General features: G+C 33.7%; 7 protein-coding genes across 10 annotated transcripts in view; 3 read left to right on the top strand and 4 right to left on the bottom strand.

Moving 5' to 3' along the window:
- LOC148201484 (uncharacterized) overlaps positions 1-1219 on the top strand; it is a 5019-nt gene extending 3800 nt beyond the window's left edge. Inside the window, exons 2-3 of the mRNA XM_088109791.1 lie at positions 401-508; positions 810-1219. Coding sequence (XP_087965917.1) covers positions 401-508; positions 810-1031 — 330 coding nt within the window. The 3' untranslated portion in view covers positions 1032-1219. The remainder of the gene's footprint in view (positions 1-400; positions 509-809) is intronic.
- Positions 1220-1457: 238 nt separating this feature from the next.
- Positions 1458-3147, top strand: LOC148201483 (putative pentatricopeptide repeat-containing protein At1g03510). The gene has a single exon (XM_088109790.1). It carries the CDS (start codon positions 1605-1607, stop codon positions 2898-2900), a length of 1296 nt encoding a protein of 431 aa, XP_087965916.1. The 5' UTR covers positions 1458-1604; the 3' UTR covers positions 2901-3147.
- A 1364-nt stretch (positions 3148-4511) lies between these two features.
- Positions 4512-6959, top strand: LOC148201482 (uncharacterized). The gene is made up of 6 exons (XM_088109409.1): positions 4512-4566; positions 4695-4874; positions 5018-5796; positions 5886-6109; positions 6449-6706; positions 6794-6959. The coding sequence occupies exons 1-6, from the start codon at positions 4512-4514 to the stop codon at positions 6957-6959; spliced, it is 1662 nt and encodes a 553-aa protein (XP_087965535.1).
- Positions 6960-15564: 8605 nt separating this feature from the next.
- On the bottom strand, positions 15565-18744 carry LOC124826357 (uncharacterized). The gene is made up of 5 exons (XM_088109408.1): positions 18571-18744; positions 18285-18410; positions 17462-17554; positions 16743-16796; positions 15565-15985 (listed from the first exon to the last, which is right to left on the bottom strand). Exons 1-5 carry the CDS (start codon positions 18742-18744, stop codon positions 15950-15952), a joined length of 483 nt encoding a protein of 160 aa, XP_087965534.1. The 3' UTR covers positions 15565-15949.
- A 2562-nt stretch (positions 18745-21306) lies between these two features.
- On the bottom strand, positions 21307-39130 carry LOC124835546 (transcription factor IIIB 60 kDa subunit-like). 4 transcript variants are annotated; one of them, XM_088108807.1, is made up of 20 exons: positions 38918-39130; positions 32513-32950; positions 31461-31538; positions 31189-31270; positions 30574-30649; positions 30067-30149; positions 29881-29957; positions 29611-29667; positions 29362-29474; positions 28569-28648; positions 28350-28436; positions 26645-26725; positions 26354-26515; positions 26147-26263; positions 25289-25355; positions 25028-25206; positions 24689-24826; positions 23181-23273; positions 22485-22547; positions 21307-21993 (listed from the first exon to the last, which is right to left on the bottom strand). In XM_088108807.1, the coding sequence occupies exons 3-20, from the start codon at positions 31520-31522 to the stop codon at positions 21763-21765; spliced, it is 1848 nt and encodes a 615-aa protein (XP_087964933.1). In that variant the 5' UTR covers positions 31523-31538; positions 32513-32950; positions 38918-39130; the 3' UTR covers positions 21307-21762. The 4 variants fall into 4 exon arrangements, with proteins under 4 accessions (XP_087964933.1, XP_087964935.1, XP_087964934.1 ...); XM_088108809.1 differs by having other exon boundaries at positions 25295-25355; XM_088108808.1 differs by lacking the exon at positions 32513-32950.
- Positions 39131-51062: 11932 nt separating this feature from the next.
- Positions 51063-53243, bottom strand: LOC148201481 (uncharacterized). The gene is made up of 2 exons (XM_088108551.1): positions 53069-53243; positions 51063-51629 (listed from the first exon to the last, which is right to left on the bottom strand). Exons 1-2 carry the CDS (start codon positions 53191-53193, stop codon positions 51380-51382), a joined length of 375 nt encoding a protein of 124 aa, XP_087964677.1. The 5' UTR covers positions 53194-53243; the 3' UTR covers positions 51063-51379.
- A 3025-nt stretch (positions 53244-56268) lies between these two features.
- Positions 56269-64322, bottom strand: LOC148201480 (citrate synthase, mitochondrial-like). The gene is made up of 20 exons (XM_088109354.1): positions 64190-64322; positions 63933-64004; positions 63766-63828; positions 63454-63495; positions 62842-62907; positions 62597-62662; positions 62314-62427; positions 62094-62157; positions 61535-61617; positions 59598-59647; positions 59446-59523; positions 59127-59255; positions 58886-58928; positions 58632-58718; positions 58183-58287; positions 57537-57644; positions 57364-57414; positions 56985-57058; positions 56830-56881; positions 56269-56747 (listed from the first exon to the last, which is right to left on the bottom strand). Exons 2-20 carry the CDS (start codon positions 63981-63983, stop codon positions 56655-56657), a joined length of 1419 nt encoding a protein of 472 aa, XP_087965480.1. The 5' UTR covers positions 63984-64004; positions 64190-64322; the 3' UTR covers positions 56269-56654.
- Positions 64323-72089: the final 7767 nt, after the last annotated feature.

Genomic DNA, 72089 nt, shown 5'->3' with positions numbered 1-72089 from the left:
ACATTGGAGGAAACCCGGTGTGTTGTTGGAATAAAGATCTGCATTTTCTAAAGCTTATTTCGTTATAGGTCTGAATACATATCATTATCCCGTTTCTTATAATTAGATTTAACTTGATTCCAATTTTCTCGTAAACATAAAAAGAGTAGTAGACTACATTTTTCACCTCGATGAATTTGATTTGTTTTACTCATGATTTTAATATCTATGGTCGTTGCTTCTACAAATTGCTAACTTCTAAATCACATAATATTAGTCATTTCTATTGGATAAATTGAAGATAGTTACATATACATGCTTCTTCAGTAGATTCCATCCACAGTTTAACTTCCAATGCAATATGTCTTAATAATGGTTGTTGTATAATATACTCATGAATTCTTTATGGTACAATGTGTAGGTGGAAGAACTGACGAATCAAGAAGAAGTTGAGCTCCGTTCTAAAATTGAAACCCTTGGAGTAGAGGTTACAAAAGTTCCTTCAAAGTCAACCCAACACCTTAACGAGGTGGTTTTCACTTTATAGTTTAGCCATTAATCGATGTAGAGTTCTCTTATACGTGTTGACATGGGTTAGAATGTGAATTTTTTTATCATATCTTAGATTACCTCAGAAGTAGTTTTCTTATTTCCTCGTTTAGGATTAGCTATCATATTTCTTTTCTTACGATGTGCTATTTCTTAATTGGTCAGGATTATGATTAGTGTAAATGAGGGTTAGTTAGTACTTCAAGTTAACAAACACAACCTCAACAAAAGGAAATAACATTCTGGTTTTGTTATTTTATTTTCTTCGTTTATCTACATAGGTGGAAATTGCCAAGGAGTTGGACAAATTATCAGCAAGATTAGATGATCTTGATGAGATGATATCGACATCAATGGCTTCAGATCCACAGGTGCAATCACTGTTGAGTGATACAGCTGATGTGTGGATGCCAGTTATCACAGCAACCTCTGAGGAAAGACGCAATTTCACAGCAGTTACTGGAGATAACACCGCCCAACCAGATGCCGAAAAGTCTCAATAGCTTCCTATTTTCTAGCCTATAAGTACGGACTATTGTTTGAAGCACGAAAAACCAGTGTTTCAATATATTCTTATTGGCGTATCAATCAAATATTAAAATTGGGAAAAGATAGAAAAAGGAAGATCTACTTGTTGGGTTTTGAGGCATTATACATGGGGAGATTGAGTATGATAAGATATTTGGTGCAATATCCCATGAGAAGCTGGTCCTCATAATCTTGACTTAGATTCTGATTTCTCTAATTCTTCCTAAGTGAAGTTGTTTTTCCACGTGCTAACTCAAAATTTCTTCATGGAAAAATAATATGATTTTATGAAATCACGTCGTAGTGAGTGCAAAGTTTTTATCTGTTTTCACTACTCTGGCTCACACCATAAGTTCAAGTTGATTTCTCTTTTTAATTGGAACTAAATTTAAATAATATTACCGCCCTTTTTCTAGTTAATTGCATTAAATTTTATTAATATCTTTATTTTAAAAAATAATAATAAAACAAAAGTACATGCTATAATATTATAATTAAACTTTCTGATAGAGAAGGCATAACACTTAGGTGGTGATAGACAGTGAACGATGGTGTGGTACTCCGGCAGCCACCAGCTCTTACACCACTACACCAAACTCATGTCATCGCACGTGTCCAACTCTAGGCACGACATCGCCATCTCCCTCTTCCAGCACCTCCACTCCACCCTCCTCCTCCCCATGGACCCCCACCTCCTCTCCCTTACCCTCAAGTCCTGCACCGCCCTCAACCTTCCCCTCCTCGCCACCTCCCTCCACGCCCACGCCGCCAAGTCCTCTTTCCTCTCCAACCCCTTCGTCGCCTCCGCCCTTCTCCACCTCTACGGCTCCCGCCTCTCCCTCCCACTCGCCCATCACCTCTTCCTCCAAATACCGGACCCACACCGAAACGTCGTCGTCTGGAACTCCATCATCTCCCTCCACGCCCACAATAACAACCTCTCCCTCGCCCTCCGCCTCTTCCACTCCCTCGACACCGCCCCCACCGACTCCACCTTCAACCCCATCATCTCCGCCTTCGCCCCCTCCCATCCCCTCCAATCCATCTCCTTCTACCGCCAAATGCTCCTCCACAACCTCAAACCACGCCTAATTACACTTTTATCTCTCCTCCCCGCCTGCGTCAACCTCGCCGCCCTCAACCTAATCAAAGAAATCCACGGTTACGCTGTCAGGAACTCCATCCACCCGCACCACCAGTTCAGCAGCGCCTTGGTCGAAGCCTACGGAAGATGCGGTTCTCTTCGTTGTTCCACTTTGATGTTTTCGACGATGAGGGACGAGGACAAGGACGTTGTTGCGTGGAGCAGTTTGATTTCGGCCTGCGCTTTCCACGGCCAGGCGGAGGCCGCGCTGGAGACTTTCCGGCGGATGGAGGCCGCCGGCGTGCGGCCCGACGGAATTGCGTTTCTTGGGGTTCTGAAGGCTTGCAGTCATGCTGGTTTGGCGGATGAGGCCCTGTGGTTTTTTGCGAGGATGCGGGGGGAGTATGGTGTGGAGCCCGGGAGTGACCATTACTCGTGTTTGGTGGATGTTTTGGGAAGAGCGGGTAGGTTGCAGGAGGCGTATGCGGTGATTCAGGGGATGCCGGTGGAGGTGACGGCGAAGGCGTGGGGGGCGCTGCTCGGGGCTTGTAGGAATTTTGGGGAGTTGAGGCTTGCGGAGGTTGCGGCGCGGGCGTTGGCGGAGGTGGAGCCTCGGAATGCTGGTAATTATGTGCTGTTAGGGAAGATGTATGCGAGTGTGGGAAGGATGGAGGAGGCGCAGAGGGTGAGGAGGGACATGAAAGAGAAGGGGGTTAAGGTTTCTGCTGGGAGTAGTTGGGTTGTGTATTCTGAGGTCTGATGAGATTAGCTTCATGTAAGAATTGGATGAACTTGAACTTGTAACTTCTTGGATTGTCTTATAGACATTTCAAGATACATATGTAGACAACCAGCCTTTTCTTTGGGTTTCCCACATTCTTGCATATTTTTTATGGAATGGGGACTTTAATTAATATTGTACAATAGATCTATCTTACCATCTTTTGACGTGAGGAACGACAGAGTTTGACAAGTACAACACCAAATGTAAAGAATGTTTTCGGAAAGGAAGAAACGTATGTTTGCTAGATAGAATTAAAGGAGTCTTATTCTGAAACCGTCTTCTTTTTTATTCAGAAAATGACCAAAGAATTTAGATTAACCATACTCAGGTGCAATTTTTTTTTGGAAAAATTACTAGACGACAACCAATCGCGTCGTCCATCTTCTCGCGACACCACTACCCAAATACTTCTCAACCACATGAGCAACCATAACATGACCATCTACTCGAGTTTTCCAGAACCATCATCACCTAATCGAAACACAACCATTGTACAACAAATTGCCCAAATCCAATAGAAGTATTTGAAAACGACCATTGCATGTCAAGATTATGAGTTCGAACATTACATATAGCGTAGAACCAAAATCTCAGCCAAATATTCAAAATGACCACACACTAGAATGCTGCAATCATGAATTCGACCATTGTTCAGTAGACGGACAAATCCAGACAAATACTTGAAAATGACCATCACATACTAGAATGCCGCAATCATGAATTCGACCATTGTTCAGTAGAGGAACAAATCCAGACAAATACTTGAAAATGACCATTGCACAACAAAGGGCCACAAGATTATGGGTCTGACACTTGCATACCTAAAAGTCGAAATCATAACAATGATTTGAAAATGACCATTACATAATAGAGGGTCGAGATTATGAGCATAACAGAGGGCTAAAATCCCAGACAAAGATTTGAAAACAACCATTGTACATTAAAGGGCAAAGATTGTGGATTTGACTATTGCACTGCTGAGGGTCAAAATCCCAAACAAATATTTGAAAATGACTATTCCACAACAAAGGGCCAAGATTATGGGTTCGACCATTACACAAGAAAGGGCCGAAATGAAAAAATGTAAGGGCAACCCCTTTTAATTGAGAAATGCAACTGAGATTGGGGAAACAAATTGGGGGTTTTTACTATTAGGGTTTGTGTGAGGGAAAAAATCGCGATCTTTCTTCAAGTTGAAGCGCCAGGGTTCGTGGGTGAAGAACATCTAGTTAGAAGCGCCAGAGTGCATGCGCCTGTTCGTGTCTCGATAGGTCAGGTGTGGGTCCTTCTGTTGTTGGAAGCGCGAAGCTGAAGCACGTGGTGAGTGGAGGTTAATATGAAGGAAGGTCAGTGTTTGTGTTTTATTGTCTTTGTTTTTATAGATGAGAAACTATAATATTCGGTGGTGGTCCCTTATTGATGTATGGTTTGGTCTGCGTTGTTGATTGCATTTCGGTGGTCCCCATGTATGTTTAAAGTTATTTGACTTTGTCTGAGTGTGTATTGTTATTGTTTTAATATATTTTTTTTTGTCGTCATATGTTTCCATAATAGGTGTGTAGATATATTTATATTGTGTTGTGCGTAATGGAGGACACTATTGACTGTGTTTTCCACCATGGAGAAAAGTTCATTAATGATGGTACCCTAAAGTATGAAGAGGAGACAACAACTTTGTCCTTTGACCCTGACATGTGGAGTTTTTTGTGGTTGTTAGTGTAGTGAAAAGTTTTGGATATGATAATTTTAAAGATTTATGGTATTGTGTAGGAGGGGGTTTAATGTTGGAAAATAGGTTGGAACAATTGATTGATGACACAGGTGCCATGCATATCGCTAACTTAGCTAGGCTTAATGGTGAGATTCATTTATACGTTGTCCATGTAGTTTTTGATCCAGAAGTCATACATATGCTTCAATACATTACTAATGATGGAGGAGAAGTTGAAGGTAATGGTGAAGTACAAAAAAAGGTGAAGAAGATGGTGATGGTGTTGAAGTAGATGGTGAAGTTGATGGGAGGTTTGGTACTTTTTCTATGCCAAAATGTATGGTAAACTTTACATGGTAAGTTGGGACTTTTTTTTTTGCAGAAAAGCAATATATTTTAGATGTTGTAAAAGGGTATGCCTTGGAAAATGGGAGGAATATAAAGTTTGTAAAAAATGACAAAAGAAGATTGAGGATGAAGTGCTTTGGTGCAAAAGGAAAATGCCCATGGACCATATACTTTGGTTATATGGAGGCTGTAAAATCATGGCAGTTGAGAACTAAAAAAGACATCCATACATGCAACAGGGAGTTCAACCTCAAGTTACTTGACGCTAAGTGGTTGAGCAAAAAGTTGGTGAAAACAGTAAGGGAAAATCCTAAGATGAAGGGTGTTGATATTCGTGAAAAAGTTCAAAGGAAGTGGAACATAGGTATATCTAGGTGTATGGCTTATAAAGCCAAAGCTATTACTTCTAATCACATTGATGGGTCCTTTAATGAACAATATAAGAGGATATATGATTATGCGCATGAGTTGTTGGAAAGAAATCAAGGATCTACAGTTAAGGTGCTTGTTGAGAATAATGAGGGTGAGGTAATTTTCAACAGATTTTACTGTTGTCTGAAGGCATGCGAAGACAGTTTTGTCTGTTGTAGGTCAATAATTGGATTAGATAGAGCCTTTTTGAAAGGGAAGTATGGTGATGAGCTGTTAACGGCTGTTGGGAGAGATGGAAATGATCAAATGTTGGCAATTGCATATGCGGTAGTAGAAGTGGAAAACAAAGATTCATGGACGTGGTTTTTGAATCTTTTGATTGATGATCTTGGTGGTGGAGAATTATGTTCTTCAATTACTTTTGTCTCCGACCAACAAAAGGTAATAATCATATTTAATTTGCTTCTTTCGTACATTAGTTCATTAATTTGATATGGTCATAACTGTTATGTTTTATCTTAACACCACAGGGTCTACTACCAGCCATACAACAGTTACTCCCAGGTGTTGACCAGAGATTTTGTGTCAGACACTTATATTCAAACTTTAGGAAAAAGTTTCCTGGTAAAAATCTGAAACGGCTGATGTGGAGGGCAACTACTGCCACTCATCCACAAAACTGGGAGAGGGAAATGAGAAACATTAAAGATATAAATGAAGACGCATTCAAGCATTTGATTGCCATCCCTCCAAGGTTGACAATTTGTATTTATTCTTTTTGCCCTTTCTATTTTATACCACTTATTGATTTAAGTATGTTTGTCCAAATGTTTCTGGGAAGTGGAAGCTGAATATTGGTCATTTGAGTTTTGATATAAATATTGTACAAGTACTTTTCATATTAATCATAGACTACAGATTGATTTTGATATGCATTTCTCGGTTTCTTTGTTGATTTAAGTCTATAGCTGTGATGTATACACTATATTAGTTGCATGTTTAATACGAAACATTTGTTTATTACTATACGAATATCAATGTGCTTCACTTGTTTTCATATACTCTTAACATTTGTTTATATCATATGTTGTAGATACTGGTCAAGGTCCAGATTCAGTCCAACACCAAAATGTGACACATTGGTCAACAATATGAGTGGGGCTTTCAACAGTGTCCTGGTTCTCACCAGGACTAAACCAATCATAACAATGCTAGAAGAAATTAGGGTCTACATAATGCAAAGATGGGCAAAAAACAGGTCTAAGATACAGTCATTTTCAGGACCAATTTGTCCAAAGATCCAGACCAGATTTACAAAGGAATCCCAATCAACCAAGAACTGGATCCCTAGGTAACTTTCTTCAAAAGTTCTTAAATGTGTTATACTTTATTCATTCCTTGGTAAACTTTTTTAAATTTTTTTCTAATTTGTTTATAGCTGGTCAGCAAATAAACTGTTTGAAGTGAGACACGTCTCCCAGAGTGGAGGAAAATTTGTTGTAAACATAGACGAGTTCTCATGCTCGTGCAGGAGATGGAGCATCACAGGAATTCCATGTTGTCACTCCCTAGCCGCAATGAAGTTTCTCAATATTGATGGATAGCAATTCATTCCGGCTTGCTTTCTAAAGTCCACCTATGAAGAAACATATGCATCAATCGTATACCCATCAACGGCAACAACATGTGGGACCTAACACCATATCCGGATGTCATGCCTCCTAGGAAAAAGGTTATGCCTAGAAGACCTAAAAGGAAAACAAGACTGGAGGAGTGGTTCTCGAGTAAGGAAGGGTGGTTTGCGGAAGAGATGCGGGCTATGTAGGGAGGTTGGGCACAGCAAGAGTCGTTGCCCCAAAGCAACCCAAGAACCAATCATGCCATCATCACAATTATCTAAACTTTGTCATGACCAGGAAGCTCAACCATAAAAGTGTGTATGAATGACAATGATGTCAAGTTTAAGGATCTTATTATGTAATAGTTCAATTCTAAGGAACAATGTTTATGGTTTTACTGTTATGTACTTTATGAATGACAATGATGCCAACTGTGTATTGTTTTTGATGTATTACAATGAGCATGAACTATTTTCTCAATATGATTTACAATATATTAGAATTTTCTTCTTTGACGTGTTATATCTGGTATTGTACTTCCATTGTTGTATAACTAAAGCATTAGGACTGTTTTTGAATACTTTGGTGGGCACAATTATGTTTAGAAATTGTTGCAGGAAGTTAACATAAAAACCAGAAGCACATTGCTGGTTTTTTAGTCCAGTTTAACCTTTTGACCATGCTAATCAATCCTTGGAAAGTCCACTTCGAGTTTGGTCATGTTGAGCTGCTATTTTCCAGCTTAGATAACTGTATTTACGCTTCCTCTACTGACTTTTATCAATTTTCATGGTGTGCTTGAGCATTTTTCTATATAATTAGCTATAACAAAGACTCAGAATAGCTATTGTGCATTTTCACTTTCTAAACAATCACTTTGAGTCTTATTTTCTGATGCAAAGTTGAATGTAGTTGCTTGTTTTGAAAAAAGCACATTCTAAATTTGGTTTGGATTGTGGTAAAAGCTAGGTTATGTGAATTGAATTCAAACAAGTGAACAAAAGAAACATTATACAATTTTCAAAAGGCACTAAAACCTGCAACATTAAACCAAAACCTCAATTTATTACGTTTACTACTTTAGTAACTCAACTTCATTCGTTCACATCGTCATATACATAAATAGTACCATCCTAACAAACCGAAAAACCCTGCTAATTTCATCCTAACAAAACAATCAACACTACTACATTATGGATTTATCATCCATATTGAAATTACAATAATATTAAGTAAACAAATCAAAAAAACCAACCCTATCAACACCTTCATCCATTTCTCCACAACCTTAACAGATTTATGCAAATCACTCATCATCTTCGTTCCACCTCCCATTTCTCCTGTCTTTGACAAACACTCATGCTTTTCTTCCAACTTCACATTCGTATAGCTTTTCTCATTACCATCGTCACAACACCATTTGAAGAAATTGCAACCACCTTCATGTCCATTCTGTGAAAAAAAAACAATTTGTATGGTGTTTGCAATGCATGTTGTTTCTTAACCCACCTATAAACCTCATTCCCTCCTTTTCAACTCTCTGTTCATTCCTTTTCCAAATTTTCCTCAGAATCCTAACCAAAACTGCACAATCCCCTTCTTCCACACTACCCTTCCGATTTGTCTCTCTGTTTTATTTTCCATCATCTTTTCCAATCTAATTTTCAAGAGTAATTGCTTTATTCGCAATTTTCTTTAAATTAAAAATCATTTAAGTACGTCTTTATGTGCCACGTCTCTATAAAATGCCACCTCACCTAGTCACTTGGCAACACTTTTAATGTCGTTCATAGAATTTAACGGCACAGACTATTGATTTAATGTTTCATAAATAGGGACCCAATTGAGCTACTTCAAAATACAAGGATCTAATTAAAACAAATATGCACAAATAGGAACCTTCGAATCAATTAAACCTAAAATATAATTTAGAAAAGTGAATGAAATAAATAAAAGTTAGTGTGAGAAATTAATATAAAAATGGGGTGAAGAGGTAAATGAAGAAAATGGATGAAGGAAATAATAAAAGAGGTTGGTGGAGAAGGTGGTGGTTAAAATATAATTTAAAAGGGTAAGTGAAATAATTAGAAAAGTTAGTATAAAAAAATTAATATAAAAAAGTTGTGGAAATAATAGATGAAAAAGGTAGATGATGTGGAATGTGATGTGGAGGGTGATGTGGAAAGTGAGGTGTGAGAAGAAAAAAAGGATGGTGAGGAATTTGTTGGACTAGCTAGCCTAATGGGATAAAGGGTAGAAAGTTAATTTCGGGGTGCTCTTGCTAGCCCTTCTACTACTATAAGAAATAAATAAATAAATAAATAAGAAAGAAATATTAGATGATTCTAAACCGCTCCTAATCCATCTAACCCATTTACAACAAAAACCCAACCTTTGCATCATATAAAATAGAAAATTTCAATTAACTAAATCATACACTTTATGAAAATCCACCTTTACGATAATAGCCTTCAATTTAACCTTTTTACTTCCTCTCTGTGACTTCATTTATTACACTCACACTGTCCATGATTCCCTTATACCCTTTATGAATGAAAATTGTTTTTTATGTATAATTTTATGAACTACTTTCTGGACTCTTAGATAAGAGCTGGGATACGATTTTATACACACTTCTCACAAAAGATATCCACCTATACTTTTCAAGTCCTTGTGAATTGTATATTTTTGGGACTAATTTAATAAAAGATGTGTTACAACCTATATAGGTCAGCTCACACAACTATGAAAGCAATGCAAAGTCCTCATTAAGTTAAATCTGTATGGATCGGGGGGTCTTTTAACTACTATCACAACATCATGTCGCATCCTTGATCTCCTCCTAAAAAAATCTACTAATTAGTAGAACGTTATTTATTCCTTCTAACTTTGAACTCTAATAAACTGTGAACATTCTATAAATCTATTTTTGTAATAAGCTTGGACCACCTTTTTTCTTTACTAACTCTTATTTGTTTAATAAAATCTTTGTCCATTCCTCTATAAGGACACTTAAGCAAACTAAGTTGTTCCAATTCAATTTATAAATGAATTGTCATGTATAAAAAACCACTTTTAAAAAAATTCAATTTATAAATGAGAACGCAACAAAAACAAAACCTACTTTTATAAAAGTTGCATGCTACCTTAGTTACAATGTGAAAGTCTCTCACTTTCTATATTTGTATTATTTATATTGTTTGTACAATAAATATAAAATTTAAAAGTTATATATATTAAAAAATCTCATTTCCACTTGTGTTAATCATATAGAAAACAAAATGCATGTAGATATTTAAACTCTATTACGCAAGTGTCATTCTTATGTCGATTATATCATAGAGAAAAAATAAGTAAGCAGTACAACAATGTATAAAATAAATTGTATTAAAATACTAAAAACAAACTAACCCAAAAAAAAAAGTATAAGAAAACAGTGTTAACCATTACATAATATTTACAAATTGGATAATTAATATTAGAGGTGACAATTTCACCCATAACACATGAATTGAGTGGGCCAAAATAAAATTTTAGTTCCTAAAACCTCCTTTTAAAATGGGTTAGGATCATGGTCAAAATGAGTTTGATCCCACTACAAAACTTTAATTAACATATAAATAATACACCTTCAACCTAGGTCAAAGGTCGTGCTAAGTCATCCAAGCTTCAAGGTCTATCCAAGTTTTCTTGGACTGAATTTCAATTCAGATTATCCTAAATTGAAGGTAAAATCAAGTTGGCTCAATCCAAAGTTCAAGTCGAGTTAGGTTAAGGGTCGAGTAGAGTCGATTATGCCAAAGGTCGAGACGGAACAACCTAAGTTAAAGGTCGAGAAGGATTGGCTCAAGAAAAAGGTCAAATTGAGTCAACCTAGGTTAAAGGTAAAGCTAGGCCAACAAAAATTAAAATTCGAGATGGGTTAACTCAGATTGAAGGTTGAGATGGGTGACTCGAGCTGAAGGTTGAGAAGGATAAGCCTGGACAAGACGAGTCAGCCTAGGCCCAAGGTCAAGACAGACCAACTCGTGCCCAAAGTCGAGACATGTTGGCCTAGGCCATAGGTTAAGACAAGTCGCCTTAGGTCAAAGGTCACAGTGTGTCGACTTAGGTAGAAGGTTAAGACATTTTTACTCGAGCCAAAGGTCAATAAAGGTCGACTTAGAAAAAAGATCGACACGGGCGGACCCAAGTCAAAAATTGAAACGAGTAGGCCCAATCGAAGGTCGAGATTGGTTGACCCGAGCTGAAGGTCGAGATAGACCGACCTAGACTAAGGATCAAGACATATAGGTCAAGGCCAAAGTTTGAGACAAGCTAGGGGTCGGCCCATGTTGAAGCTTGTGACAAGCTGGCCCAAGCTAAATGTTGAGATGGGTTGATTCATGCATAAGATTGAGACAAGTTGGCCTAAGCTAAAGGTTTAAATGGGAATGCCCGATCAGAAGGTTGAGATGTGTTGACTTGGATTAAAGGTCAAGATAGATCGTTTAGTTGCAAAGTTCGAGATGAGCCAGCCAAGGAAAAGCATGAGATGAGTTGACTTGACCCCAATTGATGGCCAAATCAAGTTGGCCCGGATCGAAGGCTAAATTAAGTCATCCTAGGTCGAAGATCGAGTCAAATCGGCCTAACCTGTATTTGAGTTGAGTCAACCTATGCTTATATTTAAGCCAAGTTAGCCTAGGTCCATAATTGAGTTGAGTCAACTTGGATACGAGTCAATTCTAATTGAAGGTCAAGATAAGTTGGTCAGAACCAAGCTTCAAGACAAGTTGGTTCAAACCAAAAGTCGAGCAAGTTAGTTTGAGTCAAAGTCAACATAGGCCAAAGGTTGAGTTGAATAGTTCAGGCTGAAGGTCAATTTAAGTTTGTCTGACAATCCAAGTAGTTCGTACCTAGGATAAAGTTGAGTCAAATCCGATCTTGTCTATCTTTATATTAGACTAATCAACATAAGTTAACCCATGAAACTTTTGGGACCTTGTATGCTTTTTCTTATACAGGTCTTTTGATCCTGTAGACTTGTTTACTTTAAGCTAAGTAGATTGACATGTCTAGTTAATAATACAAAAGTTAAGCATACCTCGAAATCTCTCCGAAGAGCAACCAACACCAATATGACAACATTGTGGAGTGGACAACGTAGTGATGCGAAGAAAAGTGTGAAAGAAAAAGAATCTTGTGACGAGAAGAATAAAGACAAAGGTTGCAGTGCAATCACGGTGCAACGGTTCAAATGGAAAAGTTCAAGAACAAAAGTATAGAGTTTGAAATGAAAGGCAATGCATACACGCAATGCAATTATTAGGAATTAAATGTGGGTTTAAAATTTGATATTAAGTAAAAAATAATAATAATATACAAAAGAGAATTCATAAATTATTGTTTTAAAATTTTAAATTAGAAATAATATTCTAGTCTTTGATATAAGTTTCTTAACAACTTATTGGTACTAAAAAACTTAATAGTAATATCAAAACCTATCTACATAGATCATGGATTATTTGACATGATGTACTATAGATCATTCCATGTCATAATTAAGATGCTATAATGAATATTTATGTGAAGGTATGATGGTTGATGAGTGTATGCTATTTTCCCTATTCTCGTGTCTAGGCCTAGAAATTAAACCGATTTAACCAAACCGCAAGAACGGTACTCAATTAAAGTGTAGGAATTTAAAAGCAAGGTGTATAGTATGATATCCAAAGCGAGCGGTTATCAACCAAGACCGATCGTTGTACCCACTGTAAAAACGCTCGCCATCTCTATCAAACGATCGCCAATTCAACCAAAGTTAAAAGTGTTTGTCAAACCACGATAATCAAGTTAGCGCGCGTTAAAATTCAAGCGACACTTAATCAATCCGACCTAACCAGATTTGGCGGATACTCAATTCAGTCAAACGATATTGGGCCAATTAACCCAACATTTAAGTAGTTGGACCAATAGTCCAAAATATCTGACACGAATAACGCGGATTACGCGGGCAACTAACCAGATCTTAAGAATAACGTGGATCACGGTAACTAACTGGATTTTAAGGTAATCAGTTGGTTTTACATTTTTTTTGCGTTAAATACAAGAGAAACGAAGGAAAAAAGGTACGTTTTGCTCTAAGACTAAAATATCAGATTGAGAGAAAAGATCACTTGTTTTGAGAACTGAGGTTCCATAATCAATATCTGACTTTAGCATCGGAGTATCTTCGCAGGTATCCCACCCACTTCCATTAAGGAGGACGCGTTACACTAGGGAGAAAAGCATGAACAAGTTACAGAAGGGTGAGCATCTGATATCATTGGAGAAAGAACAATTGTCCCAGACGTTCAGAAGTAGTAAAGCATCATCAGTAGGGTTTATATCTCGGTCCTAAATAATCATACTAAAGCATTTTGGCGCCTATCGTGGCACTGAGATTTGAAGATACTCAAAGAGGACCACAAGAACTATGGAGGATAACAACACCAGAGATTTGATTAGGCAGCTACAAGCCCAGATTGAAACGCATGCAAGAACCATACAAGAGTAGCAGGAGACTCAGTGCAGACAAGCGGAGGAGATTGCAACGTTGAGAGTGCAACGGCCTTCACCTGAGGTGTCTGCCTCAAACAGGCAAGATGATAATGAAGGTAGCCGTCATGGAGGGCAGTCCGAACCTGACGGGGAGAAGAAAGGGACCCACATCCCTTCGACTCACCAATCTGCTTCCGTTTACGGAAGCCATCATGCAAACTACTATGTCGGAGAAACCCCCTCCAACATTAGAAAGATACGACTGCTCAACGGATCCAGATAATCACCTTAGAAACTTTATTCATGTGATGGCATTCTACACGGATAGCGACCCAGCCATTTGCCGAGCTTTCTCCTTGTCCTTGAAAGATGAAGCATTGGAGTGGTACCACACCCTCCCTCCGAACACGGTAGACTGTTTTGCCACGATAGATGCTTTATTCAAAAGACAGTATGCTGCCAATAGAAGACAGGAGATGACACCGACAGAGCTAGTAAACACTAAACAGGAGAAGGATGAAACCAAGAGAGTGTTCATGCACAGGTATAACGAGGCTGCAAGACGAGTGAAAGACACAAATCACACCTTCATAATAAGCAATTTACCCTCATGTTTAAGACCAAGGTATTTTGTTGAACAGCTACGCTAAACCACCGAAGTCTACGGAAGAACTCCAGGAAACGATCGCAAAATTCATACGCATCGAGGATCTCTGAAACTCAAGGAGAAAGCAACAATAAGAGGTTCCCAATAATGGGAACAAGGAGGTGAAGCGATCGTCTAATGACAATAAAGGTGACAGGCCTCCTCGAAAGGAGTTAGTTTGGACACCCAAATATGAGCGCTATATTGCTCTTAACGCACCCAAAACAAAAATACTCGAAGAGGCTCTGCACACCGAACTCCTCACTGTTCGACGGAAATCCTCACCAAAAAATGCTGATGAAAGTAAAGCCTGTCATCTCCAATAAAACCATGGTCACGACACGGAAGAATGCAACATAGTAAGAGATGAGATAGAAAGACTCGTCCGAGCAGGATATCTCCAAAAATATGTAAAAGGAGAAGCACATAGGGCAATAAGCTCCCCCAGGAGAGGAACTTCGCATAGAAGTCCCGAACGCCTATCTCGTAGAGACGATCGTCAAAGGCGACAATCCCGAAGCCGCACTCGAGATCCCGTATGTGAAAGGTCGGTCCAGGGACAAATCGACACCATATATGGAGGCTTCGCTAGAGGGGGACCATCATCTTCTGCTCGTAAGAGACATTTGAGAAGCTTAAAGACCGTGCACATGGTAGATCGACAACCTCGATCTATGCCAAACATCACCTTCACAGACGCAGATTTCCACACTCCCGATCCTGATCATGATGACCCCATGGTCATCACCGTCGAGATAGCACGATATGATGTCAGTAAAGTGCTAACCGATCAAGGCAGTTCAGTCAACATCTTGTACTGGACCACATTCCTTAAAATGGATTTATCCGAAGATTTGATAGTCCCTTTTAATGAGCAGATTGTAGGGTTCGCAAGAAAAAGAGTAGATACTCGAGGATATCTCAACTTGAGAACTCGACTCGAAACGGGTAAAGAAGCAAGAGAGCTCAGGGTAAGGTTCTTACTCGTAGAGGCGAACACTTCATACAATGCACTACTGGGACGACCTTGTTTGAACGCCTTCGGAGCCATCGTATCCACCCCTCACTTAGCTATGAAATTCCTGTCAGAAAGAGGTATTGTCTGTACAATAAGGGCAGATCAACGGACGGCTTGACAATGTTATGTTACTGGTCTAAAAGTTACACCCTTCGTTCCACCAAGAAAAATCAAAAGGGCGGAAACAACAGCGATCGACCTTGACCCTAGAACCAACGTTGACGATCGCATCCAACCTCAGGGCGATGTCAAGACATTCCTACTAGGAGGAAGAACAGTTGTCCCAGACGCTCAGAAGTAGTAAAGCATCATCAGTAGGGTTTATATCTTGGTCCTAAATAATCATACTGAAACAATTTGTAATCTCATTCATAAAATGCTATTTCTATACATGCTCATAAAACTAAAGTGAAATTTTACTTTTAAATTATACTTAATAAATGTAGGAATTCCAATCTATTTTCAACACCTTCCTTCATTTGAATTCATTGCCTATTATAACAAAACACATTCTATACAGGTTTGTTAAGTAGACTTTTGATATGAAACACAACCAAAGCATTGCTTTGTGTCAAAACAGAGTGATGCTGATAAACCTACCTAACAATTTCCTTGTAAAAAGACTTCCAAAATTTTGGCAAATGAATGCGATGAGTGAATAGAAAATAGGAGGAAAAACTCAGCATACTAAAAGATTTCAGTCTCTGGCAATCTTCTGTTCAGCAGCCAGCCATGCTGAATAGCAACTGCAAACAGATAATAAAAGCAGAAAGGGCACTTTGTAACGTTTCAGTAATCATCCGCTGGTCCCATCTCATCCTCCTCCTGTGTTATAATAATATTGAAAAAACATATAAATTGGAGAAAAATCCAATGCCTTGATTTTAAGAATAACATAGGTTAATTGTCAATAGATATCTATCTAGTAAATCAATAATGAAATGTCACGCAAAATCATCCGATGAATGTAAAGAAAATTACAAATCACATAAAACCTATCTACCAAACTAGACTATTCAAACGTATATAGTCAAAACAAGTTTCCACTCAACTTTCAAAACTTAATAAAAGAGAAGAAAGAAATTACTTTATCAAACATATAAGCCCTGGAGGTATTTAAGATTAATCAAGTGCCAACTTTGCAAGCAGCTTCCATTTACTGTTATAATGTCAATGAAACTTTCAATACATGAGAATGAAGCAGTAACAGATTATTGAGTGATCTATGCTTTCATTATCTTTAAGAAATGAGATTCGTAATTTGAATGATTACAGTATGAAACAAAAGATACAGACAAGCTGAATATTAAGAAACACTTACAAGAAAGAAAAAAGGTTAAAGTTCCCTCATGAACTAAAATTGACATACACACAAGCCAAAGGGAAGAACTAAGATAAACTAACATATGTATAAACTATTTTAATTAGAGAAATTTGATCTATTTAATTTTTCTTTTATCTTTTGCCTCTTATAAAAAAGTTTATCAAGACATTAATATCAAATATATTTTCTTATTGGTGGAACTAAAAGTGTATCACTATTACATGTGTCAAAAAGTAAAACAGTTCTAAAGAGAATTACCATATCATTGAATAATTCCTCCAGGCGATCTATATTGACTTTAGAATTGAGACTCTGCAAATAAAACAATGAAACAAATATTGTTTGTATACATAAACAATTTCTGAAGATCTTATGTTGACTACTAAAATAACCAAAATTAATCATATATTGATCACGGATTTGATCATGAAAAGTGCATAACAGATAGTAAAACAAACTAAATCATAGAGAATTGCAGATGTTACCCCATCTCTATCTCAAAAAGATGCCGAAAAAGAAGTCTTAAAGTTAAATTCGAATGCTCAATGAACAAGGGAATCCAATCTCAAAACAACTATAGGCACTCCCCACACAACTCATTGCATAGATAGACATTCTCTTTTGTTTCCAATGCTTTTTACAAGCATATCTTTCCTTTTCAGTTTTTACCTCTAAGGTTATTTCATCACATAATATACTTTAGAAAAGAAAATGAAGAAATGTGCAGAAAAATTACAATTCACAGCACTGATGCTTGGTGAACACTACTAAAACCCTCTCATGGCAAAAGCTTCCTCAGGTGTCAAAATTTCTTAACAAAAACACCCCCACCACTTATACTCTACCATCATAGTGACAACAAGAAAGAGACATCTCAGCCACCAGGTACTCACACTGAAAATCATTTCCCCTTTTATCTCCCTCAGCTGTAGAACAAACATCTAAAGAAAATGAACTTTTGTTGTTGAATAAATTACCTTTTTTTCATTAGACATTTGGCTGAAGGCCTCTGCAGCAGATTGAGTAAGCGCAATGTTTTTTGCTTCATGGGCTCGTCTCTGCTTCATTCCCTAGAATAGTAAATGTAAGAAACTAAGACAATGTAAGGCTTGATGTTTTCCATTAGTTTATGCAGTACTAATTATACTATGGTGACAAAAAAAAAATCCAGAATTATTGGACCACCTACTAGCACTCCCGTTGTAATGTATAAGGAGGAGTATAATCAATTTGAAATTAAAACAATTAAAAATGCATTATTGTTAATAAAAAATTGACTTCGGTGCATTTGCTAGATTCACCAACTTCCTAGAATTGCTCCTACAAAACTTCCCTTGCATCTCAGGCTTCCATTTCATTGTCCTCTTGTTTAGATACTAGTAAATAGTACATACTATAGAATGACAGACCAGAAATTCTTCATGGGGAGCTGATAGAATACCCAAGAACGGCAAGGGTACAGCAGTACCAGTACAAGAAATCGAAACACTTCAACCATTGAGTTGAGTAACTTATTATGTGATCTTCATCGATCCAACCATTGAATCGAGAAAAAATAATAGTTCATGCTAATCAAATTTCAAATAAGTTAAAATCTAGTATCCAATAGTTTATTTTATATATCACTGAAATCATATTTTAAATGAGAAATGCTGTATGATAAAGCCTAGATTAAAATAAAAATGACGTGACACTTCTTCATAAAATTCTTAGCAGTGGATTTCATGAATTTTTTTCTCAACTCTTAAGTTACTTGTGGTATACATTCAAAATAGGAACCTCAAAAATGTCAAAAAGTACCTTTCTGGATTTTGCCGCAGCTGCAGCTAGCTCTCTTGCTGCTAGGAAATCCTCCGAGCAGTTTCCAAAATTTCCCTCAAAAGCTTTCTTATTAGCTGTTGCAGCTGCTTTCTTGGCTGCCTGTTCCTGAAATAAAAGATCAAGTTAAAATAAAGATACAAGCAGCCTCTTCTGAATTTGACTTTCAGATCATGATAAAAAGTGAAAAAACTTACAGATACAAACAACTTTCTAGCACTACAAAAACTGGAAAACAGCAGATAAATTTATGTAGCATAACATACACTCGGTTAACTCTTTCCCACAGCATCTTGATATTCTTCTCCTCCTCATTGTGAAGATACACATCAACATCACAATCATCAATATCAGACAAAGTTTCTGATTCATCTTCTCTAAGTGAATCATCAAATTCACTATCTTCGGCGGCCTCATTCTCAACATTAGCCCCTGAAAGCATATTTTATTCAAAAGCTGCAATGCAAATCAGAAAACGGTCAACGAATTGGCGCCTAATATAAGAAAAAAAAAATTAAGGCTCAACTAAAACACCAGTTCGAATTTAGGTCTTTCTAAGTAAAGAACCAAATAAATCAATCAACAAGTAGTCTACGCAGAACATCAATGCCATATATTCCTCCATAATAAGACCATTTCTCTGTTTAAAAGAAAAAAAAATGCGTAAACGCAAACACAATTCAACATTAAACTCCGAAATCAAATTTTAATAACCCTAGTTGTATAAACTTGAGTAGAAGACCGAAATCAAATTTTAATAACCCTAGTTGTATAAACTTGAGTAGAAGAAAATAAAAAATAAGTTTTTTTCATTTTCTTATAAACTAAACAGCATTTACACATACAAAAAGTACATTGAAAGCTTTAAAAATATAACAAAAAAAAAGTAAAATTGTAAGAACCACTGAACTCACAAATTTATTGATTCAATAACAAGTCTAAAAGTATGGGTCAATTATTTTAAAGGATCAGTGCCTAGAGTTTTTCATTAAAAAGAATGAAGAGAAAGAACATATTTTGTAAATGATAGAACAGAGGAAGAGCGAATGCGAATGATTAGAACAGAACACAGAAGCAGAGAATGGAGAATGTGTTTTGGTGAAAAGAAACAGAGTATGAATACAGACCCTAAATCTTTGCAAGACAGAGAAATACGTGAATACAACTCTCCCTCAAATGCTCTGTTTATATTTAACATTTTCTCACACGCTCTTTTAGATTAATTTATTAAATGGGCTATGAATTATATAATTCATGTTGGGTGCCCATTTTTCCATCAATTCACTCTTATTATTCATTATCTTTTCACAGTTTTAGAAAGATTTTCGAATATATTTTAATATTTATATACACTAAATACTATTAAATGCAATAATATTTATATCATATTTATATATATTTTTACTTAGATGGATTTGATTTATGTAATTAATTATCTCGATTAATCTTATTTATTGTAGTATTTGTTTTTAATTTTATCACATTTGACAATATTAATGACATGACCGATGACCGATGACCGACATAGTTATGTTATAATCGAATATGTCTAAACTGAATATTTTACGATCTAAATTTGTGAGATGTAATCAAACATATCTAGTATACATGATATATTTATTTATTTTATCAATTAATAAAATTATTTTAATTTAATAAAATTTAAAGTAATTTTATTATAAATTAATATACATGTTACAGAAAATTATATTTTATTCTTATAAATATCAATAGTTTAATTTAAAATATTACAAAACAGTGATTTTTTAAATAATTAAGTTAATAACTAAAAGAAAATATAATTTTTTCAAATTTTAAAATATATAGAACTAAATTATCATTTATTTTAAAGATGGAAACCAAATTTTAATAAAACATAAGAATAAGAACTACTTCTATAAATGTGAAACAAAATATAACACTAACCATTTTCTATGATTTCCAATTCATTTGAATCAATAGAAAAATTGACAAAGTGTATGTATTACAAAATAAAGTATCGGTTGGAAGAATCGCTCAATGGAAAACATTAATGTATTCCAATTGTTTGAATATCATGAATATATCATATGTTGTATTACTTAATATTTATGTGAAATTTCATTATGTAACATTGGTATGCAATATTGGTTTCCAATATTGTTTGTGTCAACTATTAAAAGGTTTAATTTCTTTTATTAGAATGAATTCACCTCATTGTTATTAATCTTGAACTTACTGTATTTGAAGAGAAAGCAATTGCTATTAATAACGAAGAAAAGAAGGCGACTCAATTAAAAAACAATACTTTAAGCATCTTTTTATGCGTATGTCACTTATAGAGGTTCAAATGGAGATGTAACAAGTAACCATACCAGCAGCGATGTGCAAATCTACCTTATAGATGCGATTACAGTCTATCTTTTAATAAATGCCATATAAAAGACTATTTTAATATATATTGCATATAATTTTTTAATAATAATTTGTACTCAAAATGTAATTCATCATAATCTATTACACTAACTATTATCAACTTAATAGCATAAATTATTACACTAATTAAGTGTGGTTTTTTGTTGTACATGTCACCTGATTTAATCTATAATTTTCTGATTAACAATTTTAGATGTCCTTTACTCGAAAATATTTACAATAAAAGAATCAAAATGAGTCATCTATTGAGAGGAATGAAGTTTTAGAATCACCATTGCACATTTGATAAATTGTTTCCAATTTCCTCTTCTTGAATGTAGTGGTAGTGAATGTGAATCAGCATATACGGATTTATACCAAACGAATGACATCAGTTATGAAACTACAAACAAATACACTAAAAAACTTTATCCAAATTTTTCTCAGAAATATCCTTTCAAAATTATTTGACATTGTCAAACATTAAATATATGTGTAAAAGTTCAAACTATATTATCCTCGTAATGAGGAACTAGTCTCTTGTGCTTTATCCACATTGTCTCCGAAGCTAACAAGTTAATGCCTTTTACATTTCTATAATAATAATGAATATTAAAAGGAAAAATATTCGGGTAACAAGTAATTGTATAATAATCAATACTTTCACATTCACCTGTCATTTGACCGGGAGAAACAACTGAAAGCAACACTAGGAAGACTCAGCAGAATTTTACCAATTTAACTTTTGTCATGTTAAAAAGAAATGGTTGGAAATAAGTAGATTTTAATTTTAAACACAATCTAACCCCTATTTTGTGTTGAATATAGAGATGCTGGTAAAACCTACCTAACAATTTCTTGGTACTATAATTCACAAGCTTTCTTTAAAAACATATTGGATTGATTAAAGAGGTAAAGCTCATTAGAGATACTTGCTAATCAGATGGCAACTTAGGTTTCAAGGAATTTTGTCTGACAACTATGGTTCCACTGCTGCCAGCCACGTTGGATACCAATGGTTAAAAAATCAGATAATCAAAGCAGAAAGATCATCTGGCATCTTTCATTAATAATCATAATCGTTATAGCCGTATCCATCATCCTCAGGGAAATATGTATCTGCAATATTATCCGTAGACAACCCACTTTGATACATCTCCCCCATATCATCTTCAAATTCATCCACTGATCCCATCTCATCGTCTTTTTTGTGCTCAAATGACTGTGAGTTGTCATGATTATCTAGGGGCGGATCAAATCGTGCTTTCTTTTCTTTTTTGGGATCATCCGTTTTTTCCTGTTTGATAATATTAGAAACAAAGTTAGATTCAAGAAAAATTCAATGTCTTGATTTAAAGAATAGCATAGGTTAATTGTCAGAAGACATCTTTCCAAATTTGTCTTTTGAACATGTTGACACGAAGAAGTAACTCAAGAATGAAAACAGGCAGATAAGAAAAAGCATGTAGGCCTGATTGGACAGGATTTTCAATAAACAAGTATAGGAGAAAAATATTGAAGTAAACTTCTCTTACAAACAAAAACTGACTTTTTAACAAGTCAAAATTAGGTTTTATAGAAGCCAAAATCATTAGCTTACCTAAAAAGATGATTTTACAGTATGCATAAGCTAATTTTAAACATAATTCATTTCACTTTTGTATTTCTTCTTTTGTCAATGTCTACTGAGAAGTTTATCAAAATCATGTTTTAATACGTAATATTTTCGGGTGCTAGTGGCACTTAAAGCGTGTCAATATGAAGCAAATAAGTTCTAGAGAGAAGTACCAGTTCATTAAATAATTCACCCAGGCGATCAAAATTGACTTTAGATTTCAGACTCTGCAATTGCTACACAAGCAAACAAGTAGTTTAGTTATATATAAACAATTTCAGAAGATATTAAGTTGATAATTAAAAAAACTGAGTCAAATATATTGCTCAAGGATTTTATAAATAAAGCTGCATGCACATAATAAAACAAACTAAACTATTAAGGATTGACACATTCTCTACCTGAAAAGATACACAACAAAAGCCCTAAATCCAAATGCTCAATGAGCACGACATACAAGGTCAAAGCAACAGTGAGTACTCCAACACTACTCAATGCTTCGAAAGACCTTGCTTTTTTCTTTCCTATCATATCTTCTTTTTTAGGTTTTTACCCCTAAAGTTTTTATACTTGACTACACGTGGAAACAAGAAATAATTTTATTGATAGCGATCATATGAATTACATTCCGGATGCCTCATTTTAAAACAATCAATCCCTCCATAATAAAGAAACAATATTTAAAGATATTTTATCCTAATAATGAGATTTTGAAGATATTTTTATCCTAAAAAACTGTAATTTACAAAACTCCCCCTTTGTATCGGATATATGCATATAGTTACCTATTGCTTTTTTACAAATATACAATGGAAATGGGCTGTAACTATATAGAGAAAATGCATGTTTATTGTTGAATAGATAAATACCCTTTTTTTATTAGACATTTGGCCGAAGGCCTCTGCAGCAGATTGAGCTGGCCCCATATTTTTTGCCTCATTGGCTCGTCTCTGTTTCATTTCCTGAAATAGTGTATTTAACAAACCCAATATAAGCTTGAAGTCTTGCAGCATGAATCGTACAGTGTAAACAAAAAACAATGCATAACTATTGGATCCACTCTACACCCATTAAAATGTATATTGATAAGCATACTCGATTTGAAAGTAAAACAATTACAAAAATATTTGCAAATCACAAATTGAATCAATTCATCTGCCAAACTCACTAACTTCGTAATGCGGCTGCTTTAAATTTCCCAATGCATCTCAGGCTTCCATTTCATTAGTCTCTTAGTTTATATACAAGTAAATAGGTGATTTTAACTAATGCATATAGTCATAACCTTCTTATTTACTCTTTCTATTCCGAGAGAAATTTACCCAAACTAGGTCATACTATACAATTCCAAGACCAGAAATTCTTAGTATCTCAATAATCTAATCTCTTTCGATATATGAATCGGGTCCAACTCAACAAAGTACACTCATACGGCAGGAGAATCAGGCCTGTGGGTGTTAGAAATCAAATTCTCCCTTCATCAGACCTTGGACCTCTAAACAACAAATAGCATCTCATTCCTGACATTAGGACTGCAGCAATGACAACCTCTCACTAAACAAGAACAGAAATTGCAAACATCAAATAAATGCACACCAACATCGGGAAGCTGATAGAACATCCAATTAATGGCTCGATTTTGTCAACAATAGGGGAAAAAGAGCTTAAGTTCCAACAAAAACAATTCTAGATCTTGCAGCTCCTCAGAGACCCGGGATAGAGTCCCCTTTTCAAACGACAATTCAAATAATGCATATAAACCTGCAACCTTGAAAACATGGCTGAGGGTAAATTTGTTGCCTTCCCCCTTCTAAATTAAACCTTCCAGACCATGGAACTCTCTGGAGAAAGTTTTACATGTAAAATCAATACAGTGTCTTTCCTAGTATTCTTAGTAGTGTCCATGCTTCCCCGATTCAAATTTAGACAAACTAATTTTTCAGTGGTAATGATCACTTTCCCAAAATTTTATATGATAGCTTACTCATTCCAAACTAAGGCCAAAACATGCGAAACATACTAATACTATCACTCAATTGTAACACTAGGACAATTATGTAACTTATTATAGGTGATCAATCTAACCGATGAATTTTGAGAAATCCATTGTTCATGAACATCAAATATCAAATAAACTCACTACTGATAAGCCAAAATCTATAAGCAATAGTTTTTAAGAAAATCATGTTTTATGTTCATTAAACATCGAATGAAGTAACAAAGCATATATTAAAATCAAACTGATATGACACTTCTTGACATGGTTTGTGTAATGAGAGATAAAAATCTAACTATATTTCATGGATTTTTTTTATCTCAAGTTAATTGTGGTACAATTTAATAGTAAGAACGTATCAAAAAAATATTCAGAAAGAACCTTTCTGGATTTTGCCACAGCTTCAGAAGCAGATGCAGCGAGCTCTCTTGCTGCAAGTAAATCCTCTGAACAGTTTTCAAAATTTGCCTCAAAAGCTTTCTTATTAGCAGCTGCAAGTGCTTCCTTGGCTGCCTGCTCCTGAAAGTAACATAAAACTTGAGTGAGATCCAGTGCAGATTAAGCTTCCAAATAAAGTGAAACAGAAAACCAAGGACAAGAAGTACAAGTAACAGCACCCACTCCTGAATGACTTCAAATCATGATACAGAGTGAAAAGAAACTAAAACAAATTTATCTAGCACAACTAGAAGCAAAAAATAGTAGATACCATTTCTTTACCTCAAGATACTCCCGATTTGCTGCTTCCCACAGTATCTTCTTGATCTTCCTCTCCTTCTCATCATGAATGTATAAATCAACGTCTTCATCATCAATATCAGATAAAGTTTCTGATTCATCTTCTCTAAATGAATCATCATATTCACCGTCTTTAATGGACTCATGCGCCACATTAGCCCCTAAAAGCATTTTTGTGCAAATAGTAATGAATACAGAGGAAATCTAACATGCTAGCAGAGTGAATGAAATAAGAGCACCCACCAATACCTTCTGGCACAGGCAAATCTTCTCTATGGCTCTTAAACTGATCATTTGATGCATTCGCCAACTGACCAAAAGTACCAGAAAATAATAAAGATTTAGAAGTCGTGCATGCATATGGGTCACATCTAAAATTTATGAGCCAATGAGCCAAGTTGTTTGCAAAAACATACAGTTGTCTGGAAATTGGAATTAGTTTCAGATGACCATATGTCTGGATCACTGCTTGAAGAATGGTTTCATATAAGATAAAGAACTAAATGAGAGTTAAAGTTTCTACATGGCCACATTTTTGTTAATGCTTCTCTTCTCAGGAGTATTCTTGCTAATGAGGGGTTACAATATCATGATATCAACTAGACAGTGTGCGAACATGCACAAATAAAAATTACTATTTTGCTGGATATCTATCGCATCTCCTACTCTTCTGATGGATGCATCAGGTACAAGTAGAATAGTAATTTGATTTGATCAGTACTATTTAAGGAACTTAAAGTATGGGTTTGGTGTTCCGTTATGATATTTGGCACCAGTATGTTTTTGTCTCTGGAGTGATTTTGTGGACATAGATTCTCTTTTCTCTTCAAAGATGAAACTCAACTTTTAAGAAAATATTATGAATGTATAGACCTTATTTAGTTCATGAATCGTTAAACTTTTCCAATTATATCAATTCTTTTAGAAATTTAACTATGAGGCAATACAAATAATTTTGCTTCTTTCTGTACAAGCAAGCCCTAGTGAATATTATGAATCTTTTAATGCAAAAATTAAATCAGAGAAAAGGAAAAATTAAAAAGAATACCTGTAAATAAAAAGCAAACTACCACACACAATACCAAGTCAAGGAAAACTTACATCACATGCTTCATCAACACTCTCTTTGAGAAGTGCCCTTTTCTCTCTTTCCCTCTCAGCACGCTGGAATGCAGGAGGATCCGAACCACCACCAAGTCCACCGGAAAGCTTATCTAACTGTGAGCATATCAATCAATTCAATAGTCAATGCCAAAAGGCAATGTAGCTTAGAAAGGAAACCATCTTGATGATGAAGAAAGTACTCACGTCCTTATAGCATTCTTCACACAATCCAAGTGCAAAATGGGAAGCCCCACTGTCCTTGTGCTCACATAGTAGATCTTTGGAAGTAACCCCTTTCAATTCACCTTCTGGCATTACTGTTGGATTTTTTTCTTGCTCTTTTGCCAATGTATCCAACTCCTCAACCTATAACCACAAAAGGTTCATGAAAAATGTTTACTCACTGTCAAATCTAAGATAGTGAATTCAACCACTGGTCTTAAAACACATCAGTATCGTAATAGACCATGTCATTAAAAGGAAGTAGAAACATACTGTCAAGCTAGAACATTTCGTATTCTCAAATTCAACCAATCGTTTGGTCAATGTTGCTTCACATACATGGACGATTCTAAGCTGCATTGAAAATTAGAAAATCAACGGACATCCAATATAAAAAAAAAAATATTAAGGCTCAACTAATATCCTTGAAAGTTAGATGAATAGTCAAGTGAAGCAACAATTACATCAGCAAATGTGTAACTAGTATATACAGAAGATTGTGAAATATGTCACTGCTATTATGGCAATTCTCTTCAAGAATAGATATTCTTAATCATAACTAGGATATAAAATGTAATACTAAAATCAAAGGAAAACTTGACTTGAGAAAAAAAGGAATTAGAATAAATTTGAGAGTGGATTTCCCTCTCTTAGGATCACATTTATAATAACTTTGTATACATCAGATACAATGTATGAGAAGAAAGAGAAGAGAATATGAAAAGATATATCTTGGAACTAAGTACAACACAAAGCAAACAACACCTATACAATAAATCCTGCTTAAGACTATTTACTCTAACAATTTGTATGACTTTTACAATTATACCAGACACATATGATACAAAAGGATAAATCAACCGTAGCACAAATAATAGGAATTGTTGTAAGCTTGGTAGATGGCTCCAATACTTTAGGATACTTCATCGACACTTATCAATGAAGTATCTAATCTATAAAGCAGTAATACTTTTATGATCACAATAAAGTATAATTTTTTTATTTTGACACTGTTCAATACATTTGATTTTAATTTGAGTTCATACAATAGCAATCATATATTTATTATGTTTTTAAGAATTTTTATACATTTTTAAATATGCATATATCACATATCATATCTTATTATTTTAAAAATAAGCTTATCGCCATGTCAAATACGTATTGTATCCATGCATCGACATGAGTCAAAAGAATTATATCAACTTCCACCACTAATCTTCTCTAAAATTGTCTCTTGATTGACTCTTGTCGTTTAGGAAAACACGTTGCTTGTATTTGTAGTCATGTAGCCAATAAAAGTGCTTAACATTTGTGCTTTGGTTCACATTTAGGGTCCAAGTTGCTTTCTTTCAACTTTACGCTACTATTATTTTGTCACTTTCATGGATGATAGGCAAGGGAAAAAGGAGTGTCTTGAAGGTACACTATAGGAAGAAAAATAAAAACAAAAGCAGTTAACTAGTTAACAAGTAGCTATTATCTGATATGAGATGTATTAGATATATTATCTTTATCTTTTATCTTTAATTAGTTTCATATTATTTTTTATTTGTATTTTGGACTTAATCCATATTTCTTCTATTATAAATAGAACACCCTATGTTTATATTCAACACAGAGATTAATCTCATACCTAGCTTTTACCATATTCAACAAGATGAATACCTTTTGTGAAAGTCTATATATTGTCATGTCAGGAGAGTTAGAGGACTTTTTTTTAATTGATGTTTGTGATAGGGAGAACATTGTAAATAATAACAATGAAACATATATCAAAAGGGAGACGAAAGAGCATCTCTAATCAAGCATGCCAATGAATTTCAAAACAGAAATCAATAAATTATGAATAAATTTATTGATTATCTTCAACACTTATGAGGAACTGTATATCTTGTAAAAACAATACCCAGAAAGCGACATATGACAATAATAATAAAAAATAAGTTACAAGGTAGGAAAATTTATCATTACTTACAATATCGGGTTTAGAGCATTTAATTCCATGTGCAAAAGCAGAAATGTATAATGCCGCACCACATAGACCACTAGGTTTCCTCCCTGTCTGTTTTCTAGCATTAGCAATTCAACATTCTCGTAATAAAAAAAGTTTATACTTCACACATCCCAAATTAAGGCTTCCTTTGTCCAAACTAAAAACATAACTAAGAACAATGCTAGAACAAGGTTAAGATACCTGCATCCAGTCTCGTTTCATACTTGCAACAATGCTCAGAGCAGTATCAGAGACCGCCTTACTCCCTCGCTTAATCAAATCTACATGACATGACATTAAGCTATTATTTCTCCTCGGTCAAAGAAAATAAACTGGATAAAATTTAAAATAAAAAATACATTAAACCAAACCAGGTTAACTTTTGCCAAAAGAAAGATGAATATATTTTTACACTAAAAGATACAAGTTTGATAATCTGAATTACTTATACTTTTATTAACAGAAGAAAAAAAAACATATAAAATATGGAAGGAAATTCTCATTCCATATCACAGGAATTTAATTTCATATTCAAATAAACATAAACCAGCAAATAATTCCCTTCTATATTCTCAATTTATTTATTGCAGTATCATAGGTCCAGAGGAATCTTTGAAGGTTAGAATATGAGAAAGGAACAAGAATAAAGTCTTGCAAGTGAACACTATCAAAGAATACAAAGGAGAGTATTTATTTGCTAACAATCATAAAGCTTAAAATGCTTTAGCGGGAAGTACATCATTACAGGGTGTGTGGGATTCGTGCATCATACACCAAAAATGCATTTAATCTTCATCCCTACTAATGTCCAAAAAGTCGCACCACTCATTATAATTAGAGAGATAGTCTCCACTAGGTCTATAAAGAGTTCTCATTGTCTAAATTCTCTCTAAACGATTTGTTTTCTCTCTCTCTCTTAAAATTCACCACACACAACCAACAAAACGTTTTAGTTATCCGCTTATACAAACTGAGCTGAAAAGAAAACACTCACTTTTAGCATATCTATGAATAAAAAGACTAGGATCAATAGGCTTTTGAACAATTGGGTGCTCTCCAAGCCTCAGCACTTCACAAAGCTGCAAGAAAACTGATCCTAGAGCATAACTGCACATCGAATACGTGAATAGAAGCAAAGCAACAATCAGAAACACAAAAAACAGGGATACATTGACAAAACATTAACAAAAATATGGGAGAAATATAACCAGTAGACTCCAATAACAAAGAAAACCATACTCACACATCTATTCTTAAATAATTTGAAAAATCAATAAGAAGGTACGGCTTGTTGTTGTGCCTGCAAGAAAAGGAAAAACAATTTCAGCACAAAAAAAGAAAATGCTGCAATACGACCAGTATATCATTATGCTAAATCAAAGGTGAAAAGTACAATCCATTGAACTCATTGCTCTTCAACCACAGTCGTAGAGCACTATTCTCAACCAATTAAATGCTCATAAACAAACATCATTAATACAGTATAGAACTCATGCCCAAATAGAACTCATACCGAAATGCAATATAGAGACAAGCAGCCTGTACTTGCTCTGATTTACGTCCACGAGTGAAGTTTTGCCCAAGCGCTATCTTCAATAGGAAAAGTCAAGGATTAGTTAAATGAAAAAAATTATTTTTCAAAAGTGTATCAAAAAATAAAAGCAAGTTTAAAATGAGTTTGGTCGAAAATGTGACATACTTTATAAAAGGCCAGTGCTTGGTCAGCCATATGTTCATCCTGAACTCCAAGGCCAGAACTTAGAAATTTAATCTCTTCATAAGCTGTGAACTCAAAAAGAAATTGGCACATAGGAATACAAATAATTACAAGCATGAAATTATTAACAGTAATCAAACTCATCATCATATAACACATAAGCACTAAGAAAAACTATCCAAATTTCTCTTCTAGACATGGTTTTCCCAAAAGGGTCCACAATCAATTGATTGCATTGGCTGTGTGAACATAAAAAATACTAGATTTTCTTATCATTGAATAAATATTAAACATTAAATTAAAATTTATTACTGCAACTTTGAAAGGATTGAGGAGCAACCAGAAGAAGATAGCAGAACTGGACAGATTTAGGACAAACATAGTAATATGTTTGATAATTCGCCAATTTGAGATGCAGTATTTTATGCAAATCAGAGGATTAGTTAATCAAAATACAGCGTGAGACACTGAGATTTAAGAAAGGCATACTTCTATCTAAAGTCCTTTGACGTGATTCGGAGAAGTCGCTTTGAACTGTTCTTACATAATTACCTGATAATTTACTCTACAGACACAAATCAGGAATCCATGAGAAACAAAAACAAGCGTAGAATTACAGGTAAAACAATTGCTCGTGGTTAAAAAAATTAAACTTGAATATCCCAGAAACTGCAGTTCTACTACTTGTATGATTAATGTCTTCAATGATGCTCTCCATTGATTGAAGAAGCAAATAATGGATGCACCACAACAATATTTTTGGCACGTTTGAGAAAAGTGCTACATGTGACCTTATGAGAGTTAAGATCCTCTACTTTTCCTTAAGATAACGACAGGGTCACACTCTGCAATAGAAAAAAAAAAAAAAAAAAGACACTTGCAGGTTTGGAATATAGAACTGCACGGCGGGATCCACCTGCTTTTCCTTTCTCTCACAAACCATACTTGCAGTCAAACTTAAAAATCAAGCAATCTAAATCCCTATCAGTTCTTAATAAAAATAGCTCAAGCCTCGTTCTCTGTAACATGATGTTGTAATTTAAGTGGGTCAATCGTAAAATTGTCTGCCCAAAAAACCGCAATAGCCTGTCCCGCTTCAATTACCTGCCCTGCCGCATTCTTGACAAATGTAGGCTCCTCAGTAAAAAAGTAATCTTCCAACACCTTCCCACAGATTAGACAACATCTGAGAAGCAAAATTAATAAAAGAAAATAAACATTTAATAACACCGGAGGTTTCCTCTACACATTCCTAGATCAATAATTAAATTAAATAAAATATACAGTTCCAAATTCAATATGCATAGCATAATGCACAAATTTTACTAGAAAAACGAAATTCCGAGAATTAGTGTGAAAGCACCAAAGATACTCACAAGAAACCATCATCCATTCTCTCCCCAGCTACATTTTTGGCACAGTGACTGCAGTACACCATTGTGGTTGATACAGATCTGCAAAGTCAGTGAGATGAAGGCATTGAAAATGATAGTAAAACTGAAGAGAAATAAGAGGGAGTTGAAATGTTTTAGAGGATTGGAATAAAAGTTGAATTCAATAAGGGTTTATCATTTAGGGGGAAAGGTAGCAAAATCTGCCAAATAAATAAATTAGTAATTAAAAGTTAAATAATTAAAATAATCAAAAATTACCTCACTCGTAATGTCCAAAAGTAAAGTTACAAATTAGTACTCCTTAAAAAGCTTTTTGAGTCTAGTTTCTAATAAAAAAGAACTTCATCAAAATAAAAAGTCTTAGACTCCAGGAAATTGTAACACGAGTCATGCACACACATGAGCCCACTCATCTATCACCAGGCAAACTCAAATTTGTTGGGGGCAATAATACAAACATTAGCATATAAGGTTTTCTTCAAAAATTCTAAAATTTAATAATAAAACCAAATTTAAATAAATTCTTATTCATTCTACTATAATTTCCTCACCAAAATAACACACCACAATTAATCATGTAATATTATAGATCACACAAATAAATAAATTACTAAAATCAATAAATATTTTATTTATTACAGGTTCTACAAAAGGTAGCAAAATCTGCCAAATAAATAAATTAGTAATTAAAAGTTAAAGAATTAAAATAATAAAAAATTACCTCACTCGTAAATCAGTTGATAGAAACTATTCTATCTAAATCAGAGATTTTAATCAACGAGTGGAAACTGTTTTAATTTAATTACGTCCTAATCCTGGAGAGTATAGCATGTTGTATGATTACTTCATTAATGCAACAAAAGGAAGAAGTAAAGAGTTTTAGGCTTTCTTATGCTCTAATTCAAAGTCATTTTTCACCAGCCCAACTTCATTCCTACCAAATATTATCTGAGCATGCAATGATTGTGTTTCAGGTCCAAATTTTATTTATATGACAAATTGCAATGTTATGGTGATGATAGTGAGTACCGTACCCGACACGATACGATTCTCCTCCACGATACGAATCGCTTGAAAACTATAATCCGAATCGCATGAATCGCTCCGAATCACCCCGAATCGTGGCTTGAATCGCAGCATCCATGGACAGTGTTGTTAAAATTGAATAAGATCGCACGTCGCACTCACCAGCGATTACCGCCCTCGCTGTCACCGGCGCTCGCCGCCCTCGCAGAGACTGGCGCTCGCGGACCCTCGCAATCCCTTGTGCTCACTGCCCTCGCTGTCACCGGCGCTCACCGCCCTCGCAGACACTGGCACTCGCGGACCCTTGCAATCCCTTGTGCTCACTGCCCTCGCAGTCGCCGGCGAACGATCGCCGCCCTCACAGTCGCCGGCAGTTACACTTTGTTTTCTGATCTGCTACTTTTTGTTTTCCTGGCAGCTTTCCTGTTCCTGTTTTGCTTGTGGTTCTGTGTTACAGAGTGAATTAGGAATTGCTGTTTTATACTGAAAATATTTTTATTTGTTATACAATGAATTTTACGGTTTAGTGAATTTTAATATTTAAAATTTATTATTATTTAGTAGACATTTTTATCTTCTATATTATTTTTAATGATACACATTTTATGAATATAGTTTGTTATCATCTATATTATATATATTTATTGGTGAAAACACACGTGTGTCCATTTTATCTTATAATAATAAATAAAAATAATTATTTTAATTATTATTAAATAAAAAGCATTATTAAATTTACAACAAATGTATTCTCAAAAATAATTATTATTATAAAAAAATTACAAAATTTTAAGAATAAAATTATTAATAAAATAATTTATATTGATATGGAAGTTAAATATTTAGATAAAAAAACATTTTTTTTATAGATTCCAATATTAATGGAATCCAAAATATAAGTTATTATTACTCTTAACTTTTATTATTAAACTAATCTTATATTTTGAATATTAAATTAATTTAGTTACTGCTAAACCACTTTCTTTTAATATGGTTGTTATTATTAATTACGTCTTTGCATGTTTTTATTGGCTGTATATTAAGTTTATTTAAGTGTTACTTTTCTTTAGGTGGTGTAACTGTTATCCTTGGAGATTTTGTATGAGATTGTATCAGTGCACATGATTAGTCTCAAGGCTCATATGGTTCGGCTTATGTTGTGGCCTATTTGAACATAAAGCTGTTGATGTTAAATTCAGTTACCAAGGGGGATTTTGTTTATTGATGAACAGTTGTAAACATGTCAGTGACGTGGAGATACAAAGGAGAGCTTATTTTTCCGTAATCTGAATTGTAAGAGTCATAAACATTTAGACGTCCATGAGACCGGTATTTGATATTCAACTTTTTCCTTTTCTTCTGTGCAAACAAACTACTACATAAATACCCCTAACATATACGGGAAGTTTTTTCCTAGTGATACTTATACATCTAACTAATAAGACAAATTCATCCAAAAAATGTTGGAATTGAATGATGGAAACAATCAAAAAGACTAAATATGATAACCCTATAGAGATTCTATCTACAATTCCCAGTTCCCAAAATGACAATTTTGAATTTAAAACCAAAGCTTTAGAATGTGCATCTCTTTCTTTTCATCTGCGTATGTTCTTTGACATTATGCTTCCAGTATAGACAACTAAGGTATTCCTAATTGAGCTTAACAACTATGGTTCCAGCTTCTATTTAGACAGTCTTATAAAAACTTGAAACTGCCACAGTTCCGTAGGTGTTCATGATTAAGATATGTTTTAATAATGACTATGATATATCGTGTTAAAAAAATAAATCTTTTAAGTGTAGTTCAAATCTACAAAATCCTTTGACTTCTATAACACAATAAACAACTTCACTTCTCTGAAGTGTTAATTGCAATCGTACTTACAAACTTGTACCTCATGGTAAGTGTGTATTATGATTAGGGATGTCAACGGGTCGGATCAGACATGAATAGTGTCTACCCGCAACCGCCGGATAAAATTGTATCCGCTACCCGACTCGCTATCCGTCAGGTACACGTTTAAAAAATACCTGCGGGTATTTTAAAACCTGTGGATACTCGCAAAAAATAAAAAAAATATTTAATATATTTTTAAAATAAAATTACAAAAAAATATATATAATATAGGCTTAATAGCCTATTTTGTCCCCAGTTTTGCTCGATTGTGTCATTTTGGTCATTGGTTTTAAAAAAGTGTCAACTTGGTCCTCGCTTATTAAATTTTGCATCAAAATCGTCCCTTCAGTTAAATAGAAACAAACGGCGTTAAGGATTGATGATCTGACAGAAGACATGACATTTTGTAGATATATTTATGCTGACGTGTCAGAGAATGAGTGTAGAGATGGAATTTAGGAGTGCACTTTGTAGTTTCTAGATCAGGCCCAAACCCTCTTTTCTCTAGGGTTTCTTTCTATCTTTTTCAAAAACGAAGGTCTCTTCTCCACCTTCATCAGCGACAACTCTGTCCTCCGCATGACCAACGCCCCCGTGCCTTCCTTTGGCCGACCAAAACTGTCGTCGGCGGCACCGATCGTCGATAACGGCACCGATCGTTGATAGCGGCACCTCAACCACACTCAAGAACACAACCAGCGTCGTCCAGCAACCATAGTGAATCGCATCACCTCCATTGACGCACCACCGCGAGCAATCTCGGACCACCGAGAATTCTTTCTATCTTCCATCAACCACCCAAATCGCGACAATAGAGAGAACCCGAGAAAGTTCATCTTCTCCTCCATTCTCCACCGTGAAAACTCCAATCTCCTCCACGCCATCTCCATCATCCTTTGTGTCTTGACATGCATCAACCTCAATCCAATAAACAACAACCCATATACAAAACCCAGATCGCGCCTCCACCTCGCGAGTTTCGTCCATTCCAAAACCACCAGATTCATCACGAATTCAGTACTTCTCCTTCGAAACTTGCAAGGAAATGCAACCAGCCCCAAAACCCCAATCGAAAAGAGCCCCAAATTGTAGAACCCTAATCACGTAGAAACCATCCCCACCGCGAGCATCTTCATCGCGCATCAACATCATGCCTCCTCAGACCTGCAAAGCAAGAAAATCAAACCAGAACAGTCATGGATAAATCGCAATGCAGCCTTGCGCAACCCACTGAATTGGGCATTGTGAGGGTGGTGGGAAAAAACGGCAGGGTAGATTCGAGGTCTCTTGAAATTTTGGAAATTAGGGTTGGTGGGGGCGTAAGAAAGAGGGGTCTGGGGGTGGAGGTGGTGATAGGGTGGGGGAGGCAGAGCGGGGCAGATATTCGGTGGAAGAGTGGGACATCATTGTCGATTATCCATGGCTAACTACAACACTCTTTTTGGAAGAAGAAGAAGGTTTGATCTGAGGAGTGAGACGTCATTTATAACTGCCACATTAATTATAATTAAAAGTAATTAAAAGAAAAACATTAATCCAAATTAATTATAATTAAAGGAAATACTAAACACGTCACCACGCATACAATTTAAAAATGTCATGTTTTTTGCCACATCATCAATCCTTAATGTCGTTTGTTTCTATTTAACGGAAATGACCATTTTGATGCAAAATTTAATAAGTGAAGACCAAATTGACACTTTTTTAAAACCAGGGACCAAATTGACACTTTTTTAAAACCAGGAACCAAATTGACAAAACCGAACAAAACTGAGGACAAAAGAGGCTATTAAGCCTATAATATAATATAAATTAAAATTTAACTTTAATTAAATTTAACCTAATGAAATATAATTTTATAATTAAATTTAATTAAAATATATATAAATTTCTTTTTTGCGGGCAACGGGTACCCGCGGGGCGGGTAGTATACTACCCGTACCCGGCCCGTTTAGAAGCGGTTATTAAAATACTCGCTACCCGTTACCCGCGGGTAGTAAATATCCGCAGATAGTTACTACCAGCCACGGATTTGACCCGCGGATACTCGTGCCCGCGGGTAAAATTGTCATCCCTAATTATGATGAATCCAATAAAAAAACAACACTATGTTCAACTCTTTTGATTCTCAGACTTTTGTGAATAATATAAACAAAAAGTTTTTTAAGCATTATCTCTTCCTAGTTATCCGTAACGAGGAACTTGAACAGTTCCAACTTGGTGGATCGAATTGCTCAGTATAATGTAGCACCTCGCTTCCTATGCAAGACTACACAAAGCACATAAAACAAAGAATAATAAAAAGCAAAACCACACCAATTTAATCATGGTTTAAACCCTCGGATGGTCCTCATGTTTGTATGGGAATCTCAGCTAGGTCCTCATATTTCCAACTGTGTCAATTGGGTCATAATATTTGTAAAATTGAGCCAATTGGGTCCAAATATTTGAAAATTTGAGTCAACTAAGTCCAGTCCGTTAAATCTTCACAGACGGCGTTAAATGAGGCTGACGTGTTGCATGTTGATCTCAAAGTGTTTGATTACGTGGAATTTTTATTTAATTTAAGCCATTATGACATGGCAAAGGGTTTTACTAATTTTCTGATTAGGAATTTACTTATCTTCAAATTAAGCCAAAAACTGAATCAGTCCAACGGTCCACCATCGCTGCCACCACCGGTAGTCACCATTTTCACCATTAAGCCTAAACCCTCTTCAACCCCAATCTCCAATCAGTCCTTGCATCATCCAAACACAACTTCGAACCACCAAATATCATATCCCTTCCTCAGATGAACAATCCCAAATATCCCCAATCGTAGTGATAAGCCGGAGGACGAAAACCATAGTCCCCGTAGAGACATTGCCGCTGAGACGCCCACTGGCCCAAAAGATCAACTCCAAAACGCAGCTACCTATGCTAAAGACAACCGGCTCCATCATGTCGGTGGCGACACTCAAATCGTCGCGGTCCACCGCTCCATCTCCTTCTCCGCCCTCATTCCGCGTCGGCTCCCAATTCTTCACCCTCACGTGCCGCCACACTCGCCTCGTCGTTAAGGACTGAACCCTCTAGAGGAAATTCAAGATCCCCTGTTACCGCAACGACAAATACTACCTCGAGGAGCATTACTTTCCCACGCTCTTGTCCATGGCAGATCCTGATGGCTGCCCCAAATACACACTCACCAGAATTAATTGGACCGACATCGTCAACGGTCGGTCACCCTTATACTTACTGTCATCTTCAAGAATTGAAATTTCAAGCAAGGTACTTTTTTTTCTTTCCTCGTGTTATTTTATTTTATTTTATTATAGTCAAAATGATTGGAGGGTGGGTGTTTCCATCTTCAGCTTTATATATTGGAATCTGGGTTTTGATGCTTGTGTTATGTGTTTTTCTCTGGATGATGATATTTCTAGGGGTTTAAAGTTCGGAATTACTTTTTTTGAATTTTCAATGCACAAAATGAAGGAGGAAGAATTTAACCAGAATCAGCTTGATCGATTATGTCATTGACCTCATTTGGAGACTCACTATTGCATCTCCCTCCCAACAACTCTAATTTCAGACAACCCCATCAAATAGATATAAATCGACTCCAAAAAGCGTCGGCTTTTCTGACTCAAAAAAACCACAAATCCCTTTTGTTTTCTTTTGTGTTTGGCATCCAGGTTCTGACAAGGAAAACCCACTTAAGTCATTGTTCCCAAAAAGTTAAGAACAAAGTGAAAGGCCCCAGCAGAAGTCTCTACTCTGCACAACTCGCAGGGTCGAAGGAAAATCAAGCAAACAACCTCTGCCGCCCAGAACGAGAAGAAAAAATGATGGAGAATAGCATTGGTAGCTGCGTTTTGGAGACAGTGGAGGATAATGAAGACTCTGAATCCCTAATTAAATCTTGTGCCATGTCATAAATTATTCACCTAAAAAAAGTTACATAATATAATACTGTCTCATTAGCATTTTAAATATGCACCACATCAGCTCAAGTTAACACCGTCTCAAGTTAACACCGTCTCGAACAACTTAACGGATAAGGTAAAATTGGCTCAATTTTACAAATATTATAACCCAATTGAGATGGTTGAAAATATGAGAACCTAACTAAGATTCCTATAGAAACATGAGGACCAAGGGTTTAAACCTTTAATCATTATCAGGAAGGGAGAATCGCGACAAAACACGTCGAATTGGAGCCGTTCAAAAACTTGAAGGAAAATTGAGTGAGTGAGGGTTCATGACACTAGTAAGCTTTAAACTGCGGTCACAGTCTCGTTACACTCCTTAAATTGTCACAAATTATAGACAAATCCAACAGACGCAACCACAATTGCGATCGCGTTGTGGTCGCGAACACTACAAAAGTTAGAAATTGTACCGATAATCGCAGTCGCACACACATTCTAAGAACCTCGGGAACTATAAGAACTTCTAATTTATTATTGGTCGGGAATTTCATTCAATAAATAAACAAACACACAACGAGAAGAGAGGGAAAAAAACGGACCTGTTTGAGGCAGCCTTCGGCTATTCCGGTGGAGGTCTAGGCAGCGGTTTGCGGTGCAGTGGCGGAGTACGATGAGGTAACCGGAACAGAATCGAATAAGAAAACAAGAGACGTTAAAGGTAAGAGAGGAGAGAAGAGTGAATGGGATGAACAGAGAGAGAAAGGATTGCGAAGGTTTAATCCTGATACACACGATCAAAACTGAGCGCGAGAAGGGCGCACACACGTTTTATTATAAAAGTCAAAATGTAAGTTACTGCTGTCAAAATTTAGCGACTAAACAAAACCCTAATATTATTCTTAAATTAGATAAATTGCATACTCTTCAGTAAGTCGTGTCGTTTTGATGCAGTGACAATTTTTTTCAATAATTAATAAAACTATATCGTAAACTCAATCTCGGTGATAATAATTAAACTAACATATATGGATAAAATAATCAACAGTTCGTTAGAAAAGATAATATACATCATTTGGTATGATGTAAAATATAGATTATGTCTTTTTTTTTTGCTTTAAATTATATTAAAAATTACATTTGATATACATAATTAAGTCAGACGTAAAATTAACATTTATGTTCATGTTTTAATTTACTTAAAATTTTCGTATCACAAATTGAACCAAATTTGAATAATTTGAGTTTTAGAAGATTTTGTAACATAAAACGCTCCGTATCTTCTCTTAGCATTCTAAACACTAGCGTATAAAATATAAAAAAACAAATGCATTATTAAAAAAAGTATGAAAATTAGATAATTATTTTAAGTTGAGAAGTTACGAAATATTTTTAAATAAAAATTGTATAATTATGTATTTATATCTTTTATATATTTTTGTACAAAAGTAAGATAAAAGGTAAAATAATTTTGTTAAAGAATAACATCAGATACCGCTTCTTTTACATAAAGATACACAGATAATACCAAATTATATCAAATTAATCTTATTATTGGAAACATATTTTATCTTTAATAACAGTTATTCCAAGAAATATCGTGATATCGTAAATTTATTAAATTATAAAGATATGTATCACAAGTTTACCGGATAATCCGGTCCAAAGTTTATCAACACTAACATATCTTCTAATTAGAATTAATTTTCAACATAATTATTACTGGTATTTAAACATGTTATATGTACAGAATAGATATATGCACCTATCACTAAAAATCATAATTCATATGAATTATATTTTAATTTTAGGATAAACAAGTTATGTTATTCTTATTAGTAAATAATGTAATATACAATAAATATAGAGTATGGAATATTAAAAATAAAGTTAAATTAGTTGTTTGATGTTGAGATAATTTAAGTAGATCTTCTCAATTTCATTTTTCTCAATTAACTCTCATTTTTTGAAAAATTAATTCAATTATGTTTTTTTTAATTATATATACCAACTTCAAATCAAATGTCAATTAGTAGTTTTTTTTATTTTTTATTTTTTTTTGTAATGTGTTAAGTCAATATTATGTCACGTGACATTATTAGTGTCATATGACAGCAACAATATTACGGATGGGTATGAATGTCACGTCAGTATCAACAAGTGTAGTTGTCTTATATTCAATTTATTCTCTATATTTTTTATATTCAACAATTAAATAATTAAAAAAAACTAAAAGTATTTTTTTCTCCTATATTTTTATTAGGAGTGTCAAAACGAGTTGGGTTCAACGAACCGATCCGCCAGCCCGACATAAAAAAAAGTAGGTTAGGTCACATATTTGAACCCATAAGCTCGGAGTAGCCTGATCCGCCAACTCGTTGGATGACAATGTGGGCCAACCTATAGCCAATTTGCAACCCGTTTTAAATGTGTTATTTTTTTTCTTTATTCACTCACCCAAAGACCCACAAATAGAAACAGAACAACACTCATCTTTCCACTTTGAAACTCAGCGGCAAGACTCCTTAATAGCAAGGCTCACCTACGACAGCATAGGTCACCCACGGTATCAAAGTTCACGCATAATGGTCACAGGTTTGTTTCTCTTCTTTGATTCCTTTTCCAAGCTTCTTCTTCCTATTACAAGACTTTATGACTCCTTCTCCAAGCTATAGGCACCAAGCAAGAAAGATTGTCCAAGGGGAAGCAAATGAGTTTGAACCAAAAAAGAAGAAATATATAGAATTTTAAATGGTGAAAACACAAGACATTAAGGAAAAACAACACTACACAACACGGAAATACAAGGGAAACAAGATACTCAACTCTTGAAGACCAAGATGATTAAATTTCTTGACACCCAATGATGGCTCCTCCTCCAAGCTATAGGCGTCAGGCAAGTAGGAAGGTCTAAGGTGGGTACAAAGGATATATAAAAAAGGTGTGCTATAGTTCAATGATGGTAGTGTTTAAGTGCAATCAATAGAGATTAGGCTAACTCTCAAGGACGAGTGGCTAAAGGAAACCTAGATATATACCAAGAAATTTGGTAGCATTCACTTACTAATCTCAAAAGGTAGTTTTTACAATGTGAGAAGGCCTCTACTTATATACCAAGAAATCCTAGATATGTCTCACAAAAAGGAGAGTAAAACCCTAATTTACTCTAGCTTGGGGGCCAAGAAAAAGTCATGTGTTAAAGGTGACTTGCCAAGTGGCAAGAGCATCATGCACCAAAGGTGCAAAAGACCATTACGCTTTCACACTTAGAGAGAAAGCTAGGCACATATGTAGGGTTGACTCATTTAGTTCACAACCCTAGACCCAAAACACTACATTATTATCCCAAGGCCCAAAGAAAACCGTATACCATTGGTCCATAATACAAGGCCCAAAAGAAACATACTTTATTAATTACAATAATCATTGGTCCAAGAGAATAAGAACTTTGGTCCACTTATCTTAAATGAAACTCACTCTTCTTATATGTGCTTGGTCATATCTCTAATGGTTGGTCCCTTGGTTAGGGGGTTTGTCATCATCCCCTCCTTCTTAAAAATTATTTGTCCTTAAATCTTCATGATTCTTCATGACAACATTCCTCTTGCTTTTGGTTATGTTTGGTCTTCTTCCTCCCAGATCAAAGACCTTTCTACGATAAACATAAGACAAGATAATTGTTGGATGAAAAATTATCCAAAGCATGTAGCTCTTAATGACCATAGACCTTTTATCAAGTGAATAATAATGGTACTTGTTTTTAGGAGCATTTTCTTTTAATTCCTTGTTTACCTTGTGTTGAATCCATGTAATTTTGGAGTGACTTCCTTTTACAACACATGGTTTATTATGGTCTTGACTTTATTCTTTATTCTTCCTTAGAGGATGAATGAAAAAGGACCTGGCTCTTTACATAAGCTTTTTGCCCTTAAAATGATGGCTCTCTTGTTAGGACAATCATTTGACTTGTGTTTTCTACTTTACACTTAGAACATTTGATTTCACTTATGTGTGTAAAAGTGTCTTTTGTTTTATTTTTATCTTTTTCTTCATCTATTTTATTCCTAATTTGCACTTGATCCTCTACCACTTGAGAGAGGTTAGAGGGTGAAACACAAACTTTCTATCAATGTAGTGAATGTTATCTCATTGATAAGACCAATTGTGCATGGTTTTCTTGTCAAATTGTCAACAACCTTCCCAACAAGATATGATACTTCCATAGGTACTATGTCACAAAAACCACATTATCCTCATATTTTCCTATAGAGAACTTGATTGTCACTTGTTGATTAATTATCATATGTGAGGATGAAGATATGACTCCTAGTGTTATGTGTGAGCTTGATGTGCAAGAAAGGAAAACATAATTTAATTAAGATAATGGAAAAGTGGAGAAAAAAACCACAATGATGCTATTTTTTCTTTTCAAAATCATCAAAATAGAACAAATTTTTAAAAAGTTATGAAAGTCAACTAGTCGTGTCAATGTAGCATGACTTCACTGTGAAGAAGTCATGCCAATGTGATATGACTTTAGTTTAAAGCATTGTTAAAGTTAAAGTCGTGTCAAATTAACAAGACTTTAGTTCAATGTATTTTAAATTGAAGTTGTACTCAATTGACAAGAATTTAGTTCAATTTTGGTAGAAGTGATGTGAAGTTGCCACGATTTCAGCTTTAAAAATAATTTAAACTAAATTTATGTCATCTTAACATGATTTCTTTACAATAAAACCATGTTTTCTTGACATAACTTATCACTTTTGTAACTTTTTTAAAATTTATTCCATTTCGATAATTAAAAAAGAATTACACTAAAATGGTGCTTTGTCAAAAAGTAGGTGCATCTTCTGATCATATTAATGAAGAGTATTTTAAATAGGACAGGTGTGTAAATATAAAACTAAGGAAATGGGAGAGTATGTACATAAACGTGGGTTCTGCCCTAGATTTTAAAAAATAAATTTCTCTTTCAGGCCGAACATTTTGGTCTAGAATTTTTTTTTCTCCTTCACCTTTTACTTTTTCCTCTTTTATTTTCTTTTATTTTGCTTTTTATTCTTTTCTTCATCATATATAGGTTAAACCCCTTCAGAAGTCCTTATTTATGTGAGTTTTTCCCAGTTATGTCACCGTATTATTGGATTCTCCAATTTAATCCTAAAAAATGAAAAATTGAGTCAATAGGGCCTCTACAGTTAAATTGACTTAACGAGGTTAAGTTTTTGATGCGTTGGGACGTTCACGTGCCTAGTTTTTTAAATGTGGCATTCATAGAGCTTTATACGTGGAATATATAATTAAAAAAAATTCTGAACATTGAAACCCAAATTCGGGTTCATCATCTTCAACCGTAACGATTGATGCTCATGTTCATCACGAAATTTGGTTTTCATGAAACCCAAAAAGTTTGTAAAATATGAAATTAAGCACCACCAAATTAGGGTTTATTAAAATCAAATTAGGTTCGAGATTGGAGTGGAGTCCAATCTAACGGCAGGCGCTGGCAATGACCTCCTATATCAGGGTTTCGGCATGGCGGTAGCGGGTGAAGCCCGGTTTGGCCAGTGTGCTTGAAGTTATCGATCCCCAAACCATCTTCCAATCTTATTTCCAATCCAACAACCCTAAATTCAGCGAACACAGAGGCACACTCCACTTGTTCCTAACGCAAAGGTGTATTAGGATCTAAGCTCTACATAAACGACGTTCTAAGAGACGAAGAGATCCGTTCCGTTCTAGGGTGGGTGGAGACTGAAAAGGACAAGGAAACCTTCGATTTGGTTTGCAAGCGATGACTTCGGTTCTAGAGCACCGAAAGGAAGAAGCTCGCAGCACGTATCAGTCCCCACATGCTCCGAAAAATGGCTGATAGGTTCACACACTTAGTCGAGCTGGACCTTGCTCAATCCGTTTCTCATTCCTTTTATCCCGGCGTCATTGATTCTGACCTCACCGTCATCGCCAATGGCTTCACTTACTTAAAGATCCTCAATTTGTACAATTACAAATGTTCCTTTTTTTTCTCTCTCTCTTCTTCCTCATTTTTCTCTAATTTGTCTTTCAAATCTTGATTTTCTCTATGCTGGTTTACTAGACTGTTGATTGTTTTTCTATATGTTTATGCTAAGTTAACTTCCATGGATGGTTGACTAAAAACAAAGATTTGACATCACTTTTAAAGGGTGTCCTTTATTTAGTCTGTTATTTTTTCTAATATGGAGGGTTCAAGTTTTATTATTAACAAGGCATTATTGTTGTGTAATGTGCAGGAATGACAGATGCTGAAATGAAAGCTATTGGTGAATTTAGGGTTTGGGTGATGGACAAGGAAGATGATTTATGACCCTTTTTTTTAATTTTTTAATCAAATGTTTTTCACGTCAAACTTAAGAAAATTGGTCACGTATACAGCTCTGTGCCACGTTTCAAAAACTGGTTAGCTCATATAAACTTAACCTCGTTAAGCCAATTTAACGGTAGAGACCCTATTGATTCAATTTTTCATTTTTAAGGACTAAATTGGGGAATCCAATAATACCAGGATCTAACTCGGAAAAACCCACATAAATAAGGACTTCTGAAGGGGTTTAATATATATATATATATATATATATATATATATATATATATATACACACATGTTGAAGAGAAGTTTCCTATTTTATTTTTTTAATTCAACTTGTTAATTAATTTTTAGTTATAAATAAAAAGAGTTAATTAATTTTTAGTTATAAATAAAAAGAGTTGATTAATTTTTTAATTTTGTTTCAAAAACATTTATCACATCCTTCTTCATTTACCACTTTTAGAATTAATCAAACACATTTTTTATGATTTGTTTTCAAAAATAAGATTTATTAATCAGAAAAAATTGGGTATTGACAATAGTATTTATTAAATTTGTGCTATTAAAAATTATAGACATTTTCTTCGTGCACTTTTATTATAACATACTGCAATTTTATACTAAGGAAAATATCATTGTACCTTCGTTTTTTACTGTTACTCTCTGAAAACAAGATGATAAAAATCCCTTTAAAAAAAAAGCTTAAAACTAAAGTTTATTCTAAAAGGTAACATTTATATTTCGGAAAGCTTATTTCATAAATTTTATTTTGAAAGGTATCATTAGTTCTGAATTATTTTTTTCTAGAAAACTTGTTTCAAAAATATAAGGTGTTTTGAAAATGTTTTTCTAGAATTTTTATTTTAGAAATATTATCTAAAAATCATGTTTTGAAAATTTCAGAAAATTTATTGGAAAACTTCTAGAATTAGGAATGATAAAACATTATCTTGAAAAGTGCAAGGTGTAGTTAAAATTTATGGGGTGCATTAAGAAATAACCAAATTATGTTGAGAGTATAAAAGGCTACCCACCCAAGCCCAAAATAAATTCTGATTTGACGTACATTTTTTATTTTTATTGTTTATAATTTCCAAATATACCAATTTTATGTCAAATATCTATCAGTTTGAAAATACTAAAAACAAGATTATTTACTAATCTAATAACAAAACAAATAAGACTTGAGAAAACATTTTTTTTCATGATAAAAAATATTTTCTTTTCTTTTATACCGATCTTGTACATGATTATTCCAATAAGACTTCCACTAACTTATATAGGTAACAATAATTACTATTTTTTTTATTCTTTCTCCAAACAATATACAAAGTATTTGATGTGTTACATTTAATAGCATATATTTACATAAAGTTCTTAAATTTTTAATGATTTTTCAAGTAATTTAAAACAATATAGTCTTTAGGAAACCCTAGAAGACAAAGAACTAAGAAATTACATTTAGATGTAAACAATGGTTTGTTTTAAAACAGAAATGTCATATCTTACAATATACAAATGTTTTTTGGGGTGATTTTGATTCTGTATAAATATTAAGAAAAATACTATGAGACACTGTTAAAAGGTGGTGAGATAATTTATACTTCATCTCACATGGTTAATCAACATGACATTATTTAATCTTAATCATCTATTGCCTAATTATGTTTAAAGAAATAAACTATTCATCAAATTTATATACAACATAACATCTTATATATACTATTGTATTGCAATAAATTATTGTGTGATTGAAGGTCGTTTACATGGTTAGAATATATAGATTCCGGACATATATAATTAAGTACATAATGCACTATGATTTACTTATTGTTGTACCTATTATATTTTATTAGTCGAGAGTGAATTTCTTTTATTATGATGAAAAAAAATTGAATGATCAACTTTTTTCAACTTTCATTTCAGTATCTACATTTCACCTGATCATTACACATATGTCATCACTTTTATTTTGCTATTAGTATATATATATATATATATATATATATATATATATATATATATATATATATATATATATAATGATCCAAACATTAAAACAGCCCTTATGCATGTTATAATGATTTCTACGAATGTTTGTGATGATTATGTAGTCATGCTTTTGATAAAAGAAATTAATTTAAGCACATAAAACTGCAAGTTGAAATGAGAAAAAGAAAGTGATCGATTATATTATAACCAAAATTTGAGTAGTCTTTACAAGAGATAAAGATGAAAGAAAATTATATGGTTATTACCTGCACTGTTGTTTGTGAAAGAATTTATCAGAGAGAAGTTTTGTTAGGAGATTTTTCAGCCTTCTTGAAGCTGGACCAGGGTTAAGCACACCATAATTCTCAGTTCTCAAAATGTTTACTCACATGAATATTTTGAGTGAAAACACAAGTCAAAATACTTAAGCAAATTTCTGCGAAATAAATGCATTTTAACTTTTGAGTGATATCTTTTGTGCATAGAAAATTGATTTAAATATGATTTGTGATAATTGGACTTATCGAGTTTGTGAAATTAAAATGTCTTAAAAACTGAATTTTAGTTGTATAAATTATTTTTGGATGTTATGATGTTTATTGATGCAATTGAAGCTAAATTTGGTTAATCGAAAGTGTTAAAATAAATTGGTCCAAGCTTCAAAATAAGGCTAAATTAACAAATTCTGGAAAAATCTTTTCTAGCTTTTACTTATATACACCATTTATAAAATATTGGGCCATAAAATTAACTTTTACTATTATGCCTCTTATTTCCCTATTCTCACCCCTTTCCACTCATAAAATTAGATTAATCAGATCATGTCATGTGACAATCCTCATCTTAATCATCTGTCTAACCACATTTTGCCTGATAGCAGTATCCTAACATACAAAAACAAACCAACCAGATGCTTTCAAATCATCATCTTCAACCTCTCACCAACCAGAAGCCCTAATCATTGTGAGCCTTCATGCCATCACCCATTCACGATGGCAACCACCTAAATTGCACTGTTCATCTTCTTGCAACACCACTATTCAAACACTTCTCAACCACAAAAGCAAACAGAATGTGAGCATCTACTCGAGTCTTGTTAGAGCAGCAACAAAAAAAAGAAACCCTAAATTGCGCAACCTTCATCATTTTCAACACCACTGGCCGTGCCACCACCATTGAAAACCAAATCCACTATCATCTCATCAAAACACAACCACTACAAACCAGTTGGTTACGTGAAAAAATATGTATTATTTTGGGTATTACTTGAGGTAATACCACTTAATGACTTTCATGAGTATATGGTTTCACTTCACCAATTGGAATGTTTGATGTGGGTGAGTAATATGACTTTTGTATATTATCATGTATATGATTGTGATTAGCTCACTCTTTTATAAAGCATGAACTATGAATGTGTAGTGTAGTATCAACAACAAACAATAATAACCAACAACAAACAAGTTCAATCAAACAACAACAAACAAGTTCAATCAAACAACAAACAAGTTCAACCAAACAACAACATCAAACAAGTTCAACAAAAAAAAAACAACAAACAAGTTCAACAAATAAGTTCTTCAAAACGAAAACGAAAACGAAAACTAACCTTCAAAAGGTGGGTTCGTCAGAATAAAGTTTCGTCACCAGTGAGAGAGAAAACAAAATACACATACGAAGGACAAGAGTACGAAAATAATCGGTTAAAACAATCAAAAATCATACATAAAGTAATTAATTAACGTGCACTTGTATCAAATGAAAGAAAGATTACATGTGATGCTCGTCAAACTTTGTTCAAGAAAAGTTTGAGAAGAGAAGAGGGTATCGCGCGCTAAGATAAAGTGAATGAATTTTCAATCTCCCGCTCAAATTTTTATTGAATTCACTAACCTTTTTACGTTGAATTTAAAAGTCATTCAACGTTTTATATCTTTTACGTCGAATTACAATTCTAAATGACGTTTAATAATTGAATTTATTTACAAAAATGCCACCGCTCATTTTTAACGTTGGCTATTCAGTGGTTGAACGTTGAACGCATGACGTTATACGCTGTTTTTGTACTAGTGTCCTTGTTGCTGATGCATTCTAATGTAACGGTAACGGGTGTGGATGTGCTTACTTCGATCATGGAAGACTGGGTTTTTTGCTTGCTATTATCGACTTGTTGTCCAAGAAAATCTTTATTGGCTCCACTTGTGGCAAGCTTAACTCCTTCAATAGATTTTGTAGACAAATAGCATGGCAAACACATGAAGTTGCAGCTACATACTCTGCTTCACATGTAGAAAGAGTAACAATAGGCTGCTTCTTGGACATCCAAGTAAAGGTTGTGTCTCCCATGTAGAACACAAATCCACTTGGGCTCTTTCGATCATCCATATCTCCACTCCAATCTCTATGACTATATCCAACAAGCTTGTAATCGTTAGAAATGGAGTATTATAAGCCAAAACTTGTCGTACCTTTTATATATCGAAGAATCCTCTTCGCAAACTTGAAGTGAGTAGTTGTTGGAGCTTCCATGTAGCGACTCACGACTCCAACAACATAGAGAATGTCTGGTCTTGTACAAGTTAAATAAGGCAAACTTCCAACAAGACTTTTATAGAGGGTTGGATCCACTTTTTCTCCCTCTTCATCACTTAACTTAATGTCGCATTCCATAGGAGTACCAATTGAATTAGCATCATCCATCTTGAACTTTTTGAGGAGGTCTTTCGCCACCAATCTTGCCTTGTATCTTTGAACTTCTCCTTTGGAGTCCTTCTTTGCTTTGTAGACCCACTTGACACCAATTGCTTTTACTCTTTTGGAAGCGAGACTAACTCCCAAGTATCATTCTTCTTTATTCCCTCGATCTCTTCATCCATTGCATTTCTCCAACTCTTCTTTTCAATTGCTTCATGGAAGTTCATGGGCTCAGAGTCTGTAAATAGACAAAATAAGGTAACATTGTCTATTTTTTCAGTTACCTCATATATTTCTTGGAGACTTCAAAAACGTGGTGTTCTTTCACTTGAGCTTTCATCATCTTGAAGGGTTGTATTTGGTGAAGTGGGTGGAGTAGCAAATGCCTCTTCTGGTTGTTGTTGTTGTTCCATGTCATCTTCTTAACGCACGGAAAGAAGGTATGGTCCTCACAGTTTGTCGACCAATCTCATTCTCCTTCTTCATCAAACACTACATTCCGACTAATGATTATTTTCCTTGTATAAGGATTGTAGAGTTTATACCCTTTGGAGTTGGCGTCTAAACCAATGAAGATGTATTTTCACTTTTTTCGTCAAGCTTACTTTGTTTCTCATCTGGTACATGCACATGAGCTATGCTTCCAAAGACTCTAAGATGAGAAATACACGGCTTTCTTCCGTTCCATGCTTCTTGTGGTGTTTATCCATTAACGCTTCTTGTTGGAGAGCGGTTGGTTAGATAGACATCACATGCAACAACTTCAGTCCAAAATTTCTTTGGAATTCTCTTGTTTTTAAGCATGTTCCTTGTCATCTCCACGACTGTTTTATTCTTCCTTTCAACCACTCCATTTTGTTGGGGGATCTTGACACTGCCAATTGTCGTCTTATTTCATTTTCTTCACAATACTTCTGAAATTCTTGATGTGAACTCTTCTCCACAGTTGGATCTCAAAGCTTTGATTAAAAAGACCACTTTCCTTCACAACACGGGTTTTAAATTTCTTGAAGTTCTCAAATACAAGAAATATACCATGCTTTTACGTGTGTTCTCTCTGTTTTCCAAACAAAAATGCTAGAAATTGAGGATGTCTTTTTATTTTTTTGACTCGTGTTTTCTCTATTTTCCAAACAAAATGCTAGAAATTGAGGACAGGTATTTTGACTTTGATATTGCAGTGACCTTAAATTGTCTGCTCTTATCCAAACATTTCAACTTTTTTTGAGTACAAGGACATGTGTATCATAAATGGTTGTTCATAACAGAATATACAAATTTAGACTATAACACCATACTCAAAAATTGTGTTTTATATAAAAACCGAAAAGACTAACAGTAGCAAACACACATCCCGCTCCAAGGGGCGGCTTCACCGAAAGAAAGGGGATTTTGTGATACCTGCATCTATTATTTATAACATTATTTGTCTGTTGTTTTATTTCTTAATTATAAATTTGTCAAATTATTTTTAATTTATTTTCAGTGTTCAAATATTTGTGTAATAACACACGTCAAACAACTCTCTTTTGTTCACTTTATTTTCTGTGCAAATCTTTTAAAAGAAATGAAAGCAGTAATTTTGCGATAAAAAATAGTAGTTGGAAATAAAAACAAGTATACGAGTCCCTAAACTTTTTTAAGAGACTGAATTAGGAATACCAGAATCTCTGCCGTGTGTCAAAATATCTAACCCAATGGATCTACTGTTCTCCAGAATATAAGTAGACATAAGCAAAAGAATAAGCAACTACAGAGTTCTTCAAAATATATACCAAAGTCAGCCCCAATGGAATCTATAACTAAAAGATGGTTGACAATACCCAGACGTGAACATAAGCTCTCTCCCACTTAAGACCAGCATTAGGAGTTGCCAATTCTGTTTCTTACCTTTACCAGCTTTTGGCTCACTTTAGCATGTTTAGCACTCAAATACTACTAAGTCAAAAAGCGTAGAAAGAAACTAAGACAAATCCATAAGGACTAATGCAGTGGCTTAAAACAAACACAAACATTATAAACAAATTTATTTTGGAGCAGGTGCAGTAACTATCAAACTTATCAGCCACGCTATAATGGACCAAATGCTCCAACAAACGACGAAAAGGACAAAAAATCCAGCCAAAATAGTAAGGAGAGGAGGACCCTGAGAAGTATTGCTAGTTTCATTTACATCTGATCCTTCTTTGGGTGATTTCCCATCTACAGAGTTAGGGTTTGTTGCGAACACAGTCAACAGCCTCTGATTCACTTTCAATCTCCTAAAAACTTTGCACCTGAATACAATCCAAACCAGAAGATATATACAGTTTCAGTCTGATGATATATTACTACAGAAATAAGATAAAACATTTGTGAGTAAAAAGGATACAATTATTACAACAATGTAGATAACACACACCTGTTGTAATTCAAGTAATATGATAGAATGGAAGAGGGGAGAGTTGTTTCATTTTAGGTAAAAATTTCACATAATTTAATTTTTTTTTTTTAAATACGAGGAACAGAAAGCACAACTAACAAGTAAACTTCCAAACATTATTTGTTCTTTTCTATAAATACTTTTATCATTTTCTGTTTTTAGAAATCCAAATTAACCCTCTCCTCTCTCCCCTCCCAAACTAACATACCCAACCATGCGCATCTAAGGTTTCTGTTAGAAGACTTACATACAGCTTAACTTTTTCAGATTTATCTTCTGACAACTCGTGCACGGGTTTGGAAGAGCTTATGACAATTTTTGGCTTACTTTAATAAACTCTCTGGATAGTTTCTGTAAATAACTTATAACTAGTATGAAAACAGTTTAGCCCAACTTCTTTTTCCACCATAAATATGTGCCTGTTCAATAACTTCAAAAGCCTCAGGTGCTTGATAAACAGGAGGATAGTGAGAAATCGTTTTATTAAAAAATAAGAAAAGGATTAAGATAAGAACCATTAAACAAAGCAAAGTCCAAGATTGTACAATTTGTCCTATAAAAATTGAAGAATGAAGAATCCAAGCCTCCACTTATTTATTTAGTGACAACCCCATATTTTTTCATTGCCAAACAACAGAATTTTAAAGAAAACTTTGATGCAATTGCATATTTTCTTTTGGTATGGTTCTCCAATCAAAATTGAAGTTTCGTCTAGTTAAGTTGCATATATTAACGGTTTGCATTAAAGATAAATGTAGATTATCGATGTAAAACTTTAATTTTAATTGAAAAATAACACTATGTTCAGACAAAGGTTTTAGGTCTGCTCTTATTCATTTACTGACAGCCCACAAAAATTTAGAGACAAAACATATATGTAATCCCTAAAGTGGCTTTTGATAACGTTCTCTTATCAAAGTCAGAGTTCTATCTCAGTAACTTCATAACAATGTTTGCTTAATAATGATCAATGTAGAACATCGAAATAAAACTCCAATTCTCACCAACGAACAACACTAAACAAAAATAAGAAAGAACTCGCAGGATTTTATCACAACTATTCAAACCAACAACTCTGTTAGTTCAGCACACTGCAAAACCAAAAACTGGCTTCCACCGCCATATAGATGTCGAAATTAATAAAAAAAAAAACAGTATAAAGCGGAGAGCAATTTAAAACACAAACCGAGCAAATGCAAATAAAAATGTACAGAAAAGAACTACAGAACTAAGATGTAAAAATTAAGGATGAAGAGATAAAAAATTGAATGAAAAAGGTGAAACAGTGTGAACCTGAAGGTAGAAGAGGAGAGAGAGAATTTGAGAGGTGGAGCAATGGAGAGAAATTGAGGTGGCGAAGGAAACCCTAGTCTGAGCTGAGCCTGTGGTAGTGCTGCGTGTGAGATTCTCAGCGCCATATCACTCTCTCACTCTCACAAACACTCACACTCTACACAAAACAAACAAGGACCATCAAATTTTTAAATAAATATCTACACATTTATTTTCTGGTTTAAAATTTTTATGAGTTACTCATATTTATCAGTGTCATTCAAGAAGGAGAATTGAAAGATATTATTTTTACAAGAATTGTCAAGCATCTTTAATTATCAATGTATCCCTTAACTTCTATAAGAATTTAAGTTGAAGGCAATAAGTATTTTTTTTATAAAGAAATTGATTTTTTATTTTTTTAACTTAAACTTATCTCTTATAATAGAAATTTTTTGGTATAAATTTTTAGACTATAATTTTTTTTCTAAGGTAATTATATTTTCTATTAAAAAATACATTTATAAAATAGAAAGATATAGTAAAATTATTATTTTATAAAAAATTGAGTATAGATGTTAAAAATCGTATATACAAGAATTTTATTTTCGATGGAGAGAGATTGTGAGATGAAAAGGTAAATGACTTTTTTTTTAGTTTTTGTATTCGCGCCGTTATTTTATTATAGCAAAGGTAAGATTATTTTATATGGTATTATATAAATTCTATCTATCTATATAATAGTATAGTTATGACTATTTAATTATAATTTTATCCATTTAATCTTTATCATATGAGAAAATTGGTTATAACATACAACATGATAAATTTATTGTTTTGAGATTGTAATAATTTTTTCAAAACAATTTTTTTATCACATATCTAAAAGTCTGAATAGTAATAATTTCACCCTAAGTTAAAAAAAAGTACAAACACACAAATATATATATACACGTCTATTAAAGAAAAATTTTAAAAATAAAATACCTATTATTTTACATATGAGTTTAATACTTTTATAATAAGTTAAAACATTGACAACCACTAATACAAAGATAAACTATCAAAAGACTTTATAAGAGATATATTCTTAATACTCATTATTCCTCATTTGTGACCTCAAAATCACACTTCATGCAAGTGTCTCATTTCATGTACACACACATATCACTATGCACTGAATTAAAACAATAATCATTTAAACGCATAATCAAACACTTTTTCTCATAAAACATATGTATACACAACAAATACAATCAAATAAGGTAAGTAAAAATCGTTTGCATGGAACCAGCAAATAATATTTCTACTTCAGTGAAAAATAATTTCTAAGCGAGGATATCAAATGAAACACTTAATAGAATGACTCAAACATACATTTGTTTAAACATATTTATCTTTGTTGAAGTGAAGTGTTAGATGATATTGTCACTTATTAGTGATTGAAGTCTTTAGTATTAACGCATTGAAACTTAAACATAATTATTTAGACTTCTCATTTCAAAACTAAGTTAATTTATACATCTCGAGACTCGATAGAGTTCGAATTTTGGCAGATAAAGAGAGACCCTGTATTTTCTAATAGACTGAAAGGTCTAGATTTGACTTGATCATGGGAAACATCGGACACACACACAACTGATATTGCTTATAATTTTACATACTAAGAACATTAAAGACACATGTAAAGGATACTCTTCATTATTTGCAGTAGAGAACGTTATTTGCAGAAGAGAACGTTAGGTGAAAGTACAACTATTGTCCTTCAATATTTTTCATGTTATTAAGGAATTTCATATGCAAATGGGTCTCATGTTCTTCAGTTTCCTTCTAAAGAGTTTTACTCTTACATGTAATTCCTAAACTTTGAACCGAAGAGGTACTTTAATCTTACACACAAAATCGAGTCATGCTACAAGGATCTTTATAAGAAAGGTTCCATTTTGATGTTACCAACTGTTGTAGAAGCTGACAATAAAGAATAAAGATCACAAACAAAATATTTCCTGAGGTGTGTAGATCACTGTCTTTAAGGACTTTAAGGACTTATCTGTGGTATATTGCGCAAGCCCCCAGGATATAACAAAAAATTCTCAGAATTTCTGAGGATCTCAGAACTAGCAAGGATCTCTTAAAAAGAGAATAAATAAACCTAGAATATTTTTAAGAAAAGAGAGAGAATGAAACTAAGAGAAAAGAGAAAGAGAGAAGAATGATTCTGATCATATCTTCTGAATGAAAGAAAAGCTCTATTTATAGAGCCTATGATGGAACTAACCCTCCTTAGCTTGAGGAGTACTTCACGTAAAAAGTGGCACCAAACCTTAAAATTAAAGCACAAAAGCAACGTTGCACACCAAAAGTGACTTGGCTGAGAGCATATAGTAAAATATCTCTAAGACAACTCAACTTCCTCTGCAAGTGATGACACATATCTTTGCAATATTTTATTAATAAATAATAACACTAACTAGAGCTTAACTAAAATAACTTCCTTTGACTTAAATTTATCGAGAATTACTTAATTTGGGTGAGAATACCTCCAACCATTCTCGTATTCAATATTATAAAATAAATATTTATGATAAAAAATAGTAAGCTAATAATCTAGTTAGTTAATAAAAAAATTGTCTCTAGTACATATGAAAACAAACAATTACTAATAAAACGAAGAACATCATATACTATACGCATAGAACCATCGCTGCAATACTTTAATAAATGAAATTAGGATCCTTAGTCTTATGATAATTTATGGTAATGTAAAAAAGAACAAAAACATAGAATTGATAAAATCTACATAAATAATGCTAAGTCAAATCTTAAGATATTTTATTTTCAATTTTACAGACCATATGCTCATCGTTTGAGTTCGCAACAGTGTCATAATCGGTAGCATTTATTTATTTAAATTCAACTTCTTTAAAATGGATACAGATTAAATATATATTGTGTAAAAGAAACATTTAGTTCATAATTAAACAAAATTAATCGTCGATAGAGACATTTTAAAACACTCTTCAAACTAAATCAACGTCATCATCATAATTTGCATAGTTCCAATCTCATAATTCCTATACAATACATCTAATGAGTCTATAATTACATGCATCAATGAGTACAAAATTCATAAGAAAATGCATCCCGCTAATTTGAGAATACAAAACTCGCATTTGACAATACATTTTACGAATATCAGCCGATAAAAGCATTGAAGAGTATTGAAAGAATAAAGTGCTGTCTTTTTTTATTTTTTCATCGAGAAAGTTACATTCATCCATAGGGAAGGATCAAAGTATATAAGTGCTGTCGATCCTTTGTCGAAAGCGTCATTCCAATTTGGAAAGAATACAAGGACACTAAATATGCCTTTATTCTTATATATGCTCCTTCATACCTAATAATTAGTTCATTCAAAAATGTGGAAACAACTTTTGAGGGTGAAAATCCACCCTAAAACCTAAATACAAAAATCTTCTAAAATAGAAACGATGGAGGAGGGCAATGAATATTGCTCATTACAAATCATACCAAACTTTTTAACTCAACAACACATCTAACGCAGTGTGTTTTAGTCATTATTAACAGAGAAACGGCGCTTTAAATTTCAGGATGATTTGGCACACAATTGCTCGAGCTTCTCCAGTGTGACACTCTTTGGCCTTTCAAGTGGCATTCCAAGAGCCCGATCCCATATCAACTGAAATCCATCAAAAGAGAAACGCTAACTCAATGTAACAAAAAGAGAAATATTAACAAGGAAACAATGGGGGACGACAGACCTGAGGACCAACTCCAAAGCTCCTCGATACCCCAAATAGAACAGTATAATAGCTGTCCACAACAATTTCACAAGTCATTAGATTCAGTTTTCACCCTAAATTAATTGAAAAAAGAAAACTATTTCAAGTCGAACAGGCGAGAAGTAACACTATACTTTTCCTCAGTTAGACCATAGTAGTTCAGTAGCACTCCACTGTGAGCATCAACATTTGGCCATGGATTTTTAACCTACACGAAAAAGTTCAACCATATCAGCAATAAATTCCCACTAATAGTAAAGAGTGTAATGAGTACATTTATTATAGTTCAGCCTGTATCGAATTAAATGTGGGACACTGCATGAAAACAACATGTGGCAAAATATAAAGCAAACAGATCCAACTTAGAATGTAAAGGATCAGATAAAAATAGTGACTGTCTACCATGGAAAAAGTCAATACTTGCATCATAATGAAACTATTCAAAGAGTGAACGAAGTTGCCAATAAATAATTCCATAAAAGGTATATTGAAAAATGAAAACATAAACATTACCTTGCCTAACTTAGTAAGAATAGGCGGCACAACCTCTTTTATTTTAGACACCTGAAAGAGTCACAGTCGCGTTAGATCATAAAGAAATTAAATCACAAGAAAAGAGAGTTGGTTGTGTAGCAAGAAAACACTCCAAAGCAAACACAATCTGGAATTAGGAAATAAGTGATTACCAACTGGAAAAGTGGATCATTAGGCAAATGCTTCAAAGCAAACTCCCTCTGGCACGTGTATCTTGGATCTGTCTGGCGCAGAACCCCATGCCCATATCCAGGCACAACCTGTAGATTCAAAAGTAAAAAGCCAAAGCCTATATTACCTTAGAAGTAGATGGTGGTATTCTCTCTAAATCATTTGGTGCAAAGATATACATATTATCACATACAAAAAACATACATTAATAAAGCATAATATGTTTATTACATATATCATTTCCTTATTTTGAAGGTCTACTAAAACCTCGATTAAATTTTCTAGTAGAAACTTCCCGTTAGGGAAGGCTTGTATTGTAAAAGAAAAAGTGTGGCTGGGTGTATGCATGTGCAAATACATAAAAGGGAACTGAAGAACCATAATGGCCTTCAGCCAACATATGATTTTCCTCAGGAGGAAAACATTTTGAACACAAAACATTGGACACAGTGGCATGCTTTTTTCAATCGATTTTCTTTTCATTTTTTGAAGTGTAATTCGTATCCTCAGCTCTTCCATAACAATTTTCATTACTTCAAACTTTATACAAAAATAAAAATTGAGCAAAACGCAAGTAAAAAATAAATCACAATTTAGCATCCAGATTCCTATCAGTTATGACATTACCTGGCCTTTACTCAATGTTTTATTAATGTAGTCAGCCAACTGCTCTGTACTTATGTTGGGAGTTCCAAACTCTGCAACTATTGACCTGATCCATCGGAGAACTTCCTGTAGCATCATAACAGAAGTGAACAAAATCAAACATATACATATAAACTGACTAAAGTAAACAGAACACAATATAATAGTAAAGCAGAAGTGTTACTAAAAATGGTAAAAATGTAGGTATGAGTAAAATTTAAAACCACATACGATTTCTGAACAGAAGTGACTAAAGTAAACAGAACACAATATAATAGTAAAGCAGAAGTGTTACTAAAAATGGTAAAAATGTAAGTATGAGTAAAATTTAAAACCACATACGATTTCTGAACAGAAAGATGAACTAAAGAAAAGTTTATATCAGATAAACAGAAAACTGATAAAAATGGAAAACCAAATAACAAAATTACCTGATTGGCCAAACCATGCAAGGGACCGGCTAAACCATTCAAAGCAGCCGCAAATGCAAGGTAAGGATCTGATAGAGGACTAGCGACCTGAGGGGTAAACATAGTACAGTATATTAAAAAAAACAATAAATATAAGAAAAACACAGGCCTTTACCACAGCCCAAGTGATTCATATTAAAAATACATGTTATTAGTATTTAATAAAGAAAAAATAGTACAGGATAGAAAGAGCTTGATTAAAGGAAGTAACTTACTAGGTGAGCTGTGTGCGAACTAACATTTCCACCTTCATGATCACTGTAAACAAAATTTTGGTAAAAAAAAAATTAAACATTAGAAACTGCAATTGCCTGTAATTAGAAGAGAACTATACAACTTCTCACTATCAATGTACGTGTCATCATTAGCAAAATAACTGGGGTTGCTGTAATTGCAGGAGCCATATACAACTGATCATGATCATAAAACGGTCATCATTAGCAATGGAATGCAAACCTGTGGATGGAAATATAAAGCCTCATGAACTCCAGCATTTCTGGATCATCAAACCCTAACATATGAGCATAGTTTGCACCATAATCCAAAGAATCATCCAACGGTATGATTTTTCCATCCTTGTATTTCCTTTAAAATAACAAGTTAATTCAATAGTCAGATGCTAGTAGAAATCTGTCAATTTTGATCAAGTCATCACACAATATATGATATTATGATATCTCTCATTGTTCTTCTTTTGTGTGTGTGTGTATCATATAACACATCCCATAGAATATCAAATGTGTAATTTTGATTAGGATGGATATGCTTTACATACCGTCGATAAATATAAGCAGCAATGGCTGGCAATCGTGCAATTAAATTCAAGGTGTCCTCATAAGTTGGTTCCCAATACCTAAATCCAAGCAGTAAAACAGCTAGAGTAACATATAATGTTGGAAATAAAACAAACACCATTTAGAATTTTACCTTGCCTTAGCTATCCCACTCTCATAAGCTTTCTGAAACTCACTTTGCACCTGAAAAACGTAATGAATTGATTGTGAATCAATTGTTTCTATTTACAAGAAAAGGTGAAGAGAAACGATTATCATAGAAAAGAGGTTAGGAGCTTCTTAAACTTGTAAAGTGTGAGAATAGTAGGTGGAAAATCCTCTGATCTGTCCAGCTTAGAAATGAACAGATAGAGCCCACACTGTGACTAAAGAGGAATGATCTGAGGAAAACCCATAATGACCCAGATACATGCAATCTGGATTGATGAAACAAGATATTGATTGTCTGATTATTAATAGTTTATTGAACGTAGTTATAGACTCTGACATGTTAAAGGTGGGCAAACCACTTCCAAACAAAGGAATACGGGTTCCATTCAACTTAGATGTAAATTACTTCCAGAGTAGGATAAATGGATAAGAACATAGTGTTATAGTATCCAGGTACAACATGGAATTTGCCTTCCACCTATAGTTACTTCATGTCTTAAATCTCAAATCTTGAGATACCTCAAGAGTATCCTCCGTCCATCTTCCAAAGCCTGGCTGCTTCTTGATTCAGATTTCCCACCATCCAGAAATCCTTCTCACTAAGTGTAGACATCATTCCAGCACATTGAACATACACAGCTGTTACTGCTTTATTATAGCGGTTTAGAATTTAAGTTCAAATGTAAATAGATCCCCAAGCACCACAACCCTTATTGACAAGGATGTTATCAATTAATTTCATCTTCTTTCATATTAAAAAGAAAGAGTCTAAATCTCAACAAAGATATTGAGAACAGTTTTAAATTAAAATCCTTTCAAAGATTGCTATCTGATTGATGGAAAAAGTTTTTGGCATTACTCTTCACATATGTTTGGTATATTAAATAATAATCTCAACAAAGGAAATAGCTTTATACACAGTTTTGGAGCTTATGATAAGTTTATTTTTTTAGTTAACTTTTGTTTTCCCATTGTATTTCACAACAGCCTTGCCAAGGATATTGTTGGGAGGGTTGGAGATGGTGATATGAGGGTCGACAACAAGAGAACAATGGAGCTCCTAGGGATCATGATTTGATTATATTCCAAAGACATATACCACAACCCAATATTTTATGATACTCGTCAATTACTTTATCCTTTGCAAAACAAACAACACCAAGCACCAGTATTACTCAAGATTATATCGTCTTAGATGAGGTTTTACAAAGTAAATTTATTTCTAACTCAATCTTATAAAATTGACCCACAAGTCAAGATTTGCACTCACATACTATAATTTAGTCATATCTCTCTAATCGATGAGAGATCTCCAACACTCCCCCTCACACTAATGAATGGATATCTCAAGCGTGAAACTAGATATTCGTAGGTGGTTTGATAGCGACCTAATAAAGGGTGACACAACTCTAACAAACCTTATTATGATAAGCTCTAATACCATCTTAGAAAGTGGATTTAGGTCTAATTTAACCAACAAAATTGGTTTGAAAAAAGAGATTTGTACTCACTTATATACTATAATTTGGTCATATCTATACTTGATATGAAATCTCCAACAACAGAGATAAGAACACAAGAAGCAAGCAACCACATATGGTTCATTGAAGATTATAGCAGCTCAAATTGAACCTTGCATAAGCACATGTTAGACATGCTAATCAAGAATTTCCAGTCAAATATAGCTTACAGTTATCAAATGATTTCCCTCCCATTTTCAGCTTTTTATGAGCAAAACTTTGATCCATTGTCATCCTAATGAAACTTTTTACAAAATTCTTTGCTCAGTCTTGATATTATTAAAGTATTAGCAAATTAATCAGATTGATAAACCAATTGAATTATAGAAGAAAAGTTATAGCTCAAAAGAACAGAGAGAAAACATAAATTAAAAGATCATGAAAGAATCTTTTGCTTGACCTGAAGTGCCATGACACCAGTTGTGAATTGAGTCATTGGATGAGCAGACACAGGTAACGCATCAATTGCCTTATAAGCATAATCTGCAATAAAAACTAATAATAAGTCCAAGAATAAACACAGACTCAAGTACAGAAGAAACAAGCCAGCAAATTTTATGTTAAAATCTTCTAGACACATCTAGAGTGACATTTGAACAAGAGCAAAAGCAAAGGGTGAATGTTCTCAACCCAGACAAAATGCAACAAAGCATGTCCATATATTTTACGCAACAAGCAGTTACAGATGTACAATTCGTCAAAAGAGAACCGAACATACAAAACAAAGACAATTGAGATGCAAGCCATAAGGTTCCTTTGCCACCACATTTCTGAACAACACACAAGCTACCTAGAGAGAATTTAAGTTATAATCATATATATAATCCTGAACATATTATCATGCCCTATTAATGTTGTGTCAATTCACTTAATTGAGACAAACCATTATACCGAAATGATGAGTAACACGTAGCTTCAAGGTAATTATAACCAAGTTATGACAGCAAATGAAACTGAACCTGGGATAGTTGCACGACTTCGCAATTCCTGGGATAGTGAGTCAACTTGCTCTTTGTTTGGTATCTGTGACAAAGTGTATGAGTCAAATATTATACAACATAATCTTAACTGAGAGCAGATATTAAAACACCTTGGTACAAGGATTGCGCTACATTATGTCACAAATAAACAAAGTTCAAAATAATTAATTTGATTTGATTTTCTAAAAGGATTCCATACCTTTCCTGTCAATAGAAGCCACAGTACAGCCTCGGGCAAAGGCTCCCCACCAGGAAAAGCACCTGGAAGCTTTTTCTGGCATTCAGGAATGGACATTCCCCTAAAGCGAATTCCCTGTAAGACATAACAGGCTGCTCTCAGAGAACCCTTTGGTAAACACTAAACATTAACAAAAAAATGCTACAATAAAGATTTTACAGATTGATCAAATTAGTCCAAAGCAAGAGCTAAGCACTTTAATAATCCTCTGAAGTGTGAAGACTGAGTTAATTTAGATATTTACCTCATCTGGGTCAACAGCTGACCCAAGCCACACTAAAGCTGTCATTCCTCTCATTCCGCCCAGTACCTTTAAATTGTGACAAACGGGTGCTCAAAAAATAAGTTAATCACAAGCTTATTGAGAGGAGAAAGAATGGCTTTCAATGCCAATAGTAACTTTAAAATATATATATATATATATATATATATATATATATATATATATATATATATATATATATCTCTGCAAAAGGATAATATAATTACCATATCAACAGTTATCTTTCCCAACTCAACACTTCCATGATCTTTCTTTAGCTTCTTAACCCGTTCCTGCAACCAGGTTTGTATGTATAGATTAAAACATAAGGTAGAGAGGTACAACATTCTTTTACAATTAATTAACTAGTGTTTTGCATGCTACAAGCTAACATGAAGAAACAATGAAACAAAGGAAACAGGTTATGAAATCCATCGTAACTTGGAATTACAAAACATGTAAGGCATTAGCCAAGAATCTCAGAGTTGTAATAGCACACGCACGGTTCAAATCACTGCAACTATATTGTGCATTGAAAGTTGAGCACAAACAAAAATTTAATTCACATTATCCCTCACCCACCAATATACTAACCAAAAATACAACATAGACACGACAAAACTATCAAACACTTCAATGAGATGCAGACACGATAAACCCCAAGAAATATGGATTACACGTTAATGCATCCAACGTAAAACAATACAGACATGACAAAACTATCACACATTTGAAGGCGGACCCGAAAATTAGCAAATAACCCAGAAAAATATGGATCACACATTAATGCATCCAACATAAAACAGTGCCACCACGGAAGCTTAAAATCGCAAACAAACCTGATACTCTGGAACGAGTTCTTTCAACTCAGAATAAAGATCCTGCAATAACCCACATAAAAGAAAAATAAAACTTAGTTTAAAATTTATAACCAACTTCACGCTATAATAAACAACAATTAGTCTGAGGTATCCTTCGTTCCCAAAGTCCAAAGAGAAACTATACTAGAATACCCAATTCCAAACCTCGCCACAATAACAGTATTAGCAACACCCTCCTAAGATAAAACACAGCATCTAACACTGTTCAAAGTAAACTTTTCACCAAACACCAACGAAACAGTGATAAGGATAGAGAAAAAAAGAAAATACAGTGTTACTGGAGCTCGGAGTTTGGAGCCATCTAACTGAATTCGCGAGATTAGATTGCTGACCCTGTCATTCCATTGCAAAAGTAAAAATCAGCAAGTCACATAAACAATAATCAAACACAAACAACGCCAAAAACAAAACAGTTAGTTACTGTTTTCCTCAGTTACCACGCGAGAGCGAAGCCGAGAAAGTGCAGAAACGCTTCTGAAGAACGCCATTTGCACTAGCACAACAACAACCTGTACCAGCTCTTCGGTGTTAGGAACGCATGAATTAAGCACTAAAAATTTTTCACAAAAATTCGGATGAAGAAAAAGCTACAAGGTGAGGGATCGTGAATCGGAACAATTGGCAACGTTGAATGATGAAAGAGAAAGGAAATGCAAACGAACTAGTTAGGGTTTGAATCGGAAGAAAAGCGTACCGGTAAATGGTCAAAGAGAAAGGGAAGAAAGATCGCGGATCCAGAAACTTTGCGAACAGAATTGGTCTTTATAAAGACATTTATGCAATGAAGCGTGGTTTCTTAATTTAATATAAAATAGTGCTGCGTGAAAATTGGTGTTTAGGCTCTTCCAATATTTTTGGTATCAGTCAATGATGGTCATGACGTAAAATTATAATTTAAAACCACCTTAAATATTTTAAGTTTTACAAATAGAAAAAAAAAAGACTCCAATAAATTATATGATTAGTCAGATTTTTCTATAACAACTAGTTTTAAATCGTGATTGATGTTTGTTTCTATTCCAACAATTTTTTTACTCAAAAGTTTTAGTGAATTATAACTTCATTCAATAGTTTAATCGTATTAAATTTTGTGTCTGATTTATAATTGACTAAATTGAATGGAAATTATAGTTGAGAAAAAGTATGAAAATGTCACTTCAATAGAATATAGTTTATTTTAATAATGTTAAAAATTTAAGTAAGAGTCTAAGTCCATTTTGAATAAAGATGAGAGAGTAAAATATTATAAAGGTAAAAGACTCGTTAATCTATTATCTTAAAGTTTTGGATAGAGAATGATGATAATTTTTTATATAATTAGGTCCAAATGTTATTAGTGTTTGTTTATGTAAAAACCCAGAAAATAGAGTATTAGACTAGATAAGTATATAAAAATAATGAGATGAGCAAGTTACTTTAAAATAATCTTATAATATAAATAGAACTTTCTAAAGCTCGGTTCATTATCTAAAACACTTATATCTTTCTAGAACACTATTCACATAGAATTCTCTGTCTTCTCTCTACTGAGTTTTCTGTTCGACGATTAGAAGGTTCCTAGGCGATCCTGGCGTTGAAGGCTTCAATCTTGATCGATCAATTTCGTGTTTTTCAACTGGTAAGTCGTTTCCCCTTTTATCCGTGTATTCTTGGACTGTGAGCATGCAACGCTTTTGTCTTGCATGTGGTTAGCAGTTTCTTCCTTCAATTTCTAACTCAAATTAAGTCTTAAGAGTTGTTTTCTATCATCAATTGGTGATTTGTAGGTGTTTCTAGAATTTCCTTGCGGTGCAAGTCGCGGTTGGAACCGTTATGTGAGTTGGGCAGTGTATATCCAAGGTAAGGGAAGCTAGATTTGCTTTAAACTAGGATTAAGTAGTATATGCATGATGTATTATGATTATTGAGTTGAGAACAGTTTATTTGGCAAACTGGTTTTGGTTTTAGATGTATGTTATGTGTAATATGATTGTGGTAATGTGAAAATTTGATAATCTGAGTAATTGAATCTGTTTGATTGATGTTTTGAACTGTAATTGGATGTATGAAATGGTGAAAATCAGTTACGAGGATGTTTAGTTTGGAATTGAAATGAATCATGTTGGTGGAAGGTCATTTGGAGGAAGTGGGGTAGTGAAATTGTGAATTAGGAGTTGGAAGTGGTATTGATAAGTTGGGATAGCTTAGACAAGTCATTTGGAACTTATTTGAGTCCCTAAGTGGTTCAAGAAACTTTGAAAAGTAGTAGAATTGGATTTGGATCTCTAGGTTGAGAGATTTATAGTTTTTGAATAGAATTTGGTTCTTAATCAACTTAGATTGATGTTAGGAAGGTTTAGAATCACTTAGTCAAGTCTAATTAAGTTTATACAACAAGCTAGGGGTGTTAGAAGTTAGGAAAAATGTTTAGAATTGGTAAGTTGTGGTGGAGTTGCATAATTCTGCAGAATTTCGTTATGCAGATTGTGCAGACTCGCTGTGCAAATGGATTCGCATAGCGAGTCACCTTGGCGAGATGCTCTCTGCCAAGGCATTCGCACAGCGAATGGGTGTGCTGTGCGAATGGATTGAGAGGGTTGCTCTATGTTTGATGATTCGCATGACGAATCAGGTCGTTATGCTACTGGTTGGGGTCTGGGGCTATTATCACTTTTTATTCGAATAGTGAATGAGTTTCACTCTGCGAGTGCTTAAGGAGCCTAAGCCATTGTTTGAGGCTCTCGCATAGCGAGCTGGGACGTTATGTGAGGGGTTTGGGTTTGTTACAAGTCACAATTTATTCGCATAGCGAGTTTAACCGCTATGTGAATGGTTTTGAGGGGTGGGTCTCTGTTTGAGGGTTCGCATAGCGAGCTGGGTTATTTGCGAGAAGTCTCTAGTTTCGCTCTGCGAATGTGTGCGCTGTGCGAATGGTACATGTTAGTTCACTCTTTTCTTTTGGACTTAAGTTGTTTTAAATGAACCAGTGAGTGCCTTATGAAGTATGTTGGAGTTGTATTATGTTATATCATTGGTTATTGTGTAAGTTGTGTTTTCAAAGTGAAAGTTGGTGATTTCAAAGTGTAAAGTTCAAAGTATGGTTAATGGACGTAATTCCATGATCCTCAAGGAGAGGATACATGGTGGTGGCCTATGTTGTGATTCAAGGTGAAATCTCTTGTTGAGATTCAAGTAAGTTTAGAATGAATGCAGGAGCTTAGTCTTGGGGGTTATCCTGAAACTCCAATGGTCTTTCATTCTCAAGTAGAGAGGATTGATTCATGTCGTGAGTAGTAGGAGGTCCTAGTCTTGGGTGCTTCCAGTATGACCCAAGGTGAGTGATAACGGACTAACCTCATGAGTGTGGTAGGGTGAAACCCATTGGCAATGACTTTGCAAAGCAATAGAAGCCACTACGAGTGCACAACCCGCCATAGCTCGACAATCGTTTTAAGTCCGGAGAGTTCATTCATAATAAGTGTCCTGCATAAAGGGTTTGATGATTGTGTAATGATATGTTTGTTATATGTAACATGTTTTAAATGAGTTTATAAATATATATCGTTCCTAAATTGTAAATTAGCTTATCATTGCTTTTCTATTGTCTGCCTTTGTATGTTTCCTCTTTTGTGATGATTACCTGATTGATGTGAGCTTAGGGAGACATTTGTTTCGGTTACTCCAACAATAGGTGATTGAGGGATTCAGTAAAGAAGTCGGACGAATCTCCAAGTGTAGATATTGTCTTTCGTAGGTTTATTTTTTATAATAGTTAATTTATCATATATGTAATATTCATTTTAGTAGTATTGTACTATTAAAATGGAATGTTAGAGTTTCTCTTCTTATAAATCTCATTAAACAAATTAATTTGGATGAGATTTGAAAAATATACAAATTAACTTTTTTAAAATTAAAATTAGTTTATATATATAGAAGATTTTACAAATTTTCTTACTTTATCATACGTATCAGTGTGAATGAAATCGTGTACTGGAAAAACTAAGCATCACCACAGCTTATTGATTTATATCGATTTAAAAACCAACAGATAATATTCACCATTTTCTTGTTTAGTTCCTCTTTCTTAACTAGGTTTAATCCTTTATTACATCCCTATTTATGTACGAATGTCTCAATTGGGTCCTCGTTTTTTAAAGTGTATCAAAATGGTCCTTAATTTTGAAAATTGATATCAATTGAGTCCTTTCCGTTAAGTTGGCTGGACGGCGTTAAAAAAATTGATGAGTGGGATGCTGAGATGACGAACGAACGTTCGTCCACCACCGAACGAACGCTCGTCCACCAGCGAACGAACGCTCGGCGACCACTGAACGAACGGTCGTCCAGTGTGGAACGAACGGTCGTCCAGCGGTAAGAGGTCGACGAGTGTTCGTTCAGTGGTGGACGAGCGTTCGTTCACTGGTGGACGAGCGTTCGTTCGTCATCTTAGCATCTCACTCATCAATTTTTTTAACGCCGTCCAGCCAACTTAACGGAAAGGACTCAATTGATATGAATTTTCAAAATTAAGGACCATTTTGATAAAAACGTTGAGACATTCGTACATAAATAGGGATGTAGTAAAGGATTAAACCTCTTAACTAATAGTGTATACTGTTTCAACTATGTTTAACATAAAAACTTTAGGTTTGTATAGTAGGCTGAAAGGTATTATATTTAAGACTTAATAAAGAAATTTAAAAAATCATTAATCATTTGTAGTACTTAATTTTTTTTCTAAATTAATCTAATGATTAACTATTGATTTATAGGATTTTATTCTTATGCTCGAGTTTGTATTTTATCACTAACATAGTTTTGAATTTTTTTTAGTTTCTTCAATTTTAAGTTCTTCTAATTTTTCAAATTATTTTTTTACAACAAGAATAAGGTTGAACTTTGGTCGAATTTCATTGGATTCAGATCTAACCCGATTATAATTTAAATTCAATACTTTAATTTTTATAGTTAATTATTTTAATCGATTAGGTTAGTCAAACATGTCAAATTATTGAAGTTTAACATCAACTTTAAAAATCAAAAAATATTTTAGTTTTAAATAAACGAAGTAAATATATCAAATATTTAAAAAAAAACTGATTGATTTTAATAATTATTTTTATATCAAACTATAATTTTATATAATTTATTTTCAAAATTTTAATAAAAAATATCATACTAAAAATAAAATTTTAAATTTAAAACATATTTATGAATTTATAAATAATAAAATTTTATTTCTGAATTAAGTCAAATATCCTTAAAGTTATAATTCATTGTCCCATTCTCAACTATTATTACCTATTTTAACAACTTTATTTATTTAATATTATAAAATATCCAAATTTATTTTAGATTTCTTGAGTTAGAGTTAGGCGACTTTTATTTGCTTACCTAATAGATGAAGTAATAAAAATTACTTAATACATATAATTTAGTCTTGGAAACTTCATGTTTCAATTTATAACTGATATATACTTAAATTAAACTTTTATAATTTATTAGGCCCTTAGTTTCAAAAAAAATATTACCACTCCAAGATAAAAAAACAATTATACATTAAAAACTACTAATAATTTACGTTTAAATTTAATTATTTATAGCATTGAAATAATATTCTTGAGACATATTTTGAAAAAACTTGTCAAAAAAATGTGGCCGTTGCTTGCTTTAGTTCTTACTTAGACCTAAATTTTGATTGAAAGTTCCATAAAGATGGCAAGTGATATAAGAAGGATAGTTAGGTCAGACGAAACTAGACGACAAAGGTTTTGTTTTGACCTGTCTAAAATGGTTGGCTTGGCTCCTCACACAACCACACGTGCCTGCAAAATAAAAATAAAAATAAAATAATACTAACTTTTTCTTTGTCTTTTTGCTTTTTTTTTTTCGTCTTCCCAGTTGTTATGTTTTCCAAAATGATTAAGTAGACATCTAATGTTTTAAATGCATGACGTATGTCAATTTATTCTTTAATAAAATAAAAGATTTAATTTAATTTTAAATATATACAAACTTAAATAATTTCTTAATATACCTTAATGTCGAAATAATATTTAATTTACTGTGAAATTTACTCTTAAAACTACTTTATTTTAATAACGATTTAAAAAAAAGTAATAATAGAACGTATGATTTTGTATTCATTTAGAACTAAAATAAATATTTTTTCCTTTTAAAAACTAAATAGGTTTTTAATATTATAAATTAATATTTAATTTTCTATAAAAGTAAATTGTTCATGACAAAATAGTCTCACTAAACTTAATAATAAAACATAATACGTCAATTTTAATAATTTGATAAAACAAGTGTTAGTTGATATTTGTTTCGTTAATCAACTTTTTTAAATTATGTAGATAAAATTTTGATTTGATAAATATTTATTTATATGGTTAGATTGGCTTTTTTAATTAATTATAGATTATTTTTATATATCTCTTTTTAATAACGAATATTTCTTTTTATCAATTCAAAAAATAAATGTTTACAATTAAACTAACAAACTAAACCAAAATGTTTTAGGTATCTGATACGAAAAAATTATTGAATACTTTAGGCTTAAATTTTCAATAAGTTTTAATGTTATGGTTGTTTATGTAATATATTCTCTCACCATAAAGTAAGAAGCAAACTTGATCATTCTTGATGAAGGGTGTCATGATGGAATTTAGGTATCTGATTCGTTTGTATTATTTGATGAATAATGATAAGACGGAAAATATTTATATTTATTTGATACATGTAAATAAAAGAGTGAATTTTTATAATTTAAAAAAAAAGTAAAAAGTAAGAATGAATAGTATAAAATGAATGTAAGAAAAATTATATGTATATTAAAATATCATTTTTCTTGTTGGATTCTCGATTTTTCTTATTACACTTGCAATTTATTTTTATGAAAATAAATGTAAATTAAAATAAGAATGAATAAAAGCATATTTTGATTTTGAAAATGTACAATACTTTCACGTTAGATCTTAAAAATAAAACCCAAAAAATCTAAAAAAAAAAAATTGAAAGTTCAATTTCAACTACGTTACGTCGTGTCGATTGTTACTTGAGTAATGTTATTAATTTATAAAGGAATTAAATTAATATTAAATATTTAATTTTAAAAGCTTAAGTAAATGAGTTGAAATTTTGATAAATTAATTTAAATATTTTTCTAATAATTATAATGTTTTCTTTTTAGAAATATGTTTAGGTTTAACTCAATTATCCAAATTAAAAAACTCGTATTCTTTCTCAGGTTAAGAATGAAGTATTTAAAAAATGTAAGTTCTACTAAAATATCTTTTATGTTTTAAACTAGATTATTTAATTGGTATGTATTATTTTTTTTTTCATTATGTAGAGATGTATGTATGGGTTTAATAATAATTGTTACGAAGTGTGTTAGGTAGCCAATTGCTATTATTTAGATTATAAGTTCCTAGTATCAAGGGAATATTAGTGTTTGTTCCTGATAACACTCCAGATTTACATATTTTTCTTTGTTAAAAATTAATTCTTAGATTTCTTTAGTTTTTAATTTCCTAGAATTAGGCTAGTTTTATGTTTTTATCTTAATTCTTTAGTTTTGTAGAATTTTAGTTAAAAAGAGGTTTTTAGGTGTAATTTTTAGCTTTTGTTAATAATTAGGAAATTAGTATTTTTCTAAAAAAAAATTTCAATAAAAATGTTTTGTTTTAATTGCATAATTTCTCTTCTTTTTCTTATTTGCTGTTTGATTTTTTTTACAGATTGGGCCAACATTTGGGCCACAATAGAAGTTGATTTGGAGGTGTTGAATTGAAATGAGGTGCTGGATTGAATTTGGGCTGCTGTTTTGGGCCACTATTGATGGATTGGTAAGGAAAGTGCACAACATTGCTGCTGGAATGCACTGATACACTGAGCTGGAATTGGGCTGCAGATTTAGTGCAACGACGCCGTTTTGGGAGGATGGCAGCTGCAGTTTTCTTGGGGTCTTCGCGTGCGTAATTCATTTGAAAAAAAAAGAACTCAATATGCTGGCATTTGGGAGAAGAAACACTTACGCTAGGGCAGAAGAAGAAGCTTGCGATTCTGACCGGACCTGACCGAAGAAGGTGATCGGAGGGCTGTGGAGCGAAATGAAGGCTAGCCGTCTGATCAGAGAGCGAAGCGTCACAGCAAGGTTCTCCATCTCCCAATTTTTTCTTTTTCCCCTTTCCTTTTCCCTCTTTCGTTTTCTTTTGTTTTTCTGACCCTATAAAAAGGGCTTTCACCTTGTAAATATATACTTTTGCACACTTTGAGATACATTTTCTGTTCATAGTTCTAAGCTCTGTAGATTAGGGTTATTTTCCACTTTCTATAGAGTAGGATTCCGTTCTCTTTGCTTTTAGAGCGCACATCACGGTGGTGACAGCCGCGGTGATTCTGATTGAGCATGTATTCGGTACAACTTTTGTAATTTTTCTTTTCTCGTTAATAATACAGTTTGTTCTTGATGTTTCACATGTTCAGTGTTTTGATATTCTGTTATGTTTCGTGCTTGTGTGTTTCTTGTGTTGTTTCAATGAATAAACGAATTGGACTGTGATTCTTTGCATTCTATATTTCCTTTTTGGAATCAAATGACTCTA

Source organism: Vigna umbellata, chromosome 3 (assembly GCF_029865625.1).
Source record: "Vigna umbellata cultivar VRB3 chromosome 3, Vumbellata_1.0, whole genome shotgun sequence".
Taxonomy (NCBI): Eukaryota; Viridiplantae; Streptophyta; class Magnoliopsida; order Fabales; family Fabaceae; genus Vigna; species Vigna umbellata.
Note: the sequence above shows the minus strand (reverse complement) of the source record. Positions and strands in the feature narration are given on the sequence as shown.

Excerpts from the sequence above, each read along its gene's own strand:
- LOC148201483 (XM_088109790.1), top strand. The coding sequence starts at position 1,605 with ATGGTGTGGTACTCCGGCAGCCACCAGCTCTTACACCACTACACCAAA.
- LOC148201482 (XM_088109409.1), top strand. The coding sequence starts at position 4,512 with ATGGAGGACACTATTGACTGTGTTTTCCACCATGGAGAAAAGTTCATT. Across the intron at positions 4,875-5,017 it reads TGATGGAGGAGAAGTTGAAG|AAAAGCAATATATTTTAGAT; the intron begins GTAATGGTGAAG and ends TTTTTTTTGCAG. Across the intron at positions 6,707-6,793 it reads ACCAAGAACTGGATCCCTAG|CTGGTCAGCAAATAAACTGT; the intron begins GTAACTTTCTTC and ends ATTTGTTTATAG.
- LOC124826357 (XM_088109408.1), bottom strand. The coding sequence starts at position 18,744 with ATGCTTTCAGGGGCTAATGTTGAGAATGAGGCCGCCGAAGATAGTGAA. Across the intron at positions 17,555-18,284 it reads CTGCGGCAAAATCCAGAAAG|GGAATGAAGCAGAGACGAGC; the intron begins GTACTTTTTGAC and ends TTACTATTCTAG. Across the intron at positions 15,986-16,742 it reads AGGAATTATTCAATGATATG|GAGGAGGATGAGATGGGACC; the intron begins GTAATTCTCTTT and ends ATTATAACACAG.
- LOC124835546 (XM_088108807.1), bottom strand. The coding sequence starts at position 31,522 with ATGGTGTACTGCAGTCACTGTGCCAAAAATGTAGCTGGGGAGAGAATG. Across the intron at positions 26,726-28,349 it reads AATGCTCTAAACCCGATATT|CTTAGAATCGTCCATGTATG; the intron begins GTAAGTAATGAT and ends TTTTCAATGCAG. Across the intron at positions 25,356-26,146 it reads GTGTTGATGAAGCATGTGAT|TTGGCGAATGCATCAAATGA; the intron begins GTAAGTTTTCCT and ends ACTTTTGGTCAG.
- LOC148201481 (XM_088108551.1), bottom strand. The coding sequence starts at position 53,193 with ATGGCGCTGAGAATCTCACACGCAGCACTACCACAGGCTCAGCTCAGA. Across the intron at positions 51,630-53,068 it reads CTCTCCTCTTCTACCTTCAG|GTGCAAAGTTTTTAGGAGAT; the intron begins GTTCACACTGTT and ends GATTGTATTCAG.
- LOC148201480 (XM_088109354.1), bottom strand. The coding sequence starts at position 63,983 with ATGGCGTTCTTCAGAAGCGTTTCTGCACTTTCTCGGCTTCGCTCTCGC. Across the intron at positions 63,496-63,765 it reads CTCCGAGCTCCAGTAACACT|GATCTTTATTCTGAGTTGAA; the intron begins GTATTTTCTTTT and ends GGGTTATTGCAG. Across the intron at positions 59,256-59,445 it reads GCTGCTTATATTTATCGACG|GAAATACAAGGATGGAAAAA; the intron begins GTATGTAAAGCA and ends GTTATTTTAAAG.